The sequence below is a fragment of the Rhipicephalus sanguineus genome, chromosome 9, assembly GCF_013339695.2.
Source record: "Rhipicephalus sanguineus isolate Rsan-2018 chromosome 9, BIME_Rsan_1.4, whole genome shotgun sequence".
Lineage (NCBI taxonomy): Eukaryota > Metazoa > Arthropoda > Arachnida > Ixodida > Ixodidae > Rhipicephalus > Rhipicephalus sanguineus.
Window position 1 is genome coordinate 146,807,707 of NC_051184.2, and position 71,921 is coordinate 146,879,627.

Consider the following 71,921-nt stretch of genomic DNA (forward strand, 5'->3'; position numbering starts at 1 on the left):
ACAAAAGGCACGAACAAGCACCGCGTCTTCTTTTGTCCTTGTGTTGAGTTCGCGCTGCAAGCAGTCGTTTCTTTGCTCAGAAACCACATCCTGTGGAAAGCAGACACCACTATGAAAAGCTCAGCCAAGCCTTGCAGTCATGCGCAACAAGGAGAGATTAGAAGTGGAGCGTGAAGTTGCCATTTTCACAGGCACCCTCTTTTCATACAGGGGGCTGTGCTCACTTTCTTCGCAGCTGTCGGCACCTGCTGTTTGACATTGAACAACACATAGCAGGCCAATATCCCACATAAATAAAGAGCGGCATTTGGATAAGATGCGTTTCTTGCCACCAAGGTGCTGCCACATGCTGGCCCTGTGCTCTATAGTAGCCACACTCATGCACAGGAATGACAGCAGAGAGCAATCGTGTTTCATCACGCATGCTCAAGCTCATGACGTGAATTCTTTCCTCTATGCCATCCCTCCATGTGTACCTTCAAACAAGCTGAGAGAAGAGGGGAAGCACTGGAAGCGTGTGACAAATCCCTGTAACTCTATTCGTTCTTGATGAATTCAAGAAATTTTTGCGGCAATCGATTCGTGAGGCCCGATACTGAGGTCATTCGATGATTACTTGGAAAAGTGGTTGAGGAGCCCCTTAAAGAATGAAGTAGTGGAACACTGCAAATTGTAATGGTAACTGCCCGCTTTCTTACAACTGTGCAAGCTGCTTTACACCAGAATGATATGTGCTTTGAGCAAGTTTCTAAAGGAAGTGATATCAACCGTTGCAGTCAGTGTTCTTTGAAATCTGTTGCATCTAAAGGTAAACCATAGCGATTAAAGTGTGTATGTGTGCATGCTATTCACAGTTTTAATCACAGTTGTACGTGGGCTGTTTGAACCAGGTGGCGTCTTTGCTAGGACAAAACCAAGGGAAACGACAGCTGTAATAATAGTGCAGCTGGTCTACCAGAAATACAGCAACTGGGTGCTTGTGCCAGTCAAAATTTTGCAGGTAGTCAGATTCTAACGCAACAATATCTGGCAATGCAGCATTTACAGCACCACTCCACAGCGCTTGTAATGCAGAGAAGTGGCCATTTCCAGCTCAATTTTCTGCTTTGCCTTGGCTGATGCAGCAAATTATTTTAGCATTCTACACAAACCAGACAAATGGCACATTTGTCAGCAGCGCCCAAGGTCACAGGGAATACCTAAACTTTGCACAAAGTTCCAATGTGCACTGTCCTATGTGTTGTCTTGCCTATACAAATTGATGGTAGGACTGCATTACACCAAACGTGCTGCAATTGTTATGCCTGTGCCCCGTGCTGCGAAGAAGCACAGGGCTGTGAAGAAGCACACTTGCAACAAAGTGAGGTACGTAATAAAAATGGTACAATTAGCGCTAGACAGTTGCACTGAGAACCATGTAATGTATTGGACAGATGGTAGCGTCGACCATCTACACGTGAAGTGTATCATGACATATCAAATGGAACGACACGGACATGTAGTACAAAACAGTAACTCTATTACATTGAAGCCTCCCTCCAGCAAAATAGCTGCACCGATCAGAAGCTGCAGTAACAGTAACATAATTGCACCAAATCAAGTTTCGGGACTGAGGCCGTAGCGTCACGTAAATAATGAATTGTTGAATGCAGTTCCACCTCGACTACAACCGAGCTCGAGCTAAGCACTTGTACTGTGGTGTTGCTCACACAGGGTGCAAATTCACAAAGGTAGAGTTCGAAGGCGAACGGCGCACAAACACAACACACCAGGCAGAAGGCCTGGCCCGTTTAACTCATTTGCTCCGTCGCGCGGTAGAAAACACCGCAGGACAGCGAATGCAAAAACTTACTTTGGCGTGGGATGACACCGGCGTGAAGCGCGCATGGCCTATGGCTGCCGATCAAGCTAGGGACAAGTGGAGCTAGGGGCGTTCTTCTCCTCAGTACCTAGGCCAGTGGCCGTCTTCAGGGAGAAAAAGTGCCTAAAACAGGCGTTTCAGGCTCTACCGAATGGCGGCACTGCGGTCGCTCCCTGTAGCGGCCACGAAAACAAATGTCGCGGGCAACACACTGCGCACAAACCGGCGCAGCCTCCGCCTCGTCACTATCTAGCCCGGCGTGACACGGCTGCATGCTACACCACGCCTCCGATAAGGGACAGCGCCACTGCAGCGTCCCCGGAGGCTTACGTCACCGACGGTGGCTCTAAAACCAAGCTGCCAAGCTCGGAAGTGATCCTTCCTTCGCTACCCGACTGAGCGCAGTGTCGGTATGCTCGCCCCGCTGCTGCTCCTTCGCTAATAAACAGTTGTTACGTTTATGTTGGGATGCGTCCTTCTACCGACACGGCATCCCACATAGTTAATGGTGAAAGCGTAATCAGAGAACGAAGTGTGATAGCCAGAAGAGCGTCACATATTGGACGCAGAACTTGGTCGCCAACCCGCGGCATGTAGAAATGTGACTGAAAACCACGGCCGAACTAGAGGGAAACGCAGAGCGTGTCGTGCCGCCCCCCGGCCTCGATTTTTCTCTGGGCGGGCGCGTGAGCGGGGAACGCGCTGTAATAGCCAGGTGAGGCAGGCGCGCATCGCAGAGCTATTTTTGGTTTGAAGTAGTGTGATCCTATAGCGAGGCCGACGCTTTTACGACCCTTGGGCTACGATCGCCACCTCGCGGTGTGTTAAGGTGTTGACAAAATTGAACTTCTATTGACAACGCGCGGACTTGGACGGACGTGTAACACGTTGCAGGTGTTTATCGCGGAGGCCACAGTAATGACGAATTGCTTTAGCGCTCCCAGAGGTCAAGACCACCCCGCCGACCGGGACAGTGGTGGATATAAAAGGCGCCTTTGTAAAGCTTTTAGAGTCTGTGACCGTGGCGCAGTGGATAGCGTGCCCGGAATCTGTTGTTGCGGACCGAGCGGTCGTAGTTTCGATGCCCGCTAACGGAATTTTTTTTCTTTGCCATCTGATCGCGCAAATGTTTTCGACGTTATTGCCGTGACGGAAATACGTCACTGAAGTCTTGGTGGACCCCCGCATATCCGGCGAAACACTAGAGGGTTTTAGAAAAAACTGGGGTGTCCAACAACCGTCCTATATCGATTCTACCTGTGTTTTGAAAAAAGTTTGGGAGAAAATGTCTTTTAACAGTTGACGTACTTTACTGACCAGTTAAACTTCTTCAGTTCAGCATGGTATGGTTTCCGTAAAGATAAGTCTGCAGAGCTCGCCCTACTGGAATAGAAGAAATTATTCTAGAAAATTTCAAATCCAGAAATATCGTACTTGGTCTTATTCTAGACTTTTCAGAGGTATTCGACCTCATTCATCATGAAATTAAATTAAAGAAACTGCATCATTATGGTACAAGAGGCGCTGCGCACAAATTATTCACGTCTTATGTGCAATACCGTACTCCATTCGCTGTAATTGAAGGAAAGCATTCTTCCATAAAATTCATTAAAACAGGCACAAGGTAGCATTCTGGGACCGTTTCTGTTTGTTCCTTATAATAATGAGACAGTCCGTATTGATGAATCAGCCCATTATATAATATATCCTGACAACACCAGTTTATTTTCATCAAGCAAATGTAGCAGCGATTTAGGTAGTCAGGCGAATAATGCACTGGCTCAAGAAGAACGGCTATTTGGGCTAGTTGGTTAATATGCATATTGAAAGGGTTTGCAGCGCAAGCATGAAGGAAAGGTTTAAAAGCGAGGAACGGAAAGCAACTAGCCAACTAGCCCAAATAGCCGTTCTTCTTCAATGCACTTCTTCGCGGTTATCCTTGATTATACCTGAAGGGTTTGCAGCGCTCGTGTCGTTTCTCTTTGCTTTCCGTTCCTCGCTTTCAAACCTTTCCTTCAGCACTACCGTGCTTGCGCTGCAAACCCTTTCAATATGCACTGGCTGAAGTTGACACATGAGCTCTAGTAAACTCCCTAAAACTAAACATAAGTAATACTAAGGCTGTTTCATTTCACCCCCGCCACACACAAGTCCAGTTTCCCATCATCGCTAAACAATTCAGAACGTAAAGTTGTAAATAGCTTCAAATCATTAGGCGTGTATTTTTCACAAAACATGGCATGGGATGATCACGTGAACCATAGTATCAGTAAACCATCTAGGACCATCGGCATTATGCGCCGCCGCTGCTACTACTTTACTATTTCTGTTAACATGATCATATATAACTCGTTGTTTTCTTACTTTATTATATAATGCCTTTCTTGTATGGTCAACCACAACAACTGCAAACATTAGCAAACCTCCTGTCTTACAAAATAAAGCTTTGTGTCTAGCCTCCAAAGTACCATATCGTTGCCACACAGCAGAATTATTTAAAGCACCACATCATTCAGGTTGCATCAATGCATAATTACACAATATCTCATCTATATAAGCTCGGTTTATTCAAAAATAATGATATCATTACAAGAATAGCGAGGTTAGAGCAAAACCTCCCTGCTTATAATGCATACGCCAACCTGAAGCGTGGTATGTATCGAAATGCAGAACAAATTAGGGATATTAAATGTTAGAATTTTCAACGGCCTACAATTCCAAACCGCATAATAAGGAACATAACATTAACATATCCAGTATATCATTAAAACTGCCATTACTGGTTGTGTTGTGAGGACTACATTTTTTGTATGCCTTCATTGTAATCTCCTATGCGCATTCATCGAATTTCGGCGTGCACTTACAATCTCGACAATGTAAAGATAGATTAGAAGGTGAGCCTCCTGTTAGCGATCTCTTATGTTCCAACAATCTCTGGTTAATGCATCGGCCCGTCTGTCCTACGTAGAAGCGGCCGCAGCTGCAAGGGACCTTACACACCACACTCGTACAGCAATCAGTGAATTTGTTGGTGTGTTTTACGAAACAAATATCGGTCCGCTTCTTGTCTTTCACTCGCTCATTCTTCCTCTGCACAGCGGCACAAATCTTACCTAGCTTATTGGCAGCCGTGAAAACAACATTAACGCTGTATCTACTTCCTACTTTCTTGAGCCTGTGAGATACGCAATGAATGTACGGTATACCTACGACACGTTTCTTCCTATCGCTTTCTGCAACCATGCTCGGGCTTAACACAATAGACTTCTTTAAACGTTCAGCGACCGTGGCCACGGCATCACGAGGATACCCTACATCTAAAAGACGCGTAACCTGTGCGTTAAAGCTGTCACTCATTTTGTGCTCACACGACTTTGTGAGCGCTGACATAAGGCAAGATATGGCGATGCCGTTTTTTACAACGTTCGAGTGCTTCGACGAAAAATTTAACAGCGGTTTCGAAGATCTAGGAGAACACTGCCAGCACACGTGGTTCTTCTGGAACGTTAAGGAAATGTCTAGAAATTGTATTCCATTATTCTGAGGCACCTATTTAGTAAAGCTCAGCCCTCCTCCATTTAATTCACATTTTTTGCTCACTGAAGTTACCACCGTTTCAAAGTCCTCACCACTACAAAAAATCAAGTAATCGTCCACATAACGAAAAACCTTAATAACCGAATTACCTAAGGCGCCTTCCAAAAGACTGTCAATCTTGCTAAGGTATAAATCACTAAGAACCGGAGCAACCTTAGAACCAATACATATCCCTGCTTTCTGCACATAAATGCGTTCCTTCCAACCTACCAGCGTCGACTTTAAATACATGGAAAGAATTTCTAGAAATTCCCCGGTAGAAACACCACATTTATCGGTGAAAACCGTTGAAAAACCGTATCGGTGAAAAACCGTTCTTTCTTGTGTCCGTGTTTGCATGCCCTGTCTTTTTAGAATGAATACTTACCAACTAGCTCAGCTCTTTGTTATTCTAAATTTTTAGCCCAAGCCTCGCTCACAGCATCTATCCATATCAAAAAATGGCTCTCCGGCGATCGCGGGGCTGTCGCACCGCGTTCCCCGCTCGCCCTGTTAGTATTAAGGGCCAGGCTAGAGGGAAGACACGAGACGCTTCGCCGCAATTCACGACGCTTTGAAGGAGTGCATATTGCCACGCCCACATCTTGTGCTCAACGTCGACGTGCATGGCCAGCATGTCGGCGATGGTCTTATTTAGACGCTCGGTGAGGTCATTGGTCTGCGGGTGGTAGGCGGTGGTGCGGTGGTGGCTCGTCTCGCTGTATTTGAAGATCGCCGGAGCTAGGTCTGCAGTAAAGGCGGTACCACTGTCTGTGATGAGGACCTCTGGGGCGCCATGACGCAAGACGATGTTCTCCACAAAGAACTTGGCTACCTCGGCGGCACTGCCTTTGGGCAAGGCCTTTGTCTCGGCGTAGCGGGTGAGGTAGTCAGTTGCTACGAGGATCCACTTGTTGCCGGAAGTCGACGTCGGGAACGGCCCCAGTAGGTCCATCCCGATTTGCTGGAACGGCCGGTGAGGTGGTTCGATTGGCTGCAAAAGTCCCGCGGGCCTAGTCGGCGGTGTCTTCCGTCGCTGGCAATCTCGGCAAGTCTTAACGTAGTGGGCGACGTCGGCGGCAAGGTGCGGCCAGTAGTACTTTTCCTGTACTCGTGCGAGCGTGCGGGAAAGTCCGAGGTGTCCAGCCGTCGGGTCGTCGTGCAGGTCATGCAGAATTTCTGGTCGCAGTCCCGAAGGTACCACGATAAGGTAGCTGACTCGGGCCGGAGAGAAGTTCTTCTTTACGAGGACGCTGTTTTTCAAGGAAAATGATGCCAATCCTCGCCTGAATACTTTTGCGACAACGATGGTCCTGCCCTCCAGGTATTCCACTAGACCCTTCAGTTCTGGGTCGGCTCGCTGTCGTTCGGCGAAGTCGTCGGCACTTATGGCTCCCAAGAAGCTGTCATCATCCTGGTCGTCGGGCGGTGGTGGGTCGACGGGGGCACGAGACAAGCAGTCGGCGTCGGAGTGTTTCCTTCCGGACTTGTACACAACGGCAATGTCGAATTCTTTTAGCCTTAGGCTCCACCATGCGAGGCGACCTGAAGGGTCCTTCAAGTTTGCTAGCCAACACAAGGCGCGATGGTCGCTCACAACTGTGAAGGGCCTGCCGTAGAGGTAGGGGCGAAACTTTGACGTAGCCCAGATGATCGCCAGGCACTCCTTTTCTGTTGTGGAATAGTAAAAGGCTATCCGCGAAGCTTCTCGAACACGCTTCGCGGACAGCCTCGAGCGTTGATAACCGTCCTTGCTGGTCAAACCGAAGAACATCAAAATAAAACAAGATGTGGGCGTGGCAATATTGAGTATCAGTGTTTACTATGTGCTTATTGATGCCATCTTTTCGCGGGAATTACCATATGCGGTGTCCAGGTGTATCTTCACATCTCCAGCCACCACAATGGTTATATCATGGTCATGGCTGTTAGTCGTCGATATGGAGATGTGCCACCAGGCGTAAACCTGGGTACGTCCACATTAAGCGGTCTGCCAAACACTAATAGACATTGTATAAGCTTTCATATATCAATGCACTATAAACAATCAACTACTACTGTGACAATACGTTTGACTTTCGTGTTATACCTATTGCTATGACGGAGGGATGAGCCATCTTTCTTAACGACATTCTGAAACTCATACATGTTTCTCTTAGTAGGTTTTACTTAGCCGCACGCTTCTTTGCTATCCGGCGTACTAGGGTGTCAGGGCTCCTGAAGCTGCTCTAAGAGCTTTTACCTGCCCTCCTCGTAGCATAGTCTTGTTGCGGAATAAAATTTCAGTTTCAATCGCGGATGGCCCTTTCATTGGGTCGTTGTATAGACTGACGAGCGCAGGGAAGAACATGAAATACGCCATGCCGATTCAGCCGGAAACAGCGTTCCGGGGACGGCAGCTACCTATCAAGATAGAAAGAAAGTGGGCAAAGAAAGCATAGCGTCCTGCACGCCCATGCCAAGTTTCACCCTTCCCCATTTCCCCGATTGCGGAAGGGTTCCTGAATGTTTTCGAAGACAAAACTACAAGGCACGCAACGCACTCTAAGAGAAAAGTGAGTCTATTAGACGCACACATAAAAATACACGCACGAACGTACATCAAGTATGGCTAAACCCTACCCCCTGCCGAAAAAACAAATTGCTGGCTACGCCACGGCACACGGTGTATACGAATGTGATGTATATGACGTAAACGGCGGTGTCGTCGACACGGAAGCCAATCTAAGCGCGTTGAACGGGAGTCAATTGACTTGCAGAACAGTTAACTCTCATTTCCCGAGTCTACCGTCCAAGAGGGTCAAATGGATAACCGTAGACAGTCGGGGTGCCGCGATCCCCTTTTTGACTCTTCTTTATTACGGTGTACCATCGTCGAGTCAAGCAGGCAAATAGACCTTTTAGACGTGAGCTACAGCGCTAGCTGGAGGCGAAGGCCGCAGTAATATACGAGGAGGAGCGGCCATCCTTATCTGTTCCTCTGTCCTTCGTCCCCAAGTGGTGGTGTGGCTCTTGCGATGCCCTACCAACTAAACCAAGCCGCAACTATTCTACGCTCTTCTGTGTTTATTTTACAAGATAATAAATGCACGTCACTCACCAATCGACGCAGCTTCGCGTGTTCTTTCGGCCACATGCAAGCCTTTAATGTGGCAGCAGCGCTGCCACGGCCTATCAGCAATTTAATGGTGCCTATTCTGGGACACTACAATCGCAATGTGGCAGCGACAAACTTGGGGTAGTCTTGCCTAGGTCTGTAGTGAAGCCGTCTTCGCCAGCTCCGTGGAAATCGCCACAGGCCTGGCCGACCACCCTGTTTTGTGTTATCAAACTTGTGTATCTTTGACACTTTGTGTTACCATGCCTAAGAGCAGACTATCTAAAAAAAGAAAATTGGAAGGAACTTTGCGTCTAACATTCACCATTTTGCGGCATTTAGAAACACGGTCTTACCTTGTGTAGTATCTCGTAGACCTGAACGTTGCTTCCAACCATGTTAGTCATGTTAACGACACATTCAGACTTCTGTAATAAATACAAGCTTTATTTATTCAGTAGCTTTCTTTGTAACGCTAATAAGAGACAGGACAAATGTGGGCATATGTGGACACACAAGGTGCCATTCAGCACGTAGAGTCTTGAGAATCGTTGTTCCGTGTCCCGTTGAAGGTGTGCAACCTCCGCAAATGCTCCCGACTTCCTCGGGCAAGAATTTTTCGCGAATACAAAAGCTTAAAGGTCTGGCTGTGCTCACCACTTTGGCTATATTTGTCCCGTCTTTTATCTGCGCAACAAGGCAACGTTCTGAACATGTGTAACTAGCAAGCCCACATCGCATCTCTCGCATGTTTTACTTATTGTTGCACTGAGGCCTTGCGCTAGATCCGCTTAGCCATTTTGTATTCACTGCTTCTTTTAGGGGCGAAGCTCCTTAAGGCGGCACCCGTTCGTCCCTCGTAGTCGTCGTGGTCGTAGTAGTGAGTAACAAGTCTTACGCTTTGACCTCCAAGGTGGTGCCGGTGGGAGATTTCTCCTGTGCGTTGTTGAACAAAAAAAAATTCGCAGCGTGCGCGTTAACTAAAAGCCGAATTCTTCTGTCTCTCATTCCCCATTAGCAGCCATTGGCATGTTCCAGTAGGAAACGTTAGTAGAAGTAGAAGTGTAAGTGTTAGCTAAAAGCCGACTTCTTCTGTCTCTCATTGCCATTAGCAGCCATTGTTTACCTCCAAGGTAGTGCCTGGTGAGATTTCTCCTGTGCGTGATTAAACAATAAAAATTTTGTTCAAAACGCCGTTGATTGATGAAATAAACCAACGAAAGACGCCAGATGTTTTGTAAAAGCAGAACGAAAGAACGCCAGATGTTTTTCTTAAAGTGTAGTAGTAGTAGTAGTCCACCTCGCCCGATCGTCAACGGGCGAGGTGGACCGGCAACGGCGCGAGGACCCTGCCGTACGAGAGTTAAATCACACTAAAAGACATACTTTGCGGGCGATACACTCTAGTGAGCTTTCAACTTTTCGTCTTAATGTACATGATAAAGAAATTATTTCTACGAAAAACGCAATGCACACCTTGAGCAATATGTTTGGTTTTGGGACGCTAAATGGAACCATGAGGCGATGCGAAGCCGGAGCACTTGCACGATCGCGTTCCGTTGGCTTTCGTTGGGCATGCTACCGACCTCGCGTCGTGGAACGCGCGTCCTGTCTTCCCTCTAGCCTTGCCTTTAATTCGCACAGGGCGAGCGGGGAATGCGGTCGCTCTTGGCGCTCTTTCGCTCGGGAGCGGACTTCTTCCTTGCATTTCACCGATCACGAGTGATAATGAAGGGACCACGTAAACCAACAGTACAATAAAAGTTTGATGTTTAATATATACACGATGTTTCACACTCTTTATATTATGTACTGGGCGCATTTCACGGAAGAGTTTCACGGTTTACAGATGATTCCCTCCGTAGCTTCGCCCCACTCATCATCATTCACCCCGTGGATATGCTGTGATTTTTATTTTTCATGACTTGCGCGTTTCCTCCTTTAAAGGTATCTCACATAAAGCTCCCGGTATCTCCCGGAGCCTGACTGTGCACTTACAACGCCAGGGCACAAACACAACAGAGAAGACGACGCATTGTGTTGTCTTGCAGCATAGTTTATTATTGCGATAGCAATAATATGGACAGTCTCGGCTGGATTTTGCCGTCGCCGTCATGCACCGTATATATATATATATATATATATATATATATATATATATATATATATATATATATATATATATAAACCTCAAAGGAAAATAATTCAGAAAAATGCTTCCGCGTGCGCGGAATCGAACCAGGGACCTCTTTGTGATGTTGTATTTTAGGATCGTCACGCCGCAGAGCGTGTGACGCGTTGCAGATGGAGGAGACGTTGGCTGATTGTACAAACCACACGACAATTATATTTGGACGCACACACACACCAAATACATAAGGTGAAAACGTACAACTACAGCCGATCGTCCCACGTGGCGTTGCTAGTCCGGGAAGTGGTGCGCTGCTAGCGTCCTGGCGGTGACGTAGTCGTGCGTGGTCGGGCGTGGTAGCGACGTCGGGGCAGCAAGGGTGATGGGGCGAGTGGATGACCCACCACTCGGTACACGGTAGCCGTCATTGTCGGTAGCTCCCCGCGTCTCTTCAGCTCCAGGCGAAGATCCCGCGGCGCTCGCTGTCCTGACGACGCCCGGCAGGATGAACCACGCGCGTGGATGCGGGTTCCCCGACACAGGAGGCCACGAACAGATCTGGCGACTTGAAGAACGTGAGCCGCTCGCTGTCCCGAAGACAGGCGCCTCTATGCGCGAACCCCGCTCGTCGATGCGGGTTCGGTCGACCTCCGGCCCGTCCCGACCGTGTTCCAAGACTGACTCTCCTGCGCGAGCACTTTTTTTTTTCTTCTTCAGAAGCACGAGCCGTTTCTTTTTCTTCTGCTTCCAGCGATCGGCCACTCCGTCGTCTGCTCTCGCTGGCTCGCCTTTACGTGCTTCTTCACAATTAACCCCCACTTAAGAAAGTTCTTCCTCCTGAAGAACTTGCCGCCGTTGCTTCACAACTTGGGGCATCGTAGCACGCACGCACTCGCATCACTATCACTGTACCACACTGTCGAGCACTGCACCATACTTCCGAGCACCGCACACTCAGCACGCATGAGTAAACAAAAACTGTGACGAAAGTTCCGAGTACCGCACACTCGGCACTTGTGGGAATAATCAGAGCACAGATCAAAAGTTTACTCTCGGGTCTAAGTAAAGAGTCATAAAAATTTACCTACAACACTGAACACTTCTACGAAAGCACCAGTAATGTAGATACATCACTCATGGGTAGGTCAACTATAGTCTGCGCCTACCATCTCACTACCGTTATATACGCGGCTGAGTAGTCGTATTTCGAGTACCACGTATGAGATCACTTCTTTTTCCGTGCGAAAAGCTTCGCGGTCCATATTTCTTCGCTTGTTTTCTGTGGTAGGCGGAATCTGCCGAGTCATCGATGGCTTGTCCTTGAGCTGCGATTTGCAATCCGTGGTTAGGTGCGAGCAATTTCGACATGCTGACATCGACAACCGATTGCCTTTGTTGGAATGGTTCACATGGTAGCTTGTTTGCTTTCTCTGACGCCAGAGATAATGGTCGCACAAAATCATTTGTTACTCTCTTAAAAGGAGTATCAATGACGCGTGTTTTTCCCAGCGCTCCTCGGCCGACTAGGGGCTTGGGAAAAATACTCTGGCACATGTCGCAAGATTTCACAAATCGTGCGATATCTGATTGTACCCCTGGCCAGTAGAACTCCTCGAGGACACTATCTGTTGTCCGTTTTATTCCTTGATGACCATCAAGAATTCCTTCATGAGCCATTTTCATTACAGTATGGCGGAGGGCTGTTAGTACAACTAGTTGTTCTATTTCTCTCTTCGACCGTAGCGTGCATCGCCTATAAAGAATTCCTTCTTTTACAACGAATTCAATCTCGGAAAATCTCGTCTTTAACGGTTTGCCAACTGCTTCCCAGCATTTCTGTAGGCTGCTGTCATCTCTCTGTCTTCTCCTCAAGTCGACTGAACTGATAACCAGGGCCCTTATTGCTGGTACGGCTAGCAGACGAGACCTTGTCTGTCTGACTGTTGCAGCCACTTGGGTGTCCTCCTTGTATTCATCCGCAGCAGATGTTAGGGTATCTCCGGGATGGGATCTAGTGGTAGAGCCCTTGTCAGCTTGCGCCCTAGATGATTCTTTCACAGGACTAGCCGGATGTAGGCGTCTTTCCCAGTCATTATCGGGATCAGAGACATCCCGGACCCCTTTTACGTTGCCCAAAACAACGTCGTACGGAGGGTTGTCCATGCAGATCGCGCGAGTCCTGCCTACGAAGAAAGGTGAAACGATTCGCATCTCTGCTTCCAGGAGCTTTAATACTCTTCTGTCCAGAAGGCAAAGCGAGGAAACTTTTCCTGTCAAATTACTATTTGGTACAAGGGACCTGTTTACAATAACAGAGTCACATCCCGTATCCCGTAAGACAGTAACGGGTTGGTCTTCGAGGACACCTTCGGCAGTAGGCATAAACTTGTCCTCTCGTCTAGGCATTTCCCCGCTCTTGCGTACCAAACAATTAGTACTTTGCTGAAAAACTTCAGTCTTCCTATTTCTTGTTTTGGTCACCTCCCCTTGCTTTTTCAGACACGAGGCTTTCCTAATACTGCTTCCCTCGTTAAGACAGTCACCAGTGTTATGCCCACTACGCCTGCACTGTTCGCAGAAGGATGTTTCTGTTGTTGGCCCCTTTGTGCTTGTCCAACAGTCTGCAGCTTTGTGGCCACGTTTTCCGCAAAGAAAGCACTGCAGCTTCTCTCTTTCCTCTTTTCTAGGCGTGGTCTGCGCTTGGTCTGGTGGCTTATCAAGTTTGGCGTTCTCGTTTTAGGGGCGAAGCTCCTTAAGGCGGCACCCGTTCGTCCCTCGTAGTCGTAGTCGTAGTCGTAGTCGTCGTAGTGCGTAACCAGTCTTACGCTTTGACCTCCAAGGTGGTGCCGGTGGGAGATTTTTCCTGTGCGTTGTTGAACAATAAAAAATTCGCAGCGTTAGCTAAAAGCCGACTTCTTCTGTCTCTCATTCCCATTAGCAGCCATTCTTTGCCTCCAAGGTGAGATTTCTCCTGTGCGTGATTAAACAATAAAAATTTTGTTCAAAACGCCGTTGATTGATGAAATAAACCAACGAAAGACGCCAGATGTTTTGTAAAAGCAAAACGAAAGAACGCCAGATGTTTCTAAAACAAAACGAAAAGACGCCAGCTGCTTAACGAAAGACGCCAGATGTTTTCTAAAGCAATGGTTTTCTAAACAATGAAAATTCACAGCGTACATGTAAAATTAAAGTGAGCTGCAAGTCGTCATAACTCATCGAACCTTTAGTATAAACGCGCCCGATCTCACGTCGGTGATGATGTACTGGGCAGAATTCACGGAAGATTCACGGTTTACCGATGAACCTCCGCAGCTTCGCCCACTCATCATCATTCACTCCGTGGATATGCTGTGATTTTTTTTACCTTTGCCGAGATTGACTAAGCCCTGGGCCTCCATATAATGATCATTAGCTTCGGCCAGCTTTTCAATTCCTTGGCCATTCCTTTCTCTCAGGAAAATTGGCAGCTTCTCATGGCATGTCATGAGGAACTGCTCCGAAACAATAACGTCTCGTAGAGCATCATATGTTCGTTCTGTCTTGGCCATCTCCTGCCAATGGTCAAAATATCCCAAAATTCGTCCAGCGAACTGCCGACCGGTTTCGGAGTTCTCCGGTTTCGCAGACCGAAACTTGGTGCGGTACCCCTCTTCAGTAAACCTGAAGCGCTGCAACAAAGTCTTCTTCAATGTTGCATAATCCATGGCATGGTCAGGTGCCATTCTGCCAACAACACTTAGCGCTTCGCCTGTCAAACAGAGGCTTAGTGAGAGGGCCCATTTATCCTGCGGCCAATCTTGACTCACGGCGACGCGTTCAAAGCGCTGGATGTAAGCGTCTAACTCGTCGCGACTTTCGTTGAAGGGAGGTATGAGTTTGTGCGGACTTTTGAGGAGCGCTCATGTGTGCGCGCTCCGTTAACTGGGCAGTACTCGTGCTACCAGTTGTCGCATCTAACTCTCGCAGCTTCAACATTAGTTCCAGTACCTCCTTTTCTGCCTTCGACCTCGCCAGTGCCTCAGCATCAGCTTCTTTTGCCGCATTGCGTTCGGCTAAGTGTGCTTCACGAACTTCTCGTTCACGCGCGCGCTCTTCGTCTATCCACTCCTTTAGCGCTGAACCGCTCAACCCCAGTTCCTTCCCAATTGCCGTGAGCTTGTCTGTCTCCATCGTCACCCGTCAAACACGCCTCAGCAACGCGATGCTCTTTTACACAGGTTAAGAGCAGTCCTGTTTCGCGGACGCCAGAAATGTGATGTTGTATTTTAGGACCGTCACACCGCAGAGCGTGTGACGCGTTGCAGATGGAGGAGACGTTGGCTGATTGTACAAACCACACGACAATTATATTTGGACGCACACACACACCAAATACATAAGGTGAAAACGTACAACTACAGCCGATCGTCCCACGTGGCGTTGCTAGTCCGAGAAGTGGTGCGCTGCTAGCGTCCTGGCGGTGACGTAGTCGTGCGTGGTCGAGCGTGGTAGCGACGTCGGGGCAGCAAGGGTGATGGGGCGAGTGGATGACCCACCACTCGGTACACGGTAGCCGTCATTGTCGGTAGCTCCCCGCGTCTCTTCAGCTCCAGGCGAAGATCCCGCGGCGCTCGCTGTCCTGACGACGCCCGGCAGGTTGAACCACGCGCGTAGATGCGGGTTCCCCGACACAGGAGGCCACGAACAGATCTGGCGACTTGAAGAACGTGAGCCGCTCGCTGTCCCGAAGACAGGCGCCTCTATGCGCGAACCCCGCTCGTCGATGCGGGTTCCGTCGACCTCCGGCCCGTCCCGACCGTGTTCCAAGACTGACTCTCCTGCGCGAGCACTTTTTTTTTCTTCTTCAGAAGCACGAGCTGTTTCTTTTTCTTCTCCTTCCAGCGATCGGCCGCTCCGTCGTCTGCTCTCGCTGGCTCGCCTTTACGTGCTTCTTCACACTCTTGCTCCGCAGCGAGTGGCGCTAACCACTACGCCACGAAACTCAGGTCCTCCACGTAGCTAACGGCGAGCATTATATACACCTTTTCACAGGAGCAGCCTCGAACCAGTGAGCTGCAGGGGTAGAGGGTATGCTCTCAGTGTTGCCATCGTGCTTTGGGCTGTGCCATTGCTGTGTTGGTGTTGCTTCGGTACGCGTTTGTGTGACTGCGTTATGCGCCTGTCTCCGATACGAAGTGGCTATCATGGCAGAAAATTTACTGCATTCGCATAGCAAGTCATCTGGCCATCACTGTGTCGTGTACGGGTGAACGAACAAGCAGCTGAAGAGAAGTATTTTAGGTGCAATCGTGTGTCCGCAGCACAGTACGCCACGCGATGAGTGCAAGTGTGGCATGTCCGCGCTGCATCGTTTTCCTTCGTCGCCTGAACTGCGGCAGCAGTGGGTGGCTTCATTAAATCGGAAAACCCGTGTGTCGCCATCGTCACGCCTCTGTTCCCGGTATTTCGTTGGCGGTAAGAAAACCGACGAGAACAATGTTCCTGTGCATCATAGGAAGGTACGCAAGCCACTGATGACCCACCTAGTAACTCGTAAGAATGTTACGGATTCGTACTTGATATCGTCCATAACACAGCGGCCAACACAGATGCAAACTCCGCCTTGTCTCGCTACGCATGTGCAGCCTGTGCGCGCAGTACTTCATCGGAGGGCCTCGCGGAAACCCACGCGCGATGGGGCGTACTGTTCACGGCTTGCGATGGTGTCACATTCCCCTTCATAGCACTAATTTTTCCTTCACATTGTGCGCCAGCGACTGACCCACCCAGCCAGACTGCACGTAGTTGTGCGACTCCAGTGCCTCGTAGCTGCACACCTGGCGAAGACCCCACGCATTCGCCTCAACGAGATATAAACAATGTTCACTCGTCGAGCTAGTCTTCGACGTCGTGTGGGTGAATGTAGGGCAATAGGTATCTGTGAAGAAGAAGGATTGTGCGGCGTTTACAGTTTACAGCTGACAGACTTACGCGCCGCGAACAAGTATGCGCAGAGGTGTGAAACTGATGGATAATCCGTAGACTTCTAGTACGCCAATAAAGGAAAGCGGTAGGCAGCTGCAAGAACTCTCTAGTTACCGATTATTAACACTTCACGCCTTGATCGACCTGGTGCAACGCTTGCTGCTACTGGTACCGACGACGAAGCACTGCCGTTCGCAGACGCGGAGCTCATTCTTGCGTCGCAAGCGCGAATGCGCGCCGTTGAACGGTTCAGACGGCGACCAATCGGTCAGTGGCAGCGACGATATCAAACAAAAGTCTAAAGAAACAAAAAATCAGCAAACACGGGCTCTATAGCAGGGATCGCACACCAACGGATAACGCGCCGGTTCGAGTACGCGCAGCCCAAGATAGCGATTTCGCCAATCTTGCACGTTAGACGGCGCGCATTTCAATATGGCGCCCCCCTTGCTTGAGAACTTGAAAAGGGTATACACACCCTTTACCGCTGAATGGACTCAGAGACGGCAGGCGCTTATCAGCGTTTCTTCATTACCAGCGAGATGGCGCTAGGAGCGCGACGGGCGCATTTAAAAGTCGTCGGCGAGCTCGCTCGGTTCTTCTTATATTTGCGCAGGGAGAACCTTGCCCTTCCGCTGTCTGCTCGCGCGGTTTTCTCGTGGTGAGGGGAAGAGGGGTGTTTCGAGCTTTCACCGTCCAAAGTCACTCGAGCTCAAGGGACGCCGCTAAACGAACAAACAGAAGATGAGCGCGAACTATCAAGTGTCACAGCTCGACACCTGAAGCACGCTAAATTCCTTGGCTGCTTCGGCCGCCTTTGCAACAGGAGCGCTGTTCAAACTGAGAGTATCCATTGGCGAGCCTCACTTCGTATAGCATTAGTTTCTTGCTATCGCATCCATTGCTTCGCCCTTGCGGCGAAACTGTGAGTTTTCGCTGCAGCTGTTTAATGAGCTGTCATGGATTTACAACACGCCGAAGCGTCCACCCTTGCCCGGGAGCCTGTGGGTAATTCGTTAGTAGCAAATTAAATGCACGTGTACTCAGGGACTAGCAGCCCATCCAGCTATCTTAGCTTCAGGCGCGAGCACTCCTCGCAAGCTGTTGTTGCCGAGACCGCTGCGCCGCTTTTCTGCCTGCTACCCGACGTCGATCTATTTCGAAGTGGTGGAGGTGCTAGACATCTTTTTTTTTTTATTGCGCCATAGACTTGCTCTTAAGGTATTCAATTTGTCTGTATATGTGTACTAAATGTGCGCCGTTAGCTCCTGCATGAGACACAGGCAGAAACAGTAGTGTGCCAGTTCCATTCTAAACAGTTCAGGTCGCACGGCTGGAACGGTCATACAATACCCTAGTGCCCTAGGTTGCTAGGCGGGATCCTTTCGGCACGGGGATTTATTGCGCCCATGCTGATCGGCGCCATCACAGTGCGGGTGTGAGCACAGACGTTTGCAATCATGTGCTTCGCGCTTCGTCGATTTTTCAGCTTATGCTGCCTTCTTTCAGCGGTCCTTCGCAGGAACTTCTAAACAGCACCCTCGTTAAATTATTATTGCATCATATAAATGCCTTTCGCAGGCATGGCACTGCGACAAAATCAAAGGCAGAACAAACTGGTGAAGTTGGATTGAAGTGACTCTATTTGATACCATGTAACGTTCCTACACCATTCATGTAATATTGTTTGAGAGTCTACGACACCATTGGCTGCAGTGGCATCATGTGGTGCCAGCGCACGGCATCACGAAAAGAAACATTCAGGCACCACCCGAAGTACAGCATTCAAGTCGATGTCGTCACTATGACTTCCCTAGCGAACAATCGATTCAGCGCACATAAACCGCTACAGACTTGATTGTCTTCTTCGTCAAGGTGTACAGGATTAGGCGACGGCATAGGATAAATGCCCCCCTCACGAACGCAGAGTCTTCGGCGACATCTGCACTCGCGACGGTCAACTGGCGTGCCAGAACGATCGAGTGCCAGAGGAGAAGCATGCCATAGACGCGAGTAGAAAAAAAAGACACGTAGTCACTGCCGCCCGAAATCGAACAAGGCATGACTGCACGCGGGCTTATCTATCGAGCCCAGCGCGCCTATTCTTTTCTACTTCGGCGCTCCATTGACCCAAATCTGAGGGACCTCCTGACACGCGACATTCAAAGAACCGAGGCATTCATGTTATTGCTTCATTTTTACTGTTTGTTTTTTTTTATTAAGTGGGTCCCAGGTTTTACATGTTGGCCGTTCCGTTGATCGTCCTGTCGTAGTCTCAATGATTCATTCTCCTCGCCACTTTTCCTCCTCACTCTCGTAGCCATAGCAACAGGGGGCGCTGCGAAGTTGAATGCGGCCAACGACGGCTCTTCGCGCGCTACCGTTGCTGGCAGCAGGAAATGTGAATCGGCATGTCATTCGACACGTCCTGCGTACAGCCAGCAAACGAGCGATGTAACCGCTACACACAACTGCAATGGTGACCGTGGTGGTCGTGACAGAGATTGCCCGCTGCATGCGATGTGCTTTCCGGAACATGTCATCTTAGAGAAAAGACATGCGTTGTATGTTTGCAACGCTGGCTGTATGTGAGATTTTGCTACATTCAAGGCACCTTCGGTTGTGGTGCATTTCGCTCTGACTACACCAAAGGTGTCTTTGCACGATACGTAATTTACCATCGTCTGCAAGACAGCGCTGCGCGAAAGCCTGCTCTTCTTCTGCCGCCCCTTGCACGAAGGATTCTTACCTCAGGTATGAGCAGACAGTACCACCTGTTTACGGCTAGCGCAGCGCACTCGAACAAAATTGCGTCGGATGGCGAGATCGCATCGCATCCTTCTTCTATCTGGCGACAGACTGACACCACAATGATGTTGCCAGCGGCCGACACTAAAGATGGACTTCTCGCGCCCAAAGCCACAACGCTAAACAGAACAACATGCCAAGAGTGAAGCATAAGTTCTACCTCCAACTTCTCGGCACTGTTGTGGCGATAGCGACAATGGGTGAGTCACGATGACCGACCTTTTTCAATTATCCAAGGTTTTTTTTTCTTTACGTGCAATGAATGTTCATTCAAATCCGGTGTTTCCGTTCGCTAGCTTTTTTCTCCTCAAGGTTAGCAGTATTTGTAGAAATAGCCTGTTGCGTGTCGCGAAAGACTACACGTCCAGATATTATATACGTTCTTTTCTTCATTATTTCGAAGTAGACACGCTCTGGGGCATAATCCTTGCTGATTATGATATGTGTTGCAAAGCCTCAGTTGTGCGTGATCGAAGCAGTGTTTTTCGGTATCAGTGACACTGGAGGCATGCTTTCAGCTGGCATACACGAGCAGGTGGATATCACGGGCACAAAAAATATATACATAAAGTTGTTATTGATCAATAGCAACCTTTACCTAATCAACTTATAAGCACTTTAGTTTTAGTTAAAGCTGGTGAGAAATGGCGCATTGAGTTATAGCGCTTTTTTCAAATTAGCACCAGTTTTCAGAAGCGTTTTCAAACTATCCACAACAAACCACCTTCGCTACACGATGAATTATTCCTTCAAATGAACTTTTTATTTACACTAAAACGCACCTCGAACACTTACGCAATTTATAGCGCACGTCGAGAACAGAATTTTTGCGGCTTCTATCTCCCTCAAAAATTGTTCCGAGTGGATAAAATACAGCAGCCACGATTCGCAATGACAGGCAGCGTATATGCCGCAATCTTCTCCCCACAGGCTCCGGTGGAAACTTACCTCTGCACTGCAAAGGCTGTGGCTGCTCCCCTGATTTCAAATCAGTGAGTGTCATTGGCAAAGGAATAGGATTGAACGCGAAATTTGTGAAGCATTCGAAATAAAAAAAAAGAACAAGGCAATGCCTCATGTATGAGTGATCCCTCAGTTTTCCTCACAGATAAAGAATTCACGTTTCTAGATAACTGGTGCACGTGGCGTAGATTTTTTTGTGTTTCAAGGCAATGTGCTGTTTGCAGCACATTTACACGTTTCGTGGCTTTGTACTGTTAGATGCCCAACTTTGACACGGCTCAGGTAGGCTATTTACGCGTGCGCTGCTGGTTCATGTGTGTGGGCTGCCTTCGTGTTTTTCGCTGATTTCATCTTCCGAATAGCATGAACGAACTCGCCCAGCAAGCTACTTTATTGAAGACGCAATGAATGTAACGAATACCGCGACACGCTTGTCAGTATTTCTTTCTGCAACCGGACATAACAAAAGGGACTTGTTCAACTGCTGAGCGACACTCGCTACTGCCAAGCGAAGATAACCTACATCTAAAAGACGCGAACCCTGTGCGTTAAAGGGGCCGTGACGCCCAATTTTCGATCACGATCTTTGTGTGTTCACAGAGAAGCTGGGGAAATTTTAGCGCATTTGGTCGAGTACTTAATTTATATTTGAATATTTTTATAAACACGCCAGCGGCCTGATAGTCGCGCAATACTGGCGCACTCGCGAGGCGTGACGTAACAAGCTGATTGCGGTGCGAGCGTTCCCGCGAACGATTTTGCTGCGTGGTCAGCTGCGCGTACGGTCGAGCTATTTCGGCTTTCTTCAGCATGGCAGTGAAAAGGAACGATTTGCAGAGGCTAAAACTTTGTTAGAACACGATGTCTTCACTCGACGCAGCGCATGAGGTCACACACGCCATGGGGTTTGTGGCCGGCGGCTTCTCGGACTTATTTGGTGCTGATATATTCTTTCATAGTCCATTTTTTGTACATATATAGGCATAACGGACCCTCTACTTCTATTTTTCGCTGTAAACCGCGAATTGTTGGGTGACTGTGCCATGGCCCTTTTAAAGGTGGCGCTCTTATTGTGCTCACACGACTTGGTGAGAGAGAGACTAAAGGCATGACATGGCTATGCCATTTTTTTTTAACAATCTTAGGATGTATCGACGACAAGCTTAACGGTGGTTTTTAAGACCTAGGAGACTACTGCCAGCATATGTGCAAGCATATTTGGAAGACGAAGACGATGTGATTCTTCTGCAGAACGGTGTTCCCACCAATATTATTCTCGAAGCCTTCTTAAAGTTGGTCTCTCCTGCTGGCGTGGTATCAGTTTCAAGATGCAACACGCCTGTAGGTAATACGCGAGTACCAACTGAAAGCGTTATCGTCTGTTTTCGCGGTCTAACACGCCCCTTTGCACTGAAAGTCTGGCCCTACTTATTCCTTGTAGAAGCGTTGACACCTCGGCCACTGCAGTATCGCAACTCTTGGCGATTTGGACATAGCGCTAATGCTTGCAGGTCCTCAATAAGATGCCTTAAATGCGGTGGATCACATTTCGCGTCAGATTGTGACGTTGAAGATTTCAAGTGTTGTTTATGTAATTGACCGCACTCAGCCACTGGCACTAACTGTCCCGCCCGTTATCGTGAGAGACAGACCCTCGATATTGTGAAGAAACGCCGTTGTTCCCGGACAGAGGCTGCATCCTTGATTAAAGAGCGTGATGTAGGGTATACCGCGGTCACACCTCGTCAATGAGGGTCGCTAGACGCGTCTGTCTCATCTGCCGTTGATGCAGCGATTGTAAAAGCTATCATGGTTGTTATGGAACAGCTTTTCAACACATCTGCTGTAGGGCTGATTGAGATGCTAGCCACCAGGTTAAAACGGCTTGATCACTCGTACCCTGTACCCACCGCCACTTTTAATAGTGATTCTGAACGCCACGGCAATGAATTAAATCCTCAGAGTTAAACAGATCCTATTCCAGAGAAGTTTGCCCGCTCTCAGTTGCCTGTCCCTGTGGGACCCAGTAGATTTTTTGGTGAGATGAAGCTCGGAAATATCACTATAAGCGACGGAATGCCCCATTGTCTCCGACCCATTCTTCCCGGTCAAAACCAAGAAAAGGTACTAACAGTGACAACAACGAGCTGGACGCACTGCGTTCTGCGGTGGAGTCAACTATATTAAGTCCACCATAGCGTCTAAAAAGGTTCTTCACTGGAACTGCCGTTCTGTATTTTCCGGTTACATTGATGTTGTTGATCTCATACACAAAACAATTCCTGATATTGTGACGCAATGCACAGTCATGCAGACGCGCGCTCGGTTGGCGGCAACGCCCCCTGTGATAGGGTGTATATATAAGAGCGCATTTTCGTTCAATAAACATTCCTTTTGACGCACTTATCCAGATCAGGGTGCTCACAAAAGTTCGGCCCAAGATTGAGAAGATCAGCCACGTTCTTTGGGATTGAGGCGTCTCCGAGCACGTTGACCTCTCGACCTTGCCCTGGATTCCGATGCTTGCTCCTAGGCAGCTGGACTATTACGTTGAGGAAGTCGGCAGTCTGAGACGCCAGTCGCAGGTCTTGAAGAAACTTCTTCTGGGCATTGGGGAAAGGCAGTTCGTTGCGGTTCACAAGCTGCAGGCAGTCAGTGTAGAAGCGTACTTGTCGGCATGCTTCTGACCTCAAAATTCGGCGCATTCTTTTCACGTGGCCTTGTGAAGGCATCAATGCCCCAAAAAGAAGGGCAACTTGCGGCGGCAGGTAGGAATGCTTGAGGGAGTAAGCGTAAAGACGAGCTCTACAAGTCACAGTGGCGAGAAGATTCATGCAAACGACTGAAGAACGTAACCAGGAGAAGGATGCAAAGGTTGAAAAAGAGCCCGATGTGGTAGAAATGAACTGGGTACGCATTTGGGCTGGTTGGTCCGTGATTACGAGTGAAAAACATCGCTAAAAAGACGGGACAAGAAATGACCACGGCGCTGACTAACAACCAAATGTGTTCTATTCCTCCAGTCAGCATAAATATACTTCACCACTATCGCAATGACACTACAGAAAATTGAAGACTCAGCTTTCGCAGAGGCAGTAAGGCGATAAATGTGATTTCGGCTCGAGCACGGCTGAATAAAGCGGTTCCTCATTATATACCTTAAACTCCTTAAATATATACATTATATATATATATATATATATATATATATATATATATATATATATATATATATATATATATATATATATATATATATATTTACAAAAGTAATTGCTAACAGAATTAATACGACATTAGAGTTCAATCAACCAAGGGACCAGGCAGGATTTCGTACAGGATTCTCAACAAGAGACCATATTCATACTATCAATCAGGTGATAGAGAAATGCGCGGAATACAACCAACCCCTATACATAGCCTTCATAGATTACGAGAAGGCATTTGATTCGGTGGAGACATCAGCAGTCATGCAGGCACTGCGCAATCAAGGCATCGACGAAGCCTATATAAACATAATGGAAGAAATCTACAGCGGATCCACAGCCACTATAGTCCTCCATAAAGAAAGCGACAGAATCCCAATAAAGAAGGGCGTACGGCAGGGCGACACGATCTCTCCAATACTATTCACCGCGTGTTTACAGGAGGTTTTCAGGGCCCTAGATTGGGAAGAGTTAGGGATAAGAGTTAATGGAGAGTATCTCAGTAACCTGCGATTCGCTGATGACATTGCATTGATGAGTAACGCGGGAGACGAATTGCAGCTCATGATTACTGAACTGGATACGGAAAGTAGAAGAGTAGGTCTGAAAATTAATATGCATAAAACTAAAGTAATGTGGAACAATCTTGGCAGAGAACAGCGCTTTGCGATAGGTGGCAAGACACTGGAAGTTGTAAAGGAGTACGTCTACTTAGGACAGGTAATAACCGCGGAGCCGGACCATGAGAGTGAAATAACTAGAAGAATAAGGATGAGTTGGGGCTCATTCGGCAAGCATTATCAAATCATGAATGGCAATCTACCACTATCCCTCAAGAGGAAGGTATACAACAGCTGCATCTTACCGGTACTTACCTACGGAGCAGAAACCTGGAGACTTACAAAGAGGGTTCAACTTAAATTGAGGACGAGGCAGCGAGCGATGGAAAGGAAAATGATAGGTGTAACCTTAAGAGACAGGAAGAGAGCAGAGTGGGTCAGGGAACAAACGGGGGTTAAGGATATCATAGTTGAAATCAAGAAGAAGAAATGGATATGGGCCGGGCACGTAGCACGTCGGCAGGATAACCGGTGGTCATTAAGGGTAACTGACTGGATTCCAAGAGATGGCAAACGCGTGAGGGGGAGACAGAAAATTAGGTGGGTAGATGAGATTAAGAAGTTTGCAGGTACAGCGTGGCAGCAGAAAGCACAGGACCGGGTTGATTGGCGGAACATGGGAGAGGCCTTTGCCCTGCAGTGGGCGTTTATGCTAGGAGTTTATTTTACTCAGCATATGCAATGGAATGACCATATAAACAGTATTTTATTAAAGGCATCCAAAGCGGTTGGTAAAGTTTGGCGTCATAAATCTATTTTACCTTTAAAAGCCAAACTTGCTATATACAATGCTTTATTTCTTTCACATCTAAACTACTGCATGTTAGTGTGGGGCACGACGACTAAAACAAATTTACGGAAGATTTCACCCCTACATAATAAAATCCTTCGTCTAATTTATAACCTTCCTTACAGACATACAACGCAACATTTGTTCAATGAACACGAAATCATGAATGTTTTCAACCTCTACAGTTACAGGCTCTTACGCAACTATAGGATCGAACAAAAAAAGACGTCTATCCACTATTACAGAGTTAGCTTCCATGATGCGTTATGAACCAAAATACCCCCACCGTCATCAACCACACTGGATCCTTCCTCGTACGAGGACTAATTATGGACAACAAAAAATTACCTATCAGCTACCGTTACACTTAAACAGACTACATTCCTCAGGTATTGACATAGCAGACATCACCTTTTCTCAACTACGCCAATATCTCATTAACTCATCTGACAATGAAAACTTCTTGAAATAACGTGCCTAAATAAAAATGAGGAAATAACCAACACTGTTACCGCGTAAATTTTGTGTTTAGTGTATATGTAGTTTATGTACTGACGTCTGATCTATGCTTGTAGGTATACATGTTTATTGCATTGTGTTTCTTTTTCTTTCTCCCAGCACCGCAGCCTGCTGTTGCGAATTTCTGTTATTGCTAGATTCTAGAATGTTGTGTATACCCTCGTCAGATCTTGTGTTCTGTTGCCGCCACCGCCTCTGTCTGATGTAAAGGGGGGTGAGAACGTAGTCAAGCGGACAGTCGCTTTTATTCTCACCCCCTCCATCAACTTTGTATTGGTGGAAATAAACGTTATTATTATTGTTATTATTAGACAGGATGATGATATATATATATATATATATATATATATATATATATATATATATATATATATATATATATATATATATATATATATATACACTAGAAAAACAGGTCGACAAACGTGAGAAACACAAGTTTTACTAACGTTTCGGCAGGAGGTCTGCCTTCGTCAGAGTGATTCACTCTGACGAAGGCAGGCCCTCCTGCCGAAACGTTAGTAAAACTTGTGTTTCGCACGTTTGTCGACCTGTTTTTCTACCGCATTTTCCACCGGATCCATTGAATTTCACCCCACCATGTATATATGTATATATATATACATATGTATATATATATATATATATATATATATATATATATATATATATATATATATATATATATATATATATATATATATATATATATATATCACCCTTATCGAGTGACAAAAACAAAGCAAACCAGCCGACCGATCTGAAAGTTTGCTGAAAAATTGGGGGACCCTTATGCTTCGCCTTTAAGAGTTGAACGCGATAGCGAAATCCGGCCCCTAGTGCGCACTTCAACCACTAAGTGCATACTTATTGATGTGTATTGTTACACACACACACGCACACAGACACACACGCGCGCGCGCGCTCGCGAATGGTACATGTTTTTGATCTAATAAAGCAAGAGTCGCATGGCCTCCAAGATATACGCCGCGCGCTTGCCATCTCGGAGGCCATGAAGAGAGTCACAATGCCTCACAGATGGCAGCACATTATCTAGAGTTTGCTGTTTGCTTGATCAACGCCTCCGCAAGCCGGCGTTGGCTTGATATGTTTTCCGCTAGATGGACATAGTTGTCCATTTTGTTTGAACGTTCGTGTGTGTTTTTAGCGGCGATGGCTGCACTATCCCGGCCTTTTTCGACTTAGTTTGATGGCCTCCCAAATGCGCCTACAAATCGCCGAATGGGCTCGTTTTCGTCGTGACACCTGCCGAACAAAATGCGTTAAGGAGACTCCTTCCACTACATAGCATTTATGTAGTGTTTTTTTTTTCCGAAGCAGCTGCAAGTAATATCGTGGATTTGTGGTAGAACACCTGCTAGTCACGCGGACGGCCCGTATTAGATCCTCAATGGGACCGAAGATTTTATTCTTTATTTTATTTGCTTCCTTCTCGATTTTTCGCTCACGGACGATTTTTCGCTCACAACCAACGGTGCCGACACCGACGCCGACGGCGGAATTTCTGCGACACGAGCTCTGTAACGCTATCGCGTTAAAATTCACAGGCGTCAGTTCTGGAACGATAAAGCAGCCTTCCCGACGCGTAAATTGCAGGCGACGAACTTGTGTCCATGTGCCGAGTTCACCTGAATCAAACCAACAGCGCGGTATGACGCGAGTGTGAACGTTCAGCAGCGACGGCTAGGTCTCACGAACAGGGGGAATCAAAACACAAAGTTTTTTCGCGTAACAGGACTTTCGCAATTCTGGAAGGCCAATCATTACTGCAGTCGTTGCGTACTCAGTGATGTAGTCGAAAGCGATGAACGAGGTGGCCGAAGGCGAGACAGGGCTGTCCGCTCGGACGCGTGCTTGTCGCATTTCTTTCCCGTCCGACCTGCCCGGGAAACGATGCAGTTTCCCAAGTCGATCGCGTGTCGTCTGCACTGCAGCACACTGGCCAGTATATCTATAGGCACCGTACTGATGATGCGCTCAATTAGTATGATGTTCTCGTATTAGTAAACTGTTCTTTCACGATACCAAAAACGCCACGCTTGCTGCGAGAAGACGCTTAGTAAGCGAGATATCGCGCAAAAAGAAAATGTGGGAAGCGACGCCACCTTGAAGTTTCTGCCCCATTCGCCGTGACGTCACGTGTTTTGACGTCGCCTACTAAGGCCCACGTAGTTCCGAAACGGAAAAAATTAAGTACACTGTCCTCTGAGGGGGCCATAAAGTTAACATACTGTGACGCAACGGTTAGCGCGACCTTTATTAGGCCCCGAAGGCACGGTAAAGCGACCACACCCGAGGCACAGATCACAATCAAGCTGAGTTCCCCCTACAGATGAAGACGACGAACACCCATGATGATGACCATGTACGAGGAGGGTAGATGTGTCTAATGAATGCCCACACTAACTTCCCACCCCACGCGAGAGCGATCATCCTGACCGCGGGTTAAAGCGAAAAGGAACGCCGTGCGAAAGGCTTCATCCGTGATACGTGGACTATCTCTGCAGCCCGGCAGCGGCGGTCCGCTGGCAGAACAACGGGTGCCACGCGATAGTTGACGGGAGACGTTTGCTCCAAGACCGTGTAGGGGCCAATAAAGTGTAGTTGAAATTTCTCGCACAAGCCAGGAGTGCGAATGGGTGTAAGAAGCAGCACTTCATTGCCAGGGCTGAAGGACACGGCGCGATGAGAGGCATCATAGTCAAGCTTGCGGTCCTGTTGCCTTGCTTCAGTGTTGACGCGAGCCAGCTGGCGGCAATGAAGCAGCCGGGACACGTATTCTTCACTGGTGGATGGAGATGGTTTAACAGTCGCAGAGAATAAGGAAACGTCGAGGAAAGAAGAGGGGAAACGGCCATGGACGAGGTAGAATGGCGAGCAACCGGTTGTGCGCTGTACGGAGGTGTTGTACGCGAAAGTCACGAATGGCAAAATTGCGTCCCAATTTCTGTGGTCCGTTTGGATATACATGACTACCATGTCTGACAGCGTACGATGAAAGCGTTCAGTCAGCCCGTTCGTTTGAGGATGGTAACTGGAGCTTGTTTTGTGAGTGGTGCCGGATGCCTTGAGCACTTCGTCAACGAGTTGTGAAAGAAATGCCTTTCCACGGTCGCTCAGGATGACACGAGCAGCACCGTGACGAAGTATTAGGAATCAGAGTATAAAATCAGCAACTTCGGGAGCTGATGCAGAAGCCACGGAAGCTGTTTCGGCGTAGCGTGTCAGATGGTCGACAGCTGTAACTATCCATCGATTACCGGCGACAGTCATAAGAAGCGGACCGTACAGATCGATGTCAAATACCTCAAATGGCTCCAGCGGACACGGGAGTGGTTGTAATTGTCCGCTTTGAGCTGATGTGGGAAGCTTTCGACGCTGACAAAGCACGCACGCAGCAACGTACTTCGCTACACTAGTGGACAAGCCCGGCCAGTAGTAGTGACATCTGATGCGATCGTACGTTTTCTGAAATCCCAAGTCTCCAGCGGTCATGTCATCGCGGTATGCCTTGAGGACTTCAGCTCGAAGAGAGCGAGGTAGAACTGGCACCCAGCGTTGACCGTCAGGATGGTAGATATGGCGGTACAGGACGCAGTTGTCGAGCTTGAATAGCGTCAGCTGTCGACGAAGACGTGCGTTAGGGGGCCGCGAAGTCCCGTCAAGGCGGTCCATGAGGCGGCGACAGTAAGGATCAGCGCGTTGATGAGATAGCAATGAACCACACTCGTTCAAAGAAGTTGGGCCCATAGTAGCTAAGGATGAAATGTTTGAAGAAGGGACGGCTGAGAACTCGTCGCGTGCGGTCGTGGTGGCGCCGTTATACGGTTCCGAAGGAAGCGGGCAGCGCGAAAGCGCGTCGGCGTCTTGGTGTTTTTTTTTTCCGACTTGTACGTAATACTAAAGTCATATTCTTACAAACGAAGAATCCAGCGACCAAGGCGGCCAGATAAGTTCTTGAGTGTCGAGAGCCAGCACAAGGCGTGATGGTCTGTAACCACTGTAAAGTGGCGGCCGTGAAGGTAAGGTCGAAACTTCTGTACAGACCAAACGACGGCTAGGCACTCCTACTCGGTGATGGTATAATTCTTTTCTGCAGGTGTCAGTACACGGCTGGCGTATGAGACGGCCCTTTCGCGTGAAGACTTGTCTCGCTGTAGCAGAATACCACCAATGCCATGACCACTAGCGTCCATATGGAGGAGTGTAGGTGCGGTTTCATCGAAATGGCAAAGGACTGGTTCGGACGTGAGGGCACACTTCAGATGGACAAACGCCGATTCACATTCAGGAGACCACACAAAGGGAACTCCGGAGCCGAGCAACTTGTGCAAAGGCGAAGCGATTGAGGCGAAGTCTCGAATGAATCGGCGAAAATAGGAAGCGAGGCCGAGGAAACTGCGCAAATCTTTGGCTTTTTCAGGACGCGGGAAGTGCTGGACAGCGGATACCTTGTCTGGATCAAGACGAATGCCGTCCTTGCTTACGATGTGACCTAAGACTTTAATTGTCTTGCTCGCAAAACGGCACTTCTTGGTGTTCAGCTGAAGGCCGGCGTTGGCAAGACACGTGAGAACTTCGTCCAGACGTTGCAAGTGCTGATGGAATGTTGACGAGAAAATAACGATATCGTCCAAATAGCACAAGCAAGTTTTTCATTTCAGGCCTCGCAAAACGGTGTCAATCATGCGATCGAATGTTGCTGGAGGAGGAGGAGGAGAAGAAAAACGGAAAGACAGAGAGGTTAGCCAGTTCTCAGACCGGCTGGCTACCCTGTGCTGGGGAAAGGGGAAGGGGGAGTGAAAGATGATAGAAAAGGGATGTTACAAAAAGAAAAAAAAAAGAACAATAGTACGATAAACGACACTGCTTAAAGTCTGTCTATGAGATTAGTTTTGCGCAAAAAGCGCAATAACGCTTTCAAAGCTTTCCGTGCCGAGGATGGTTTCGGCCAGTGTCCTAAGATCTTTTCCTCCGACAGTGGACAATTGTCAAGTCTATTTAACGCTGCGGACAGTTCTTCTCTTTGTGCACTGAAGCGAGGACACTCACAGAGAAGATGGGCGATTGTCTCCTCGCAGCTACAGTTATCACATGTCGGGCTGCTGGCCATTCCAATTCGAAATGAGTAGGCCTTCGTGAAGGCCACCCCGAGCCACAGGCGGCACAGGAGCGTCTCCTCAGCTCTAGTTATTCCCGACGGAAGACGGAGCTGTAGATTCGGGTCCAAGTTGTGAAGACGGGCGTTGGTAAATTCCGTCGAGTTCCACTGTGCCAGTGTCAGTTCACGTGCATGGGAACGAAGCCTTATTGCGGCGTCCGTTCTTGACAGCGGTATAGCTGCACAATGGAGAGCATCGTGGGCAGATCGGGCAGCCTCATCAGCACGGTCATGTCCGTAGATACCGCAATGGCCCGGTATCCACTGATAGATGAGGCTGTGGCGCTTCTCAATGGCGCGGTGATGAAGCAGTCTTATGTCAACGACTAACTGTTCATTTGGTCCGTGACGATATGGGGACATAATGCACTGGAGCGCTGCTTTGGAGTCAGAGAAGACTGACCATGCCTGTGGCGTTTCTTCCACTACGAACTCTAGAGCAGCACGGATGGCGGTGAGTTCTGCAGCCGTCGATGCTGGAGCATTGCAAAGGCCGAATGGCATGACGTTGAATTCGTAGAGGCCATCTGGTGTTGAAAACGCTGTCTTTTCTTTGTCGTCCTCGTGCATGGGTATCTGCCAATAGCCCGAACGCAGGTCTAGACTTGAGAAATACTCGGCACCCTGTAGCGAATCCAAGGCATCGTCTATGCGCGGCATGGAATAGACATCCTTGCGGTTGATGTTATTAAGGGCCCGGTAGTCTTTTTTCCGTACTAGAACAACGGGAGATGACCAAGGACTTGCGGAGGGACGTATGATGTTCCGTTGCAACATATCGGTGAGATTTTCTTCAATGATCTTCCGCTCGGATGAAGAGACGCGATATGGTCGACGGCGTACGATAGAAGTGCCATCCGTCTCGATCCGATGCGTGATAATAGACGTTTATCCCAAAGAGGAGGAATGGGCATCAAACGATGTTGCATGCTTTTGTAGCAAGGCAAGCAACTCATCTGACTGCGATGATGTCAGGTCGGGACTGATGGTCGCAGCGAGAGCAGACATGCCCGGGGAACGTTCAACAGATGGAGGGTCAGAGGACGCCGGCACGAGCGCAACAAGAGAGAGAGGCTGGGATTCCGTGACGCAAGCCATTGTGGTGCCTTTAGGGTTGAGAATTTTCTCGGACGTCTGGTTTGTAGCGTCGAGAAGTCCGTAGCCATCGTGGAACCGCACTAGCCCTGAAGCAAAGGCTATCCCTCTTGCGAAACAGCGTGCAGATGGCAGTACAAGCACGTCACCATAATCGATAACGTCAGAGGCGATGGTAACTATTCCTTGATGACCAGGTGGTATCTCGGTATCCTCCACAGCGAGCAAACAACAGCGAGCAAACGAAGTGGCTTGTCATCCACAGAAAGGGCATAGTCGGTTTCCGTCATGTGAAGAACACGTTCTCGACAGCAGATGGAAGCGTTTGCCGTAGACAGAAAATCCCACCCTAATATAATCTGGTGGGCACACGAACTCAGCACGGCGAACTGTACGTAATGGCGAAGTCCATCAATGAAAACACGAGCGGTGCACATGGCGGAAGGTCGAATGGCGCCCCCTTGAGCAGCGAACAATGTAGGTCCATCATAAGGGGTGGTGACTTTCATAGGCGTACCTATCGGGGGGGCAAGGGGGGCGCGAGCCCCCCCATTGAGAAATGTTGGGGGGGCCGAGCCCCCCCCCCTACTTTCGACAGCGGTTATTGTCGACTGCAGACTGGGAAACTAACAAGTCAGGCAGTTTTACTTGAACGCAGCAATAACGTAATTTTATAATAAAATTTTTAACACGAAAGCGTTTTATGCCGGGGTCCACCACGGCTGCACTGACGCATTTCCGTCATGGATAGGACGCTGTAAAATATAAAGACTAACATATGGCAAAGAAAAAACAAGAACAAAAAGTTCCGTCACCTGGGAATCGAACTTGCGACCTCTCGATCCCCAGCGCGCAGCGCGAAACTGCTCCGCCACAAACAGCACGTTTTCGTCGTACTAACGGTGTGCTATTTATATACACCATTTGCCAGTGGTGGTACTCAGAGATCAGGGTAAATCAGGTCGTTTTGGTTATCACTGGCGAGATGGCGCGAAGGGCTCGAAGAGCGCGCTTTAAATGTCGTCGCCCCCCCGCGTTGAGATGAGCGTGTGTCTCTACAGGGCGTGGTCGCACCTGCGCGTGCGCTTATCTTGTACGTCTTGCGCTCTCAGTACAAGTTTGCGTTCAAGTTACAGAGAGCACGAAGACCATTTCGCTCACTGCAGCGGCCGCTTTTGCGAAAGGAGCGCGCTGCTCATAAACAAATAAGTTACAACTGTGGCAATTCGCGCTTTTTCTGTGTATACTTGTGCGTTCGTTTCGTGCGTCCTCCTTTGTATTTGACCAGCGCGCTTTAACTGTCGAGCTGCGACAGTTGTTAGTTCGCGCTCATCCTGTGTATGTTAGTTCCGTGCGTCCTTTCTGGTTGAGCAACGCGTTGGAAGTTTCGAGCTGCTTGCCGTTCTTCGCGTCACATTACAACTTGTTGCTATAGCATTCCTTCCTTCGCCCTCGGGGCTTAGTTGTGCCTAGCCAGGACAGCAAAAAATAGATTCCCACTTTAGTCTCCATTAGCCTGCTTCACTTGATTGGTAGGGCCCTCAGTCTCCTCAGTCTCCACCCCATCAAACCCTTTAATAAGGTAAACGACGAAGAAGGACGTCAAAAACGCCACCCGTGGCCTTACACCGGAAGGCGCAATACTAGACGAGCGGGGTCATTACATTGTCTGTTGAGAGGAAGGCGGGGCCGCGGAGACTGTATTGTTGTCAAAATATGGCATCGCTTCCTAAACAAACACAATGTTCGCGTTAAGCACAATCCTTCTTACTGACCCTCTTGACATCCTTTTCTTCTTCTTTCTTTCTTTTTTTCCCTTCTTTGTCACGTTGCTGTCTCCCTTCCTTTGCGTCCTTTCCCCTATACTCTTACCCAGGTAGCACACATGGTCTAGAAAACGTTTTTTTTTTAGGATGAAACGGATAAAACGGATTCTAAACCAATTTCGGCGTTTTAAAAACGTCATAGAAAATCCGTATTATATCCGTTTTTGATAACGTCTAGAAAACACATTTTTTAAGACCATTTTGGTCTGGAACGTATATTTCAAGACGTTTGTTCGATTCTAATCAATTTCGACGTTTTAAAAACGTCACAGAAAATCCGTATTATATCCGTTTTTAATAACGTCTAGAAAACGTATTTTTTAAGACCATTTTGATCTGGAACGTATTTTTCAAGACATTTGTTCGATCCTAAACCAATTTCGACGTTTTAAAAACGTCTTGTTCGTGACGTCTAGAAGACGCACTTTATAAGACGTTTTGTCGCCCAGCAGCGGACCGCGTGCCACTTGGCCCATGCATGCATGGGCATGCATGAACCACCGCGAATTGAAATTTGAACTCGAGCCTGCGCACGCCATCTCTCATTGCGATAAAGAAACTAACGCGCAAAAGGATAAAGGCGTATGGTGTCTACATTGCATCAGCAATAATGAAGACTTCAAAGTTCGTTAACCAGTAAACATCACGTCATTTACTGTAATTTACTCGCAGCGATAACCGTCTAACTTCCGCACGAAGGCCTTAGCGCTGACTGTATCCATCCGCGCGGCCGTTGCTTCTGCAATGTCAGTTAAGCTTGCCGATTTCGCATGCGCGGTCGAGCTCACCGGTCATGCACACTTTTGCTATATTTCGTGCTTGTGTCGTGGTTCGTGGAGGCTATAAACGCAGTTGTGAAGAAACTATACTTCGCTGCGTGTTAAACTTGTGGACCCGAATGCAAGTATGTCTCTGTGGAGCGACTGTTGCGTTGACTGACGGTTAGAGTCCCGTGAGATTCTCTGCGGAAAATTTCACTCATCAGCTTGAGCGCGGGACGCTCTCGCAACTTCCTTTCTTCTATGCTCGAGGGACGGACGTAGTTACTTTGATGTGCGATTAGTTTTCTGTGGATTTGCGGGTACTGTAAACCACGGGCTTCTGTCATTTCTGAAGGTAAGTTCATTTTTACTGCATTTGCGCTCCGTATTTGAGAACTATGGCAAATGAAAAGCGTGTTCCATTGCATCACGGGCTGCATGTGCGACATGTTTCAGCAGTACGTTACTGCGGAATTTATTCAGCATACATGATAAAGCTGTCTAAACGTAAATGCACGTCATGGTTTCCGTTCATGCTCGAACGAACATGAGCGAAAACCATATTTATATTTGTTAACCTAATTTCAGTAAAATGACTGTCTTTTCTTGGCCGCTTGATGAGGTAGTTTCAAGATACACATTAGCTTAAGCTACGTGTGCCGCGTAAGAAGCAGCTTTAGATTAGGGTACGCAAAGAGAGCGTTCGTTGGGCGCATATGCTATTTCCGCCACTTAACGTGAGTACGCAAGAGGACGGCGTATACGACGCATGCGGAGTAGCCAGTTTTACAATGGGATACACAGATAGCGTTTGTTGCGTTCGTAGCGTATAATTCATGCGCAATGGCGACGAACGAACGCAAAGCTTCGCGCACCCAATTTTAAAACTGCATTGTTGGAAATTACGGCATGTGTCATCTGTTTTATTGCGTCACTGAAGTTTGTGGACGAGAGAATCTTTGCAGCGACAGCGTACTGGTTCATGGTTTCTTCCACAGTACTAGCTGCATGTAACGAGAGGCTGGTCACGCTTCTCCGTTAGTTGCGAATTTCTGAGGGCATGAGAGTCAAAGACGCGTTTCACGGGGAGGAGTTCGGCATTTTTTCTCAGTGCTACGTTGACTATCTCGATGCGCTTTCGGACTTGTGATTTATGTTTACCCTACTCTGTTAACCTCCTCCTTTCTCGGTAAAGCCTGCGGCTCTTAGCAGAACCAAGAGGCTCTCTTGCGCGTCTTTTGTGCCTGGTTAAATATAGCAGGCTCGCTCTCTGTCGCCGTACGGCGTTATCGAGTTTTCAACTTTTCACACCATCCTATAGGTATATTAACAAATAATGAAATGATCTTTTCTCCTATTTATTGCAGATGGTACTTGCCCTAGATGTTTAGAAACAAAGGCTACACCAACTAAATTATTACTTTCTTCTTTTTGACGGGCTGACTGACAGGTTTTAGTATGAAAAATATGGATGTCAAGAGATTGACAGTTTCCTCTTTTCCTTGGAAACTTTCAAAAACAAAAGGTCACAGTTTGTAAAGCAGTTAACTTCTTTGAGCGTCTTTGTTTGTCGGCATCTTCAAGAAACCGCACTAGGGCTATTGTGCTAAAATATATTTGACGTGGAACGCTGCCCCATGCTGCTAATGGCAGAACAACTTTCGTGTGTATGCTATTTGTAGTGTTCTTTGCAGACTTCCGGATGTGCCTAGTGATTTCCATCAAGTGCCTGTCATGAAGCCATGTGTTCAGACTGACTTGCCACACATTGTGATATTTTGACACTGAGCAATGTGGTGTACTAAGTGCAATACCCTGATCTGCCTCTGACAATCCTCAGTTTATAGCTGTGTGCTTATTGAGTACAAAATGGGGAAGAGTCCCAATTTTTTTAGCTGATGTGTCTTATAATAATAATTTGTTCATTTAGCCTGACATTTTCCAATACTGGGCATCATAAAAGAAAGATGTTTTTTTTTTTATCAGGCTGGTATTTATTTATTCATTTTAGTAAGTGGCTCATTCATTGTAATATTTGTGGTCGTTTCGATTAATTTTCTGTTCATACATTTTGTTTTCGCGCTACAGTTGGTTTAGTAAGACTTGTTGCTGGGCGAGTTGGTTGAAATCTATGGGGTACATTTTAGCGCAAACTATGAAAGTTGGTTTAGTTGTACTTTTTCTTATATGTCGCTGTAATTTACAGTGTTCATATTTTCTGCTAGCCATGGCACATTTAAGCCTAACTGTGTGCTCTCTAGGGATGTCAGACCATGATTTCTGTGATAAGTTTTGTACGCTGCATTTCGAAGCCTGAAACCGTTACTTCTTTAGTGGGCGCCGTTGAAACAATGATGCTGCATCCACAAATATTTTTAGCTAACGTCTAAAATGGCGCCTTTTGTTCCCAACGTCTTACTTCTCCAATGATGCCAGAGTTTTTTGCCAACATTTTTTCAGTGAGAAATGTTCCAACAGAGGCATGTTGTAAGAACGTTCCTAAAAGTTTCATTTTGTGAGCAATACACATCAGCAACAGTGATTTTGCAAGAAATTTACGTTCTTTTTTCATTACGCATTCTTGGCTGGGTGGGCCAAATATTATTTTGCCGTTTTCTTTTGTTATTAGTGATTTCAACACATTGGAGTCGATTTCCACTAACTGTGGTCTTAAGTATCGCCACTGAACGATTGTTTTGAAACGAAGGGAGACACACACACCAGGTGCTTGATTCATGCCTCCTTCCCTGCTTAGAATGCTGTGTTGGAGCAAGATGGCGAGTTGGGCCTGTTGGTTTACGTTCATGTTTAGAAAATTAGGTTGAAGCACACTGAAAAAAAAACGTGGACAGTAGAAGTGGACGGGAGTAAGCGCTGTCCTGTCCACTTCTACTGTCCGTCTTTTTGTTGTGTTGCTGTGTTGACTGTGGCTCGGTGTAACGTCTTCTAAAACTCATTCACCTATCGGATTGGTAGGGCACATTCATCAATGTGCGATAACTGCAACTGTGTAGAGACTATCGATCATCATTTCTGCCGCTGTATGCTATTTCAAACACATCGCCGGACTCTCCAGTGTACCAGTGTGCCTTCAGGAGACTTGACGGTCGGCTTTTTCCCGAAGGAAAGATCTTGGGAGTCTGTCTTTATAGCATATCAGCCCAGAAAACCACACGAGCCCTCCTGCAGTATGGATGAAGTTGAGAGTATGACGGAAACCCGTCTGGCCGGGATGAAACATACTAGTTAAAGGGATCCGGACACCGACCAAATGATTTAAAAACGAATGTATTGACGTTTCGGCTCCCCCACGGGAACCATGTTCACAATAAAAGATCGGCACAGCAGTTCGCCTTTTTTAAGCGCGGCGCATCACGTGACCAAGACACCTGGCGTACATCGGAGGAAGATTACCCTCGTTGCGATTAAGGGTGTGCGGCGTAGTTTGGATGAACAAGGACTCCAGATAAAGGCGTGTAGCACGATTTTTTTCCTTGGCAATCACACGGGCGTCTTTCCAGCTGATAGCGTGTGACGTAGTTGCGCAGTGTTCGGCCACGGCATTGGAGGCAACATGTTTATTCGTGACGTCATTCTTGTGCTGTTGAAGTCTCGTCTTGAAGTTGCCGGTTTCCCCCACGTAGACGTAAGGACAGTCCACACAGGGGATGACGTACACAACACCCGGGTACCTTTCCTTTTCAAGAGGGTCCTTCACACGTACGAGTTCGTGCCGGAGCTTCCTGGACGGGACGTGCGCCGCCTGCACGTCATAAGACCGCAGAACTCGTGCAAGGGGCTCGCTTACTCCCGGAACGTACGGAATTGCGGCCCGTTTCTGTGTAGGTCCAAATTGGGCGGGCACTGCACGAGCCAACTGGCGCCCTACTGAGTCAATTAGGTACTCAGGGTAACCACACGCCATCAGCTCCTGCCGCACCAGTGCATTGTCACCCGCACGGTCTTCCCCTGTCGTGCATACCCTTTCCGCCCGACGAAGAGAGCCGACAACGGACCTCTTTTGCGAAGCCGGGTGCACCGATCTGTAGTTGAGGTAGCGGCCAGTGTGAGTGGGCTTCCTAAACACCTTGAACGACAAGCCTGAGCCATCGCGTTTCACCAGGGCGTCCAAGAACGGTAGCTGGCCCTCAGACTCCGCTTCGACTGTGAACTGAATTGCTGGATGCATACTGTTGAGGTGAACCGTGAATAGGTCGAGGTTCTGCCGCTGCAAAACACTGAAGCAGTCGTCGACATACCTCAGAAAGCACTTCGGTTTCGGCGTAAACGAGGAAAGTGCCCGAGCTTCAATAGCCTCCATTGTTAGGTTAGCAACAGTCACCGAAATCGACGCCCCCATCGCCGCACCGTGTAACTGCCGGTAATACTTCTTCTGAAAGGTGAAATAGGTGTTCGACAGGCAAAACTTGAGTAGCCTGCCTAGGTCGTGCACTTCGAGGGGAGATCGCTCAGGCAATGTCGGGTCCTTGTCGAGGGCGGCAACGCACACATCCACGGCCATGTCTATGGGTACACTCGTGAAAAGTGACACAACGTCGAAGGAAACCAAGACTTCGTCCGGATCGACTATTGTGTCTTTGACCTTTTCGATGAAGTCACACGTGTTGCGTATATAGGTAGCACCTTTGCCTACCAGGGGCGAGATGACCCTATGAAGAAAACCTGACAGCCTGTAGAGCGGGGAGCGAGTGAAGTCCACTATAGGCCGCAGGGGGATATCGGTCTTGTGTACCTTCGGTAGGCCGTATATAGCTGGAGCTGATCCATTGTGGCAAAGCAATTTATAATACAGCTGCTTGTGTTGAGGCGGCACCATGCGGAAGATGTCGGACAGAAGTTTTTGCAAGTCCCTTTGTAGATTAGGTGTAGGGTCTCTTGCAGCCGGGGCGTATGTTTGTTTATCACTCAGAAGCAAGTGCATTTTTTCGATGTACTTGCTTTTGTCGAGAAGGACCGTAGCGTTACCCTTGTCGGCAGGAAGTATCACAATGTCATGATTCTCACGTAGCCTCTTGACGGCATCACGCTCCTGCTGGGACAAGGGGGCCACCGTGGGTTGAGTGCGCAGCTTCGACAAGACGTTTACAACGCGTATCGAGCCTCATCACGGCGAGACTGGTCGACCAAACAGACAGCACGGTCAGCAGCACATACCAACTTCTTCGTGTCTGTTGCGGGACCCATATTGAAGTTGAGACCAAGGTTCAGGACTGCCATCTCGGGGCCGTCGGGCTGGTACGAGGACAGGTTGTACACCACCTTCTTTTGGGAGCCTGGTAAACGCGGTGTGAGGCGTTGCTTCAATCTTTCCAGCTTTTTGGCGTGGCACTGCTCGTCTTTACGAGCGCGTAGGTTGGCTTGAAAGTTGGCGTGCATTTGTATGCGTGCTACTTCGTCCGGACATTGAGCTTCAAGGCGCCGTCGGGAAAAGAATGCGTCATTCTTAAGTATTCGTGCTTGGTCCTTGCAATCCATGATTCTTGCTTGGAGCAAGTGCCGTTCCGCCTTGGAAACAACGCTCAGTCCAAATCTCGTCGACACAGGCCTTTGAAGACGCAACGAGGGTGGGATCAGTCCCTGGGACTTGCAGGCAAGGTTAAACTTCAGATGCCCGTTGAATGCCAGAATGCGTGTCGTCAGGGAAACGTACCGGCGAATTTCAGTAATCACTTGCTGGCCGTGTGATTGCCAAGGTCTCGATGAACCTTGGTCTCAATGTACGCCAGGTGTCTTGGTCACGTGATGCGCCGCGCTTAAAAAAAGGCGAACTGCTGTGCCGATCTTTTATTGTGAACATGGTTCCCGTGGGGGAGCCGAAACGTCAATACATTCGTTTTTAAATCATTTGGTCGGTGTCCGGATCCCTTTAACTAGTATGTTTCATCCCGGCCAGACGGGTTTCCGTCATACTCTCAACTTCATCCATTTGCGACAGACGTACGGCCAGCAAGTGATTACTGAAATTCGCCGGTACGTTTCCCTGACGACACGCATTCTGGCATTCAACGGGCATCTGAAGTTTAACCTTGCCTGCAAGTCCCAGGGACTGATCCCACCCTCGTTGCGTCTTCAAAGGCCTGTGTCGACGAGATTTGGACTGAGCGTTGTTTCCAAGGCGGAACGGCACTTGCTCCAAGCAAGAATCATGGATTGCAAGGAATAAGCACGAATACTTAAGAATGACGCATTCTTTTCCCGACGGCGCCTTGAAGCTCAATGTCCGGACGAAGTAGCACGCATACAAATGCACGCCAACTTTCAAGCCAACCTACGCGCTCGTAAAGACGAGCAGTGCCACGCCAAAAAGCTGGAAAGATTGAAGCAACGCCTCACACCGCGTTTACCAGGCTCCCAAAAGAAGGTGGTGTACAACCTGTCCTCGTACCAGCCCGACGGCCCCGAGATGGCAGTCCTGAACCTTGGTCTCAACTTCAATATGGGTCCCGCAACAGACACGAAGAAGTTGGTATGTGCTGCTGACCGTGCTGTCTGTTTGGTCGACCAGTCTCGCCGTGATGAGGCTCGCACACGCGTTGTAAACGTCTTGTCGAAGCTGCGCACTCAACCCACGGTGGCCCCCTTGTCCCAGCAGGAGCGTGATGCCGTCAAGAGGCTACGTGAGAATCATGACATTGTGATACTTCCTGCCGACAAGGGTAACGCTTCGGTCCTTCTCGACAAAAGCAAGTACATCGAAAAAATGCACTTGCTTCTGAGTGATAAACAAACATACGCCCCGGCTGCAAGAGACCCTACACCTAAGCTACAAAGGGACTTGCAAAAACTTCTGTCCGACATCTTCCGCATGGTGCCGCCTCAACACAAGCAGCTGTATTATAAATTGCTTTGCCACAATGGATCAGCTCCAGCTATATACGGCCTACCGAAGGTACACAAGACCGATATCCCCCTGCGGCCTATAGTGGACTTCACTCGCTCCCCGCTCTACAGGCTGTCAGGTTTTCTTCATAGGGTCATCTCGCCCCTGGTAGGCAAAGGTGCTACCTATATACGCAACACGTATGACTTCATCGAAAAGGTCAAAAACACAATAGTCGATCCGGACGAAGTCTTGGTTTCCTTCGACGTTGTGTCACTTTTCACGAGTGTACCCTTAGACATGGCCGTGGATGTGTGCGTTGCCGCCCTCGACAAGGACCCGACATTGCCTGAGCGATCTCCCCTCGAAGTGCACGACCTAGGCAGGCTACTCAAGTTTTGCCTGTCGAACACCTATTTCACCTTTCAGAAGAAGTATTACCGGCAGTTACACGGTGCGGCGATGGGGGCGTCGATTTCGGTGACTGTTGCTAACCTAACAATGGAGGCTATTGAAGCTCGGGCACTTTCCTCGTTTACGCCGAAACCGAAGTGCTTTCTGAGGTATGTCGACGACTGCTTCAGTGTTTTGCAGCGGCAGAACCTCGACCTATTCACGGTTCACCTCAACAGTATGCATCCAGCAATTCAGTTCACAGTCGAAGCGGAGTCTGAGGGCCAGCTACCGTTCTTGGACGCCCTGGTGAAACGCGATGGCTCAGGCTTGTCGTTCAAGGTGTTTAGGAAGCCCACTCACACTGGCCGCTACCTCAACTACAGATCGGTGCACCCGGCTTCGCAAAAGAGGTCCGTTGTCGGCTCTCTTCTTCGTCGGGCGGAAAGGGTATGCACGACAGGGGAAGACCGTGCGGGTGACAATGCACTGGTGCGGCAGGAGCTGATGGCGTATGGTTACCCTGAGTACCTAATTGACTCAGTAGGGCGCCAGTTGGCTCGTGCAGTGCCCGCCCAATCTGGACCTACACAGAAACGGGCCGCAATTCCGTAGGTTCCGGGAGTAAGCGAGCCCCTTGCACGATTTCTGCGGTCTTATGACGTGCAGGCGGCGCACGTCCCGTCCAGGAAGCTCCGGCACGAACTCGTACGTGTGAAGGACCCTCTTGAAAAGGAAAGGTACCCGGGTGTTGTGTACGTCATCCCCTGTGCGGACTGTCCTTACGTCTACGTGGGGGAAACCGGCAACTTCAAGACGAGACTTCAACAGCACAAGAATGACGTCACGAATAAACATGTTGCGTCCAATGCCGTGGCCGAACACTGCGCAACTACGTCACACGCTATCAGCTGGAAAGACGCCCGTGTGATTGCCAAGGAAAAAAATCGTGCTACACGCCTTTATCTGGAGTCCTTGTTCATCCAAACTACGCCGCACACCCTTAATCGCAACGAGGGTAATCTTCCTCCGATGTACGCCAGGTGTCTTGGTCACGTGATGCGCCGCGCTTAAAAAAGGCGAACTGCTGTGCCGATCTTTTATTGTGAACATGGTTCCCGTGGGGGAGCCGAAACGTCAATACATTCGTTTTTAAATCATTTGGTCGGTGTCCGGATCCCTTTAACTAGTACCTCCTGCAGTACTTCAAGGCAACAAAATTGAGTGACCACCTGTGATACACTCCTCTGTGTGTGTGTTGTGAAATGTGTCTCTTTCTCTCTATTTTTACTCCCTCATTCTCCTCCCATGAGTAGGGTAGCAAACTGGACGCTAGTTAACCTCCATGCCTATCCTCTGTTCCTTCTCTCTCTCTCCTTCCTACAAGAAAAACGTTCAGCGGAAGATGAAGCGGTGAGGAAACGTTTCATCATGAATGCTTGTCTTCGTCAGGACCCTGACGGCAGGGGCGTAGCCAAGGGGGGGGGGGTGCTGGGGGGGGTTCAATACCCCCGAAAATTTTCAATTTTGCTCGGGTTCATATGCACGCACACATACAAACGCACGTACGAACATACATAAAGTGTGGTTGAACCCCCCCCCCCCCCCGAAAAAAGTTTCTGTCTACGCTCCTGCCTGACGGAAACTAGTCCCCTTGTCGAGTCGTTGGCTTCAGCGACATTCCCTTTTCAACAATTTCTCTTCACTTCATCCTTGCGTTTAAGTAAAGCTAACGAGACGACGCGTACATATTGCAGAATCGCTGTGCCAGATCCTAAATTTTGTCATATTGCACTGTTAGTTGTTTGACAACAATTTTCCGAATGATGGATCGTGCAACAAAAAGTGTTCTTGAAGGTCGGATACTATTAGCTGCACTTTAATTACCGCGATATTTTGCGTTCTTTTGCCGCTTCTGAATTATGTTATATAGTCGCATGCTATATCTCATTTCGTGGTTTTTACGTTTCTATGCTGTACAGGAATCGTTGCTGTTTTACATAATAAATTCTGACATATGACCACTTTTGTCTGTGAATCGACTGAGCTCTCTCTCTGTAATAGTAATTACAAAATAAAGTAACTGTAATTACTATAACAGAGAGGGCTTCCTAAAAACGTGCAATATTATAATTGCATGCGCAAAAACAAAACAGCTAAAAGAAAAGAAATACTGCATGACGTCTTAAAAACGTTTAGAAAACGTCTTTTGAAAGACGATGCAATGGGATATTTTTATTTTAAAAATGGGATTTTTTGCGACGTTTTTAAAACGTTTTCTAGATCGTCTTAAAAACGTTTAGAAAACGTCTGTTCAAAGACGATGCAATGGGATATTTTTATCTGTTTTAAAAATGGGATTTTCTGCGACGTTTTTAAAACGTTTTCTAGATCGTCTTAAAAACGTTTTTTAGATCGTCTTAAAAACGTTTTCTAGATGGTCTTAAAAACGGATTCTAGCCGGACATTAGGCGAGATATAAAACGTTTTCTAGACCTTTAGCTTCTATTCCGTGACGTTTTCTAAACGTTTTTATCGTCTCGGATAAACGGTTATAAAACGTCAATTATCCGTTTTGTGCTACCTGGGTAACATAGTATAAAAAAATCACAGCATATCCACGGAGTGAATGATGATGAGTGGGCGAAGCTGCGGAGGTTCATCGGTAATCCGTGAATCATCCGTGAATTCTGCCCAGTACATCACCACCGACGTGAGATCGGGCGCGTTTATACTAAAGGTTCGATGAATTATGACGACTTGCAGCTCACTTTAATTTTACATGTACGCTGTGAATTGTCATTGTTTAGAAAACCATTGCTTTAGAAAACATCTGGCGTCTTTCGTTAAGCAGCTGGCGTCTTTTCGTTTTGCTTTAGAAACATCTGGCGTTCTTTCGTTTTGCTTTTACAAAACATCTGGCGTCTTTCGTTGGTTTATTTCATCAATCAGCGGCGTTTTGAACAAAATTTTTATTCTTTAATCACGCACAGGAGAAATCTCATCAGGCACTACCTTGGAGGTAAACAATGGCTGCTAATGGCAATGAGAGACAGAAGAAGTCGGCTTTTAGCTAACACTTACACTTCTACTTCTACTAACGTTTCCTACTGGAACATGCCAATGGCTGCTAATGGGGAATGAGAGACAGAAGAATTCGGCTTTTAGTTAACGCGCACGCTGCGAATTTATTGTTCAACAACGCACAGGAAAAATCTCCCACCGGCACCACCTTGGAGGTCAAAGCGTAAGACTGGTTACGCACTACGACTACTACGACTACGACTACGAGGGACGAACGGGTGCCGCCTTAAGGAGCTTCGCCCCTAAAAGACACGCACACGCTGTAAACATTGTGTTATGTCTCGAAGAAGACGGGGCTCCCGTCGAAACGTCGTCAAAGTAAACAGTTTTTTCTATGAAGACGCATATACTTTTATACTTTATACTTTATATATATATATATATATTGAAAGACGCAGGACGACCGGAGCAGAGAACGCCAGCAGAACCGTTTATTCCAGTGTCTGCCTCGGCACAGAACCACGAAGAAGAAGAAGAACAGGGATGATGATGGCTATGTACAAATGAGAACGATGAAGTGCATTAAATGCGCTTACACTAATTTCCCCCCTCTTGGAAGCGGCCGGCCTGGCCGCAACTCAAAGATCGGCTGAACGAGTAAGGAACGGCTTCATGCGGGAGAGGTGAACAATCTCTGTGCTACGACGACGGTGGTCAGTGACGGACTGAAGCGGGGTGATGAGATAGTTCACTGGGGAAGTTTGCTGCAGAACGGTATAGGGGCCAATGTACCGGTGAAGAAATTTGTCGCAAAGTCCAGGAGTTCGAACTGGGGCCCATAGTAAGACCTTATCGCCTGGATAAAAGGTCACGTCACGTCGTTTACTGTCACAGCGACGTTTTCGTTCCTCTTGTGCAGCTTCCGTGTTTAGACGAGCAATTTCACGGCAATGCGCGACTCGAGCTGCAAACTCTTCTGGTAGGGAAGTACTGGACGGAGCAGGGGTAAAAAAGAATGCCGTGTCGAAGACGCAGGAGGCAGTCCGTCCATACACTAGGAAGAAAGGGCTGTAGCCAGTAGATCGTTGTGTCGCAGTATTGTAAGCGAATGTGACGAATGGCAAAATGTTGTCCCAGTTTTTGTGGTCAGGCTGTAGGTACATGGAAATCATGTCGGAGAGCGTTCGGTGGAAGCGCTCAGTAAGGCCGTTCGTCTGCGGGTGATATGTAGACGTGGTTTTATGCACCGTATTACTCGCCCGCAGAACATCATCGAGGACCTGCGAAATGAAGGCTTTGCCATGGTCACTCAAAAGAACGCGAGGAGCTCCATGGCGCAAGACGATAGAGTTCAAAAAAAAGTTGGCGATTTCTGTAGCGGTGCCAGAATGAAGAGGCGCAGTCTCGGCGTATCTTGTTAAATGGTCGACTGCAGTGACGATCCAACGGTGACCGGAAGGCGTCAACGGCAAGGGACCATACAAGTCAATTCCGACAAGTTCAAAAGGTGAGGTCGGACAGGGTATAGGCTGAAGGAAACCGGTGGGAGGGGATGTGGATCGCTTACGGTGCTGACACGACGAGCACGAGCCCACGTATTTGGCAACCGTTGTGGATAAGCCAGGCCAGAAGCAGCGGGTCTTGATGCGGTCGTAGGTCTTGTGGAAGCCTAGGTGGCCGGCAGCAATGTCGTCGTGAAATGCTTCTAAAACACGAAGACGAAGGCACCGGGGAAGGACTGGCACCCACTTGTTACCCGTGGGATGATAGATGTAGCGATGAAGCACCCCATCTTGTAGGCGAAATTGTCGAAGCTGGCGTCGCAAGCGGCTGTTGGGTGGTTTAGTGATGCCGCGAAGGCGATCGATGAAAGTTCGACAGTAGGAGTCTGCCAGCTGAAGTGAGCGGAAATCGGAGCGCGAATCAAGTTGTATTTGATCCACTGAGGCAATCGAGAGCTGGTGTGAGGCAGGCGGGACGTCAGAGCCACTCGAAGGAGATGCGGAGGGCGTATTGTCAAGAGGAAGCGAAAGTGGGCATCGGGACAGTGCATCGGCATCATGATGACATTTGCCAGATTTGTACGTGATGGTAAAGTCGTATTCTTGCAAGCGCAGTATCCAGCGCCCTAGACGTCCCGACATATTCTTCATTGATGACAGCCAACAAAGTGCGTGATGGTCGGTGACGATGGTGAAGTGCCGACCGTAGAGATATGGGCGAAATTTCTGTATCGACCAGACAATAGCCAAGCACTCCTGCTCCGTGATCGTGTAGTTGCGCTCCGCTGTCGACAGGGTCCGGCTAGCATATGCCACAACTTGCTCTTTAGAGGCGGCGTCACGCTGTAGAAGCACTGCTCCAATACCCTGTGCGCTTGCGTCAGTGTGGAGTATAGTGGGCGCTCTCTCGTCAAAGTGGCGAAGCACTGGTCCGGACGTCAGGCGTTCTTTAAGGGTTTTAAATGCGAACTCGCAGTCGTTGGACCATGCGAAAGAAGCACCAGCGACTAATAGCTTATTCAGAGGAGCCGCTATGCTAGCAAAGTTGCGTATAAAGCGACGAAAGTAGGACGCCAGACCAAGAAAGCTGCGCAACGTCTTCTGGTTGGAGGGTCGAGGGAACTGTAGTACAGCTGCGATTTTGTCAGGGTCTGGCTGGATGCCGTCTTTCGAAACGACGTGTCCCAGAACTTTGATACTTTTGCTGGCGAATGTGCACTTTTTTGTATTGATCTGAAGGCCAGCGTTGGAAAGACACGCGAGTACCTCGTCTAATCGTTGAAGATGTTCGGTAAAGGTAGATGAAAAAACAACGATATCATCTAAGTAACAAAGGCAGGTCCTCCATTTTAGGCCACGAAGAACGGTATCAATCATGCGCTCAAATGTGGCTGGAGCGTTGCACAGGCCAAATGGCATTACATTAAATTCATAAAGCCCGTCCGGCGTAGCAAAGGCGGTTTTTTCTTTGTCAGCCTCGTTCATGGGGATTTGCCAATAGCCCGATCGTAGGTCAAGGCTGGAAAAATATTTCGCCCCTTGGAGTGTGTCTAAAGCGTCATCAATTCGAGGCATAGGATATACGTCCTTGCGCGTGATCTTATTTAGCGCTCGGTAATCAACGCAGAAACGGACGGAGCCATCTTTTTTCTTGACTAAAACGACCGGAGAAGCCCAGGAACTGGAAGAGGGTCGTATTATATTTCGTGATAGCATGTCGTCAACTTGTTCTTCGATTACTTTCCTTTCCGACTGCGAAACACGATATGGCCGACGGCGTATAATTCCCGAACCGTCGGTTTCAATGCGGTGTACAGCCACGGAAGTATGGCTCAGTGTTGTGGTACAGCTGTCGAAGCAGGCTTTGTGCTTATCTAAAAGCGCCAGTAGCGCTTCGGACTGTGCAGATGTCAGGTCGGAACCGATCACTGCTCGCAAAGAGGAAGAACTCGAACCTGAAGCTGGTACTGGTGATGAAGACGGGCAAAGTGCTGCGACGGAGATCAGTGGAGAGGCGTCTATCGTCGCTACGGTCATCCCCTTGGGCAACAGCATGGATTCTGCAGTTCTGTTGCAGACAGGCAAAAGGGCGCGGCCACAGGACAACCGGAGAAGACATGAGGCGACGAGAATTCCACGCGAAGTGCAGCGAGCAGAAGGGGCAACTAGTGCGTCACCATCGGCTACTTGGCTAGATGTGACAGCTACCACGACTTCGTGACCAGGGCGCAGGACGCAGTCTTCAGCGACAGCCAAGTTGAAAATCGAGGGCGACGGGGCCGATATAGATGCATCCGTTGTATCCGTGATGTGAACGACGCTCTCTTTACACGATATAACGGCGGAGGCAGAATGTAGGAAGTCCCAGCCGAGGATAAGTTCATAAACGCACGTGGGCAACACAATCATCTCGATGTGGTGACGTATGCCGTCAATGAAGACACGAGCCGTACACTGTCCATCGGGTTGAATCTGTACGTTATTTGCGCCGCGCAACACAGGTCCTACGTAAGGTGTTCTTACTTTACGGAGCCGCGAGCACAAGTCACGACGCAAAACAGAAGTGGCGGCACCGGTATCAACAAGAGCTTGCACATGAACACCTTCAATAGTCACTGACAACATATTGGCCGGGCGGACAGGAGGTAATTTTGGTAGTAGACAGGATGCAGTTTTCCCTCCAAAAACTGCGATCCTTAGTTTTCCGAATGCTGGTCAACAAGGCGGGAGATGGGGCGAAGCGGTGATGCAGAGCGGCGGTAGGGCGAAGGAGAGCGTCGTCTAGAGGAACGGGAGTCCTGACGTTGACGCGCGGACGCTGGACGAGACGGAGACCGGTGCGGCGTGTACGTATAGGAATCTGGGCAATAAGGATCGGGTCTTCGGATCCGGTCTCGCTCGAAGTCAGCATAACCTCGTCGTTCATCCTGCTGGCGGCGACGGCAGTAACGGGAGATGTGGCCACGTATACCGCAGTAAAAACAGACGGGACGGGATGAACGCCACTCAGGATATGAAGGTGCAGGTGGTGCTCTGCCGCCCACAGAAGCCAAATGGCCACAGGCAAGGTTAGTAGGCCCAGATGTAACGGCAGCAGGCGGTATTGCAGCAATATCGGCGTATGTGGGCATCACACGTGCTGTTGGAGCAACCGATGCTGTCGGTGTCGTCATGGCTGCCATATCAGCGTACAGGGGTATCGGGCGAGCTGGTGGAGCGACAGGTGCTGTCGGTGACGTCATGGCTGCCAACTCTTGCTTGACAAGGTTGCGCAGGTCGAAAGGTGCCGATTGAGTGGAGGCAGCAGTGAATTGCCTCTGTTCCTGTTCTTGAAGTTCTTCGCGAATGATGGTGCGGATCAGGGCTCGTAAATCAGAGTGAGGCGGAACGTGCGGATCGCTGCCTTGCTGAAGACGCAGAGACTGCAGCTCGTCTAGGCGCTGGCATGTCGAAGTAATGTCTTCTACTGTTGTAGGGTTCTGAACAGCCAAGGCGTTGAACGCGATCGTGCCTATTCCTTTGAGGACGTGGCGCACGCGCTCGGCTTCCGTCATTTCACTGTTCGCACGACGGCAGAGGGCCAAGACATCCTCGATGTACGAGATGTATGACTCGTGTGCGAGTTGAACACGCGCAGCCAGCTTTTGTTTCGCGATCTCGGAACGGCCCGATGAGCATGCGAAGATTTGCCGCAGCTTGACGGTAAAAGCGGACCAATCGGCGAAGTCAGTTTCATGATTAAAATACCACGTTTTCGCCACACCGGTGAGGTAGAATGGGACATAAGTCAATTTCTCTGCTTCGGTCCACCGATTGACTGCACTCACGCGGTGGTAAATGTCGAGCCAGTCGTCGACGTCGTCACCGCGGAGACCCGCAAACACGGGTGGTTCGCGTTGAGGGCTTGTTACAGTTGACGAAGAGCGCGCAGCCGGTGACATCGGCGTTGTAGCGTTAGGGCTCGCGGTGTGGTCCGATGGCTGCATAGCTGTAGGGGTGGCCGGGCGCAAGCGGCGACCGGATCGTAGCTCCAGGTAGGACGGGAACGCAGGAGGACGTCGGGATCTTGACGAACCTCCACCACTGTGAAAGACGCAGGACGACCGGACCAGAGAACGCCAGCAGAACCGTTTATTCCAGTGTCTGCCTCGGCACAGAACCACGAAGAAGAAGAAGAACAGGGATGATGATGGCTATGTACAAATGAGAACGATGAAGTGCATTAAATGCGCTTACATTATATATATATATATATATATATATATATATATATATATATATATATATATATATAATTATAAAGGCGATTTATTGAGTGTGTAGCTGGTCGCTGGTCGTGCAATGCACCGAGAGCAGTTCGCTCGCTCAAGCCTCTGCTGCACACTCGATGATGCTGCCTCTGCGCCAGAGTACTTCCTCTTCGTTACAATTGCCCCGCTGAAGAAAAGGAGCCATCCTGGCGACTAGTCGTCTGCAGGGACCGTAGAACCATGATACGGCTTGAGCCTCTGAACGTGTACAACCTCGCGGTTACGACGTCGCATGTCAGACGGCGGCCTGAGAGGCTCAATAAGATAGTTCACTGGAGAAGTCTGTTCTAAAACGCTGTATGGCCTATCGTACTTGGGAAGAAGTTTGGAAGAGAGCCCTGGTGTGCGATGCGGCACTGAAAGCCACACAAGGGCACCCGGAAGAAAAACGGGAGTCGAGTTCTGGGCATCGTGGATTGCTTTTTGGCGGTTCTGGTCATCGGAGGTAAAGCGGCGGGCCAGCTGGCGACACTCTTCTGCGTGTCTGGCGGCGTCCAAGATCGGCGGGCATTCGGACGTGTCCGGTCGATGGGGCAGAATGGTGTCAATGGTGTGGGAAGGGTGACGACGGTAAAGGAGGTAAAAAGGGGAGAAACCAGTCGTAGCTTGCGTCGCGGTATTGTAGGCGTAGGTTATGAATGGAAGAACTAGGTCCCAATTAGAGTGATCAGGTGTGACGTACATAGCGAGCATGTCACCAAGAGTTCTATTAAAGCGCTCTTAATGCCATTTGTTTGGGGATGATAAGCGGTGCATGTGCGATGTACAATAGCACACTCAGCGAGCAGTTTTTCAACGACCTCGGATAAGAAGGCACGGCCACGGTCGCTGAGGAGTTCTCGAGGACCTCCATGACGCAGCACAAAACGGCGCAGTATGAAAGTGGCAACATCCTGTGCTGTAGCACTTTGAAGAGCAGCAGTCTCGGCATAGCGTGTCAAGTGGTCGACTGCAGCTATTATCCACCTGTTGCCGGTAGGAGTCAATGTAAGTGGCCCATAAAAATCTATACCGACCCGATCGAAAGGTTGGGAAGGGCATGGCAGAGGCTGTAGTTCACCGGCGGAGACGTGCGGTGGAGATTTTCGGCGCTGACATTCGCGGCAAGAGCGGACGAAGTTGCGGACGAAGGTATACATGCCACGCCAGTAGTAACGGTGTCGCAGTCTTTCGTACGTCTTGAAGACTCCTGCGTGGCCATACTGTGGGTCAGCGCGAAAAGAGGAACAGGTCTCCGACCTCAAGGCTCGCGGGACGACGAGCAGCCACTTGCGACCTTCTAGTGCATAGTTGCGTCGATAGAGGAGCTTGTCGCGAATCGCAAAGTGCGGAACTTGGCGCCGGAGCGTTCGTGATGTTGGGACTTTAGAGGGGTCGGAGAGAAGGTCGAGAAGAGACGATGTCCACGGGTCATTGCGTTGCTCCACAGCAATGTTGTCGAAGTCAAGAGATGACAATGTGCTCTCACATGCGGAGTCAGCAGTGGCCGTCAGGGAGAGAGGGGAATGGGAAAGCGCGTGAGCGTCAGCATGCTTCCTTCCTGAACGATAAACCACGCGTATGTCATAGTCTTGGATTTGCAACGCCCAGCGAGCAAGGCGGCCAGAGGGGTCTTTTAACGTCGAAAGCCAGCACAGCGCATGGTGGTCGGTCACGACGTCAAAAGAGCGGCCATATAAATATGGGCGAAACTTGCCAAGCGCCCATACGATGGCCAAACACTCCTTTTCTGTGACGCTGTAGTTGGTCTCTGCCTTGGTAAGTGTGCGACTCGCGTATGCCACAACGTACTCTGTGTGGCCAGGTTGACGCTGTGCGAGCACAGCACCCAGGCCTACACCGCTGGCATCGGTATGGAGCTCAGTTGGAGCTTGAGGGTCGAAATGGCGAAGAATGGGTGGCGTCGTGAGAAGCCGTCGCAAGGTGGTGAAAGCTTCGTCGCAGGCAGGGGACCACGATGATAGATCTTTACTGTCGCCGAGGAGTTGTGTGAGAGGTGATATGATGGACGCAAAGTTTCGAACGAATCGCCGGAAATGAGAGCATAAGCCAATGAAACTGCGCAGCTCTTTGATTGTAGTAGGTTTAGGAAACGCAGTGACAGCGCGCAATTTCTCGGGATCCGGGAGAATGCCGTCCTTGGATACAACGTGGCCTAGAATGGTGAGTTCACGCATGGCAAATCGACATTTTTTAAGGTTTAATTGCAAACCAGCGTTGGTCAAGCAAGTAAGGACGTGCTGAAGGCGGCGCAAGTGTGTTTCGAAGTCAGGGGCGAAGACCACGATGTCATCGAGGTAGCACAGGCAGATCTTCCATTTGAGACCACGCAGAACGTTGTCCATCATTCTTTCGAACGTAGCAGGCGCGTTACAAAGTCCGAAAGGCATGACGGTGAATTCATACAATCCGTCTGGCGTAACAAAAGCGGTTTTTGGGCGATCGGCCTCCGCCATCGGCACCTGCCAGTAGCCTGACCGCAAATCTAACAATAATAATTAATTAATATCTGGGGTTTAACGTCCCAAAACCAAGATATGATTATGAGAGACGCTGTAGTGGAGGGCTCCGGAAATTTCGACCACCTGGGGTTCTTTAACGTGCACCTAAATCTAAGTACACGGGCCTCAAACATTTTCGCCTCCATCGAAAATGCAGCCGCCGCGGCCGGGATTCGATCCCGCGACCTTCGGGTCAGCAGTCGAGCGCCATAACCACTAGACCACCGTGGCGGGGCCACAAATCTAACAAGGAGAAGAATTCGGCACCCTGTAAACAGTCCAGAGCATCGTCAATGCGCGGTAGTGGATAGACATCCTTCAGCGTGATCTTGTTCAATCGCCGGAAATCGACACAAAAACGGATGGAACCGTCTTTCTTTGTGATGAGTACTACCGGAGACGCCCATGGGCTCTGTGAAGGTCGAATGACGCCTCGGTGGAGCATGTCATCGACATGGTCGGCAATGACGCGGCGTTCCGTAGCGGAGACGCGATATGGACGTTGCCGCAGCGGTGAGTGAGAACCAGTGTTGATGTGGTGTTCGACTGCTACGGCACGACCTAGAGATCTTTGTGCAACGTTGAAAGAAGGTTGGTAGTGGTGAAGGATGGTGAGAAGCTGTGATCGCTGCGAAGGTGTCAAATCTTCGGCGATGAATGGTCTAAATATATCTGCAGATGCTGGGTCAGGCGCGGAGAGGGCACCCAGTTCACAGACGGCCGTAGAAGACACCTCATCGGGGACGGGAAGGATTCGTCAGGAGTTGACCGTCTCGACGTGGCCAAGGCATTCGTGACAAAACAAGGACAGCGGTGATGAGTGATGATTATAAATGGGCATCGTGGTGAAACCTTCGACAAGGTCAAGAGCAGCAAAAGGCAACGGAAGGTCTCGTCGGGTAACGAAGATGTGGGATGGCGTGAAGAAGACCGTCCCGTCGGATATGGCGCTGCACGAGACTGGTACCAATGCCGAAGAGCCCGGAGGGATGTAGGTGTCGTCATGGACGACAAGTTTAGCGGTAGATTGAGGGTCAACGGAGGCTGGGTCATCGAGTAAGCATAATTCAACCTCAGCCCGAGCACAGTCGAGTACGGCGTTGTGGCGCGACAGAAAGTCCCATCCTAAGATAATGGCATGGGAGCACGATGGAAGAACGATGAACTCTATTGTGTACAGAACGTCCTGAATGGTCACACGGGCTGTACAGACTGCGGTCGGTTGAATGGGCTGAGCGCTGGCTGTACGAAGCGACAGTCCGGAGAGACGCGTCGTGACTTTACGAATTGCGCGGCAAAATCCAGCATCGATGACAGAAACAACAGCACCGGTATCTACAAGAGCGACTGTAGCGACATCTTCGACAAATACATCAATAACATTGGCAGGACAAGAATGAGGACTTGGGCAAACCGAAACTTGCGCAGTTCTTGCCTCGGGAACTGCGTCGTCTAGTTTCTCTCGTCGGTAGATGCGGGCCGTCGACGCATAGGAGAAAGCGAGCGGCGGCGGGGAGAGGGCTAGCGAAGATGTTCCATTCTGGCGCGGCGATCAGCCTGGTAGCGAGCTTGCGCTGGTGCGGAGGGAGCGTAATGCGAGTTTGAGTCAAATTGGAAGTAGGGCTCTCGGAGGTTGTCATCAGTGGCTTGAACCCGGCGGCGGCAGTACCTTGCGACGTGTCCGGCGCATCTACATGCGAAGCATATCGGACGATTGTCGAGCGTGCGCCACGGGTTGGCGGCGGCTGTACTGACCCAGTGAACAGGAGGTGGGTGGTAGTTCAGAGGATGCTGGAATGGTGGTGCAGGTGCTTTGCGAGTGGGCATGGCAGCAACCGCAGCGTATGTGAGTGGAGCAGCCACAAGGGGACAGACTTTTGGGCTAGTTGGTTCGTTACGTTCATTGAAGCCATAGCGCTGATGAGACAGGGACCACAGAAAGAGGACAGGACGTGCGCTACTCGCAACTGAATCTTTATTTCGGAAACATGTTGTAATTATACAGCATTGAAAAGACAGCAATCGTCACCACAAAACAGTATCACATGCACAAGCCTGCATCATCCAGATACGCGATTTCCTTAGCACTGAGAGCAATCGAGGGCGCACTGACACAATTGGTATCTTCTCTAGCAATCAACCATGCCTCGACAATTTCCCGCGTATCTTTATCAAAGTTCCTATGCAGAACTACGCACTCATTGAACACAGGTCGGCAGCCGCAGTCACTACAATGCACTGATACATGCCCGTCGCGGTAACAGTTAAGCTTCTGTTTGTACTCTCTAAGCCTATCATTCAGGCATCTGCCCGTCTGCCCGATATATACCTTGCCGCACGAAAACGGAAATCTATATACAACACTCTGAGCACTCTGAGTCAGTGGCAGAGAAGGCGTTAAGAAAGTTAAAAGAACCGGCAAGCTCGAGCAGGCGCAATCAAGACAGGCGGAAGTACGTTTCTGTGCCATATATGCATGGGCTATCCCACAACCTTAAGAAGGTGGCCAGCAAAGCGGAAGTAGATGTGTTGTTTTCAGCTCCACAGAAATTAGTGAGCCTTTGTAAGGGTTCTGACCCCTTCCACAAGAAACACCGAGGATGCGCGAAGAAGCACCAGTGCCCGTTCGTGGCATGTGCTCAGAGTGTTGTTTATAGATTTCCGTTTTCGTGCGGCAAGGTATATATCGGGCAGACGGGCAGATGCCTGAATGATAGGCTTAGAGAGCACAAACAGAAGCTTAACTGTTACCGCGACGGGCATGTATCAGTGCATTGTAGTGACTGCGGCTGCCGACCTGTGTTCAATGAGTGCGTAGTTCTGCATAGTGTCACGTGGTCGTGACGTCGACGAAGACAACAGTCAGTACGTCCGAGATGAAAATGTTTATTTGGCCGAACTTGTGGCCGAGAAACTGAGAACTAGAACTACAGCAATACACGCTGTACAATGATAGCGGCGAACAGGGCGTCGTCCGTCGATCAACTGACAAGCGATCAAGCGCGTCGGCTTTTATACAGGCGCTATCGAACTTTCCAGCAATATCGCTGGTGGCGGCGTTATCTCTAGACAAAACCGGAACATTCGCGTGCGGGGCGCAATCTTAACAAACCGGTCTACTACAATCGCGACGCTTCTAGAACACTACTTCGCGGACAGCGTCGAGCGTTGATAACCGTCCCTGCCGGTCAAACCCGAATACATCAAAACAAGACAAGAAGTGGGCGTGGCATTGCCCCCCTCTGAAAAAGCATCGTCCCGATGCTTATGAAAGAACATAGAAGAGAAAAAAGAACAAAACAAAACAAGTGCATACACAAATAAATTACAATAACGAAGGAAAAAATAGAGTCCCCAGGCTCGCTAACGCGCAAAAAACGGCTTAAGGCGCACGACATGGACGACTTCAGGTCGCGCACGGCGCCGCTGAGAGTTCGTAATGCCGTCAGGGGCAACCTCATAATCGAGTGCGCCGAGGCGTCGAAGTACCCTGTACGGTCCGAAGTATCGTCGAAGAAGCTTCTCACTAAGTCCTCGTCGGCGTATTGGCGTCCATACCCATACACGGTCACCGGGTTGGTATTCCATGTGGCGTCGTCGAAGGTTGTAGCGGTGGCTGTCAGTCGTCTGCTGGTTCTTTATCCGTAGGCGGGCGAGCTGTCGTGCTTCTTCGGCGCGCTGTAGGTAGGTGGTCACGTCGATGTTTTCCTCGTCGGTCACGTTTGGTAGCATGGCGTCGAGCGTCGTTGCCGGGCTTCGTCCGTAGACCAATTTGTATGGCGTCATCTGCGTCGTTTCCTGTACGGCCGTGTTGTACGCGAAGGTCACGTACGGAAGGACGGCGTCCCACGTCTTGTGTTCGACGTCGACGTACATGGCGAGCATGTCGGCGATGGTCTTATTTAGACGCTCGGTGAGGCCATTGGTCTGCGGGTGGTAGGCGGTGGTGCGGCGGTGGCTCGTCTCGCTGTACTTGAAGATCGCCTGAGTTAGGTCCGCAGTAAAGGCGGTACCTCTGTCTGTGATAAGGACCTCTGGGGCGCCATGACGCAAAACGATGTTCTCCACGAAGAACTTGGCTACCTCGGCGGCACTGCCTTTGGGCAAGGCCTTCGTCTCCGCGTAGCGGGTGAGGTAGTCAGTCGCTACGACGATCCACTTGTTGCCGGAAGTCGACGTCGGGAACGGCCCCAGTAGGTCCATCCCGATTTGCTGGAACGGCCGGTGAGGTGGTTCGATTGGCTGCAGAAGTCCCGCTGGCCTAGTCGGCGGAGTCTTCCGTCGCTGGCAATCTCGGCAAGTCTTGACGTAGTGGGCGACGTCGGCAGCAAGGCGTGGCCAGTAGTACTTTTCCTGTATTCTGGCGAGGGTGCGGGAAACACCGAGGTGTCCAGCCGTCGGGTCGTCGTGTAGGGCCTGGAGGATTTCTGGTCGCAAGGATGAGGGCACGACAAGAAGGTAGTCCGTTCGAAGTGGCGAGAAGTTCTTTTTCAGGAGAACGCCGTTCCTTAAGAAAAACGACGACAGTCCTCGCTTGAATACCTTCGGAACAACGGCGGTCTTGAACTCGAGGTACTCCATAAGGCCCCCCAGTTCCGCGTCGGCTCGTTGCCTTTCGGCGAAGTCGTCGGCACTTATAGTTCCGAGGAAGCAGTCATCGTCGTCGTCTTGCGGCGGCGCGTCGACGGGGGCACGAGAGAGGCAGTCGGCGTCAGAGTGTTTTCGTCCGGACTTGTACACGACGGTAATGTCGAATTCTTGAAGCCTCAAACTCCATCGTGCGAGACGACCTGAAGGGTCCTTCAAGTTAGCTAGCCAGCATAAGGCGTGATGATCACTGACAACTTTGAAGGGCCTGCCATAGAGGTAGGGGCGAAACTTTGACGAAGCCCAGATGATGGCAAGGCATTCCCTTTCTGTTGTGGAATAGTTGGCTTCTGCCTTGGATAGTGACCGGCTAGCATAACTGATAACCCTTTCAAGCCCGTCAGTCTTTTGCACAAGGACGGCACCAAGCCCTACGCTGCTAGCGTCGGTGTGTATTTCAGTGTCGGCGCAATCGTCGAAATGTGCAAGTATGGGTGGCGTCTGCAGGCGTCGTTTAAGTTCCTCAAATGCTTGCACTTGCTCCGATTCCCACCTGAATTCCACGTTAGTCTTCGTGAGAAGCGTCAGTGGTTCGGCGATGCGTGAAAAGTTTTTGACGAAGCGTCTGTAATAGGCGCATAAGCCGAGAAATCGGCGCACGGCCTTCTTGTCGGAGGGAGGCGCGAAGTCGGCGATAGCCGCTGTTTTCCGCGGGTCTGGGCGCACTCCAGACTTGCTGATCACATGGCCCAGAAACAAGAGCTCGTTGTACGCGAATCGGCACTTTTCTGGCTTCAGGGTCAGTCCAGAGGCCTTGATTGCTTGAAGTACTGCCTCGAGCCGCCGGAGATGCTCGTCGAAGGTCGAGGAAAACACGACGACGTCGTCCAAATACACAAGGCACGTCTGCCACTTCAATCCGGCCAGTACAGTGTCCATGACGCGCTGGAACGTCGCAGGTGCCGAGCAAAGACCGAAAGGCATGACCTTGAACTCAAAGAGGCCGTCGGGTGTTATAAAAGCGGTCTTTTCTCGGTCTCTCTCGTCTACTTCGATCTGCCAATAGCCGGTCTTGAGGTCCATCGATGAAAAGTACGTCGCGTTGTGAAGTCGATCCAGGGTGTCGTCCACCCAGCACCTCCACCAGATGTCACGTACTGGGATCGATACCCAGCACCTCCACCAGATGTCACGTGGTCGTGACGTCGACGAAGACAACAGTCAGTACGTCCGAGATGAAAATGTTTATTTGGCCGAACTTGTGGCCGAGAAACTGAGAACTAGAACTACAGCAATACACGCTGTACAATGATAGCGGCGAACAGGGCGTCGTCCGTCGATCAACTGACAAGCGATCAAGCGCGTCGGCTTTTATACAGGCGCTATCGAACTTTCCAGCAATATCGCTGGTGGCGGCGTTATCTCTAGACAAAACCGGAACATTCGCGTGCGGGGCGCAATCTTAACAAACCGGTCTACTACAATCGCGACGCTTCTAGAACACTACTTCGCGGACAGCGTCGAGCGTTGATAACCGTCCCTGCCGGTCAAACCCGAATACATCAAAACAAGACAAGAAGTGGGCGTGGCAATAGGAACTTTGATAAAGATACGCGGAAAATTGTCGAGGCATGGTTGATTGCTAGAGAAGATACCAATTGTGTCAGTGCGCCCTCGATTGCTCTCAGTGCTGAGGAAATCGCGTATCTGGATGATGCAGGCTTGCGCATGTGATACGGTTTTGTGGTGACGATTGCTGTCTTTTCAATGCTGTATAATTACAACATCTTTCCGAAATAAAGATTCAGTTGTGAGTAGCGCACGTCCTGTCCTCTTTCTGTGGTCCCTGTCTCATCAGCGCTATGGCTTCAATGATTACTGAAAAACCAAAAAGACGCGTACCATCAAGGAAAAAAGTAAGGACAGGACAGAAAGGGCGTCACTCGCAACTAACTTTATTCCCAGAACATCAGCATCATATATAACCACAGCGACCCTGCGCGCGCACATCGCCTCACAAGCTCGTCAAAAACCCGCGATAACAAGATTAACTAATCGAAAAATGAATCGATGAAACTAAATTCACCCCCACGCAGAGCAACAGATGTGTCACTAACACAGCATTCTTTCTTCTTTCTAATATAGTATGCTTCCATAATTTCACGCGCTAAGACATCGTTACTCTTTCCAAGAACGGAAACACTGGCAAACCCAGGCTCACACTTGCAGGAACCACAATGCACAGGCAAATGTGCTGAAAGTTTATTTTTCACCGAAAGTTCGTGCTCCCTCATCCTGTCGTTTATGCACCGGCCTGTTTGGCCGATATATACCCTACCACAACTAAGCGGGATCTCGTACACCACGCCAACCGAGCAGGCGACAAAAGGCCTTGCGTGCCTCTTCCCACACGGGGAGGGCCTCGGTGCAGAAGAAATGCGTGGGCACAGGCTAGCCAACTTGCGGGGCGCCGAGAACACCAAGGGTACCTTGTACCTGTTGGCCACATTCTTAAGGTTGTGAGCAACCTTGTGCACATATGGCATAACCATGGGCCTTAACAGAAAAGGGTCATCCTGACCCTTTTCTTGTTAAGAAGATGACCCTTTTCTTGTTAAGACCCTTTTCTTGTTTGTTAAGATGACCCTTTTCTTGTTAAGAAGTCAAATGATGTTACACAGTTCTTGATAGGCCTAAACGAAGGTGGCAATGCTTTTTCTATTGATGTTGAAGATTTGTTTTATTCGGTTCCCCACGCAGAGTTGTTTTTAGTTGTTAGAAGCTGTATTGAGCAGAACGGTGTTCTTGCCTTTGAGCGCGCCACTGGCATTTCCCTTGACAACTTTATGACGTTGCTCGAATTTTATCTATGTTCCACGTTCGTGTGTCACGATAATCACTTTTATATTCAAAGAAAAGGAATCTGTATAGGTTCATGCGTGGCACCTGCGTTATGTAACATATTTTTAGCGGATTTTGACAGAGAAGTGGCTCGGGTTATTGACGATGCTGAAGTGAAGATTTTTAGGTATGTTGATGACTTTTTAATCATTTTTAAAGTTATCCCTTCTTTGAAAACCACTAACTCAGTGGATGAGGTTTTAGCTGTTTTTAGACAACACGCCAAGGGTCTTTTATTCACGCATGAGCTTCCTGTTGGTGGTGTGCTGCAATTTTTAGACCTGAGTCTCACTTTCTCGGAGACGCACATATGTTGGGCATATTGCCCACGTTCACGCAAGGCACTTCTTCCTTATGATGCCTCGCATTCGAAACTTGTCAAGAGGGCCGTTGCTTCCATGTGCCTGGAAGGAGCGCTGGTGAAATCTTGTCCTCATCTAATGCAGGAAAGTTTCAATAATCAGGTCACGAGGCTGTATTCAGCCAGCTACCCTGGTTCTGTCGTTGTTGCAGTCTCGGAAACCCTCCTTCAGAAACTGAAGGCATCGAGAAGAAATAGGCAGCCGATGGAAAAAAGGCCCATGGTTATGCCATATGTGCACAAGGTTGCTCACAACCTTAAGAATGTGGCCAACAGGTACAAGGTACCCTTGGTGTTCTCGGCGCCCCGCAAGTTGGCTAGCCTGTGCCCACGCATTTCTTCTGCACCGAGGCCCTCCCCGTGTGGGAAGAGGCACGCAAGGCCTTTTGTCGCCTGCTCGGTTGGCGTGGTGTACGAGATCCCGCTTAGTTGCGGTAGGGTATATATCGGCCAAACAGGCCGGTGCATAAACGACAGGATGAGGGAGCACGAACTTTCGGTGAAAAATAAACTTTCAGCACATTTGCCTGTGCATTGTGGTTCCTGCAAGTGTGAGCCTGGGTTTGCCAGTGTTTCCGTTCTTGGAAAGAGTAACAATGTCTTAGCGCGTGAAATTATGGAAGCATACTATATTAGAAAGAAGAAAGAATGCTGTGTTAGTGACACATCTGTTGCTCTGCGTGGGGGTGAATTTAGTTTCATCGATTCATTTTTCGATTAGTTAATCTTGTTATCGCGGGTTTCTGACGAGCTTGTGAGGCGATGTGCGCGCGCAGGGTCGCTGTGGTTATATATGATGCTGATGTTCTGGGAATAAAGTTAGTTGCGAGTGACGCCCTTTCTGTCCTGTCCTTACTTTTTTCCTTTATGGTACGCGTCTTTTTGGTTTTTCAGTAAGCATGTACCAACTAGCCCAACAAAAAGTTCTATTAAGGCTTCAATGAACAGCCACAAGGTTTTGCTCGCGGGCAGCTGGCAGCGCCTCAGCGACCTCTCCTTGAATAACGCCACGGAGGGACGATGGTAGTGTCGTGGTAGGTTCCTGAGTGAAGGGCACCAGAGAGAGCTGTCGCGCGACTTCTTCGCGGACAAAGGCTTTGATTTCAGCTATCAGCGACGCGTTGTCGTAGCCGTTGGTCAGACTCGACAGTGATGCCAAATCGTGTGCGGGAGGACGTCTTGTCAGAGCTCGCTGCTTCCGCAATTAATCATAGCTCTCGCACAAGCTAATAACGTCGTTGACTGTGATCGGGTTCTTCGCCAGCAGCATCTGAAAAGCGTCATCATCAATCCCTTTCATTATGTGCTTGATTTTGTCAGTTTCCGTCATGGCAGCGTTCACGCGTGTGCACAGGTCGACAACGTCTTCGATATAGCTGGTGAACGTTTCACCTGTCTCTTGTACGCGTGTGCGCAAACGCTGCTCGGCTCGGAGTTTTCGGACGGCGGGTCGGTCGAATACTGCCGTAATTGACGTTTTGAACAGCGGCCATGTTCTGACGTCTCCCTCGTGGTTCTTGAACCAAAGACTGGCCACGACCGCGAGATAGAACGACACGCGTGTCAACTTGTCCGCGTCCGTCCATTTGTTTAGAGCGCTCACCCGTTCAAAGGTCGACAGCCAATCTTCAACGTCGTTGTCGTCTGTTCCGCTGAAGATTGGAGGCTCTCGCTGCGGAACAGTGCCAGGACAGGTGGCAGGTGGCGATGGAAGCATCTGCTGGTTGGCGTCCGGCATAGCGGAAGGTAGCCGCCGAGAACGGAGATCCAGGATGGTAGGGGGACGGTAGAGGGAACGTTACCCAGCACGGCTCCACCAAATATAAAGGCGATTTATTGAGTGTGTAGCTGGTCGCTGGTCGCGCAATGCACCGAGAGCAGTTCGCTAGCTCAAGCCTCTGCTGCACACTCGATGATGCTGCCTCTGCGCCAGAGTACTTCCTCTTCGTTACAATATATGTATATATATATATATATATATATATATATATATATATATATATATAAAGAGGAACGGCGTTGTCGTAACTGTGGCCGGGGGTGCTATTCTGGACTTCCGCCATTTTCTGTCAAATTTGACGTAGGCGTGACGTGCACACAATGATGACGCAAACGCATGAAATGCTTGCGAAACGTGACGTAAAGGGGACATAAGATGCAAAGAAACGTGCAATTAAATAGTATTTTGTATCTGAAATTGTTAATGCAACAACAAAAAAATAAAAGAAAAGTGAAGCCTTTAGTTTTAAAGTTGTGAAGCAGACGATATCGTCTGCAATTTAGCGCCATATTTAGAGATGAGCGACAAAGCCATAGTAACTTTTTTAGCCAATAAGCGAGCCAGCCAAGTCAGCGTCGACATTGCCGACATCGTTATTTCGCTGGTTGTTTTGTGTAGGTGTTCTGTGGTTATGTCGGCAGATCGCCGAACAGTGGGCCGCGATGTTGCATTTTTTTACCGATCGTCCCCGTATGGGGAGGGTGGTTTGCGACTTCCTACCGGAGGTACGACGGGAGCCGTGGCAGACGATAACAGAGCGCCTTTACCGCCTGGGCCCCAGCAGCAGGCCGCCGCCGGAGTGGCGGTGGCTATGGCGAACTAAAGTGGCGGCAGCTCGAGCTCGAGGCGCGGAATGACGGTGCAGTCAGGTAAGCTTGCGTTTCACTCGGGTGGTGTTGACGTTTCAGCTATGCACATGTCTATTGCAGGAGAACAGGCGGAGGGCCGTTCGATTTGGCGACGCACGTTTCGGTGGACGACGCCCGCATCGTTACAAGTATGCGCGTCGACCCCGTCTTGGGCTGCGGTGGCCCTTCGTTCCCAGGGCCCGCGGCGTCCAGAAGCGCTGCCGATAGTATAGAGATAAGGAGCTGCACAGCATTGCAAGTATTAATAATGCCCCTTCTGTTCCTTCTGTCTTTTTTGTTGCGGTGGCTGTTCCGCGTCTAGTTTATCTTAAGTAATGTGCCAACTAGCCCAACAGCCAGCTGAGTTATTTATAACGTCTCCGATGCGCGAAGTATCTTCCTGAACTGTCGTGATCAATAGATGGTGCTATATGTTTTGCTGAAAATGCGTAAGGACTACTGTAAGTAAAAGTTAAATCTTGCAAATATACATAAGCAGAAGCAATAAGAGTTAAGTTTCAGGACCTCACGTTACGCGCGATCAGTTGAATCTGAAAGATAAAGTCTAGGCGAATCTCAATCCACAGAAGTGATGCATCTCCGAAGGTGTTAATTGTGGAAGGTACTTCCACGTTGCTTACAACATACGGATAAGAAGTGCTAATGGCCACAGATAAAGAAGAGGAATTGTAGTATTTCATGCAGTTGGTGTTACATTGGACTGGCAGCGCTAAGAAGTGCACAAACTGCATTCAAAGAGATGTCTTTTATGCAGATGTGCTGGTTTCGAAAACTGGCTGGTACAATATTAGAGGCATTCTTTGTTGTTGTTGGCAGCAGTCAATGTTAAGACAATGATCTAAGCAATGAGACAACTTGACTCATTTTTATTATTGCAAGGATGATGAATTGACTCACAATGATGAATTGACAGAAGAAGATCAATTGACTCACAATACATTCTGAAATATCATGTATTACTCTTGCATGTAAACTTTTATAGTCCACCAGAGAAACCAGGACAGAAAGTAGCTACACAGTGCTGTGTCCACGTTGCCCCTTTCGGTACTGGTTCGTTTTGTGCCTATAAGCGTTTACATAGATTACCAACCACAGCAAGCTTGTGCACTTGCATGTACGAGTGGCTACTACATGAATAGAGCTTTTGTACACACCTGCCAGACTCGTACAGTCATCACACGGGTTCGCATTGTGAATAAAGTGCTAAAAACAATGCTCTGGAATGGCATTCAGTGTTGCATGCAGTGCTGCAAATAACACAGGCTGCTTACAGAGTCACTATGGTCTCAACAAACTAGTCCTGCTATGATTTGCGGCAGAAGCTGAGCATGCTTTTGCCTAACTGCTTGGTACAATTAGCATGCTCTCAATGAACGAACACAATGAAGCTTTTGTCAGAATACAATTCCTGCAAGAACACAAGTACAGGGGATAGGTATAGGATCAAACACAATGCAAGTGGCTACTTTGTCATGGGAAACAGCAAGAGCGTCTTGTGTTTCACGTTTCTGTGCACATCTCGCAGGAATGTAAACCCCATTACATCGAGTCGTGCCCCGCTGTGAACCACTACAGAGCGTGATCCTGCCTTTGCCTACCCGCCTGGTACATGTCCACTGCAGCCGTATCGTCGCTATTGTTGTTGTAAACGTCCGCATATTCTCATTCGAGTTCTTCAGTGCAAGGGATGTCGTCTGGCTCAGGCAGCTGCTGCCACACACCAAGGTTGTGAAGCACGACACAAACTGCGATGATCTTCGACGTGAAGAGTGGGCCATAGTACAGCGTTCTGTACCTCTGCAAGCACCGAAAGTGGGCCTTGAGGACTCCAGTGCACAGTTATACGACGCACCGCAGTGAAGAGTGGGTGTGGTGGAATCGGGCAGCAGAGGATTCTGCAGAATATGCTCCAGGGATGGGGTTAAGCAGCCAAGGTTGAAGCGAGTATGCAGTATCACCTGTGGAGGACAGTGCTCCAATTAGCATTATATGAATGTATACATGAATATTTACTATTCCTTTCTCACTTCTTTTAACTTATTCGAAGACATCGTGTCACTGATATGCACTGCTTTCCTTTTTTTTACAGCTAGACATATTGACAGAATTGCTTGTCTGGTTAGGTTACATAATTACAACTTTTGAAATGCTCCAACGAAAAAATGGCTTTATCAAGTCAATTCCTTCGTCAGGAGGAATGACAACGAAGCTACTGAACTGCAACCTTTAACTTCTTTCATAGAGAAGAAGGGGCGAGTGACAGAAGGCGCACCTTCTTTGGGGGTAAGGGTGTAGTGCTTTCTTTTGATTGCATGGGACTGATGTGCGGCTGCAGACGGTCAGCGCACTCAAGGCTTGGTTTCCCTTAGTTTTTTTTGTGCTTAGGCCGTCAATGAAAAGTGACAGCAGGTTTCTTTTGCAACCGTTTTAGCTGTTTTTTAGTGCTTTTTATGAACCATGACTGAAATACCTTTGAGTTGTCAGTTCACTTATTTTATTGCTATATAGCACATGGCTGTGCTTGCTTATTTGTATTTTTTATGCAAGTTGTCGTTTCTACACATAATTGTCTTTATGAATGTACAACATCTGTGGCAGTTGCATTTGATGTATTCTTTTTTTTAACATAGCCTCAGAGTGTAGCATTTTCTGTATCATCGTATGATACTATTTATTATTTCACCACTTTATAATAAAGGATCATACAATGTCTTCATGAAAGTATTTCATGCTTGACCTTTCTATTGCACTAGTAGTCTTTCCCATGATCATAGAAAGACAAGCTGCAATTATACACTGAGAACAAGTCGGATTATTGTGTGCCGCCTCGGGTCTCAGTATGACTTGTTTTCTCAAATGTGTGCATGAGAGAATTTTCATTCAAGGGAACACGAGTGCCACTAAAGTAGATAGTGTTCGACCAAGGTAGCTGCCAGTAATAACATACGGGGCAGAAATTTGGACAAAGAGACTTGAGTAGTTAAGAACCATGCAGCGTGTAATAAAATTACCATGAATAATGTTTTGCTACACTAAGACACCACACAAGCATTCTCACGCTTGCATACCAAGCAGCTATTCAACAACCTGGCCACGGCGTCCACTGCCCAGTCCTGGCTCACGGTGGATGTCTTCCACATAAAGGCGTCGTGCACGGGCCCCGAGTGCGAGGGCAGTCATCGGCAGGGTTGGTCACATACCTGCAGAGTGTTTGCGTTGGAAGGAAGTCGGCAACAGCAATACAGCCAGCTACATGCAGAACAACTGTAACTGTGTGGTCCAACGAACTTATTTCTCTCGAGTTGCTTTCGGAGCGCAGCTTCGACAGCTGTATCTTTCATTTCATATGTGGCAGTTACTGCATGTCTGCATTTCACTGTTTATGAAATTAGAGCGCAATCAGCACGTTTGATTTCCTTTCATGCATTATTTTTCTTAAAAGCTGCCACGATCAAATATGAAGCTCGATGAACTTTTTATGGTGTCAAGTCACCCCTGCCAAAACTAAATAGTGACGGAAACTCCGTTTATCGCGACTACTGCGTTCTTTTCTATCACTGCAGTTGCAGACACGGCAAATGTCGTTAAAATACTGGAGAGTGGCGAAAAGCTGTCTACCACGTTCGTCCTTTGCATTCTACTCACAGCATGCGCGAGATTGAATAAGATGAAATTTGTTCTCACCACCATGACGCTGAGGGCGTAAACGTTCTTGCGGCAAAAGTAAGCAGCCTCGTTGCCATCGTCCTTTTCATACGGCGCAATTTTGCACACGAACGTGTCGTCGACCACCTCAACGCAGCCTTCAAATCTTGCATCTATGTGGACAAAGCCTTCCTTTTGGCAGGGAGGGCGATCCACTCATTGCCGAGGCACTCGACGATCGCTTCCATGACAGCATGAATCGTGAGACCCACACTGGACTAGCTCGTCGCCACGTCGTCGTTGTTCGCGATCGCGTCGTGGTAACTGCCGGAGGCGAACAAGCGAAGGGGGCAAAGTACTTGTAGCTCAACAAAAACAACAACGGTCGGGGCTGTTCTCGTGTCCGTACGCCGCCTCTCCAGGTCCTGGCGAAGCTCCCCGCACAGCCATCGCACAGTGTCCTTCATCATCCGGCACCGCAGTTGAAACAATTGGTCGGTCATCACAAAATCATCGCGGTACTCGCGGAATTCTTTCTTCCCGCAGCTCCAGCCACTACACAACAAAGGGCAGCGCCATTTTTCTTCGCTTATCTAGCGTTCTCTTGCGGCGAGAACCGCAACTTCGAACAAGCCAAATTAAACAATTACCTTTTATTTTAACAAGCAAGCTTCATGTACAACACTTTATATTATTACTAACCGAAAACATGCTTGTAAAGTAACTCACGGAATGACATCTACACATACGTATGTGAGGCTGCATATCGAACGAGCAACTCAATTTACAACAATATGGCGGCCAATTTTGGGCACTTCATCGTTCTCACATTTTAAGCTGCAAATTTGGCAGGATGCAACGTCACGCAACGTCAAATTGACGCTACAAAAAGTGAGGTCCTGTGACGCAATGGGCGCCATCAGTGCAATGTCCAATCGTGTTGCAGACATGGCGGCTCTTCGACAAGCGAGCAGTAGTTTCGATAAACCGCAAGTTGACCGTAGGCACAGCTCAGTACCATATTTCGGTTTCGTTGTTCCACCCAAACCTTTATTTCTACATGACAGAGTACGGCGAAGCGTTACTTCGAAAAAAATTAACTATTTTTTGGCCCGTTACGTCATCGCGGATTCCTGTGTCGTAACGCCATTGCAGCGCCACAATGCGAACGACCTCGCGTGACCAATCAAATCATCAACATGGCGGAATTTGACAACATGGCGGAATTTGACAATGTCCAGAATAGCACCCCGGGATTGGAGTAACGGCAGCCAGAGTAACGAGATAACTGTTTATTAGTACATGCTATGCAGTCGCCGTAATGGCAGTGATGGCCGCGCCGATCTGCCGTTCTTCCCGCCAATGCGTCCGCTTCACTTCGTTGCCGCTCGGGGCGCCGCTATCGGTGGCGCCCACGACAGGCGTTACGCGAAGAAAACGTACTGCATATTGCTCCTAGTACACTGGAGTAGGCACTGCTATTTTTTCGTTAATGAGCTTTAATTAAATACTCATATTTATATTTGTACCTCGACAAGTACTCACCTAATTGTCAAAATGTCAATAAGGCGTATGTAGGCATGTTCAAAGGACATTTAACTGCGCAATTTTTAAAAACGTACTAATTACGTGCTCATTTTTTTCCGGCTGATAAAGCCAGCGAAATATGAAAAATAACACGTGAATACGCTCCGACCCGCAAAGGAAACCAGTGCCATCAAATAAGCTTACTGCAAGCAACCGCTTTGCCTGTTGTCCGTTGCGAGAGACACCGTTCCGCATTTTGGCAAGGGTGCAGTACGGGCGCCAACGATATGCGTGCAATTTCGCTGGGATTCGTTCCGTTCGATAGTACGCCGCAATCACCCATATCTCACGGCCGACTGTTCTCATTGATAACGCAGCAGGTGTTCTGATTACGGCCTGACTCTGTAAAAGGTCTTAGGCCGGGGAGTGGCAGATAGGGCGATGCGTTTTTTTTTTCTTTCTGCATTGTTTCCTTGATACCGTTTACCTCGTAGGAAGCCTGCTTGAGGGCGCTGGTTCCCGACGCGCGCAATAGTCTAGTCACGTGTCACTTTTCATATTTCGCGTACTTTCTTGATCAATCGGGAAAAAATTAGCGCGCAATTAGCACGTTGTTCAATGTAGCGCAGTATAGATGGCCTTTGAACATGCCTACATACGCCTCATTGACATTTTCACAATTAGGTGGGTACTTGTCGAGTTACAAATATAGTTACGACTAATTAATTAAACCTCATTAACGAGAAAAATAGCAGTGAATACTCCAGTGTACTAGGAACAATATGCAGTAGGTTTGCTTCGCGTAACGCCGTTCCGCTTTCTTTAAATCGTGCTGCGTGATAGCTGGGACACGCTGTATATATATATATATATATATACGACGGACATACTGAGCGACGCCAGCCCCCCCCCCCCCCCCCCCCTCCACTCGCGAGCGAGTTCGTACGCCACTGGTGACTTTCCGGAGACGGGAACACAAGAGCGACCAATAACCGATAAACAAGCACCAGTGTCTATCAAAGCGTCCACGTATAAACCTTCTACTAAAAGAGATACCATATTATATGGACGCACTGGAGGAATTTGTCTTGTCGTTCAATGCATCTTTTCCTCCAAAAGCAGCATAGGTCGGTTTTCCGGGCGATGGTCGGTGAACTGCGAAACAGGTCGCAGTGGTGACGTAGAGCGGCGTCTAGTGGGGCGGCAAGTTGGTGCCGTCTCGGATGTTGCCGTTGGGGATGGAGAGCGACGTGGCGGCGTAGCGTAAGGACGGCGTTGAAACCTAGCCCCGGCGGCACCATCATCCCGTTAGTAGGCGTCGAATCCACGGCGCTCGTCCTGCTGACGCTTACGACAAAAGCGTGCAATGTGGCCACGATACCCGCAGTAATAGCACACCGGACGAGGCGATCGCCATGTTGGGTGAAAGGGCTGGCTAGGCGCACTGGGTGTCATCGAAGCCAGGTGGACTGGCGTCGAGTGTGCAGACATCGATTGCACGACGCCTGGTGAACCAGCGACGACCTGTGCGTACGTTGGCTGGATTCGAGGGGTCAGAGAGTCCACATACGCTGGAGCGGCCATGGACGCCAATTCCTCCTTGATCACGTCGCGCAAAAGAGTGCTGGAGGCGTGAGGTGGACTCGAGGTCGCTGATAGGCCTAGAGATTGCAGCCCTTCCCGTATAATCGCGCGGATCATAGCACGCAACGAGGGATCGGCGGTGGCGGTGTTGTCAGGGCTGTCCGGCGGCAAACGCTGGGACTCGAGTTCGTCTGCAATAGAGCGAATTTGGGCATGTTGGTGCAGCATAGTGAAAACACACAGCGCGAAACACCGACGGGGACACAGAAAGGAAACACACACAGCGCTGACTTACAACAGTTTATTAGATGAATTTCCTTAGCATATATGCAGAAAACAGCCATACCAAAGCGCATGTCAAAACAGATACGCTCCCTATCAGCTTGGTAAACCCGATCGAAGAAATGCTAACTGTTTATTTGATAACATGACTGACGGTGAACTGACACATTCATCACCCAACCTATGAATCATCTCAGCTTCGATAATCTCACGCACAAGCTTCTTACTATGTTTGCTTACGACATCAGCTTCATTAAAAATTGGCGAACACGTGCAGTCCTTACAGTGCAAAGCAAGAAGACCCCCCTGACCTTTCGTTACATTGCTAGCATGCTAGTTCTAGTTGCTAGTTCGTCGAGGCGTTGGCATGTGGCAACAACGTCGGCGACTGTGGTCGGGTTCTGTATGGCCAACGCATTGAAGGCGATAGTGCCAATGCCTTTCAGTAGATGGCGAACCCTCTCCGATTCGGTCATGGAGGTGTTGAAACGGCGGCAAAGAGCAAGCACATCCTCAATGTATGAGGTGTAGGATTCGCCAAGTTGTTGCTTGCGAGCGTCCAAGGTCTTCTTTGCGAGGGCAGAACGAACTGCCGGAGTACCGAAAATGTGGTGAAGCTGTTGCTTGAAATGGGTCTAGTACGGGAAATCAATTTCGCGATTGAAATACTATGTTTTCGCTACGTGCGTGAGATAGAAAGAAACACGGCGAAGCTTGGCCGGATTATCCTAGTTTGTTGTACTCACTCGGCCGTAGTGGTCTAACCAATCCTCCACAGCTTCACCTCGAAGTCCGGCGAACATGGGGGGGTCACGCTGGTGGCCACTGATAATCCAGGGTGGATAGGCCGCGGTAGTCGGGGCCGTGGAGGTAGATGCGTGGAGGTAGGTGCGCCGGTTGGCTCGTCCTGAGGCATGGTACCGGACACCTGGTACAGACGGCGACCTCAGCGGAGCGCCAGGAGGTAGAGCAGGTTGGGAGAGGCAGGAAGATCGATGAGCAGCCTCCACCACTTGTGACGCGACGGTTAACGCGACCTTTATTAGGCCCCGAAGGCACGGTGAAGCGACCACACCCGAGGCACAGATCACAATCAAGCTGCAGATGAAGATGACGAACACCCATGATGATGACAGTTAAGATCTGTCCAGGCTGGTAGGAGGCTAGGCGTTTCCCGCTACTAGGGATGCCTCTTCCTTATCGTCCGGAGACACCTTGCAACCAGGGAGGCCAACTTCAAAAAGAAAACTGTTTATTAGAAGCAAAAAGTCAAGATCAGATGGGATCAACATATATGACTGTCCAGCGGAGGCCGATGCCCGGCTCGCGCTCCCCTTCATTCACATCATACACACCCGTTTATAAACACTCGCGATGTGGGGCGGAACCATTGTTTAAACTCCTCACTCAAT

General features: G+C 49.0%; 2 protein-coding genes and 1 long non-coding RNA gene across 3 annotated transcripts in view; 1 reads left to right on the forward strand and 2 right to left on the reverse strand.

Annotated features, from left to right (window-relative positions):
• The window catches only part of LOC125759884 (uncharacterized), a 4,751-nt gene extending 2,765 nt beyond the window's left edge, over window positions 1-1,986 (reverse strand). The window contains exon 1 of the long non-coding RNA XR_007417644.1: window positions 1,853-1,986. This is a non-coding gene — a long non-coding RNA (uncharacterized LOC125759884). The remainder of the gene's footprint in view (window positions 1-1,852) is intronic.
• A 20,795-nt stretch (window positions 1,987-22,781) lies between these two features.
• On the reverse strand, window positions 22,782-39,799 carry LOC125759994 (uncharacterized). The gene is made up of 3 exons (XM_049419541.1): window positions 39,578-39,799; window positions 37,947-39,491; window positions 22,782-23,045 (listed from the first exon to the last, which is right to left on the reverse strand). The coding sequence occupies exons 1-3, from the start codon at window positions 39,797-39,799 to the stop codon at window positions 22,782-22,784; spliced, it is 2,031 nt and encodes a 676-aa protein (XP_049275498.1).
• An 868-nt stretch (window positions 39,800-40,667) lies between these two features.
• On the forward strand, window positions 40,668-42,251 carry LOC119405898 (uncharacterized). The gene has a single exon (XM_037672724.1). The coding sequence runs from the start codon at window positions 40,668-40,670 to the stop codon at window positions 42,249-42,251; it is 1,584 nt and encodes a 527-aa protein (XP_037528652.1).
• Window positions 42,252-71,921: the final 29,670 nt, after the last annotated feature.

What these genes read in the sequence shown, in the direction of transcription:
- LOC125759994 (XM_049419541.1), bottom strand. Translation starts at nt 39,799, where the DNA reads ATGCACGCCAACTTTCAAGCCAACCTACGCGCTCGTAAAGACGAGCAG. An exon ending in CAACAGACACGAAGAAGTTG is followed by an intron (nt 39,492 to 39,577) that starts GTATGTGCTGCT and finishes GTCTTGTCGAAG; the next exon opens with CTGCGCACTCAACCCACGGT. An exon ending in ATGCCGTGGCCGAACACTGC is followed by an intron (nt 23,046 to 37,946) that starts GCAACTACGTCA and finishes GACTGCCTGCAG; the next exon opens with CTTGTGAACCGCAACGAACT.
- LOC119405898 (XM_037672724.1), top strand. Translation starts at nt 40,668, where the DNA reads ATGCACGCCAACTTTCAAGCCAACCTACGCGCTCGTAAAGACGAGCAG.